Raw genomic sequence first — 50,760 nt, 5'->3', positions numbered from 1 at the left:
CCGTTGGCGCACAGCAATGAGTTGTGTGGGCCGCAGCTCAGGAGCGAGCGCCAGCCTGGGAGCGAATCCGGTGCAGGGCCACAGGGCGCCCGACTGACAAGCGCGGGCTCCGCCCCAAGCGTCCCCTGCCCTGCTCTTGGAGGACGTACTTCCAGTGGGTGCCTCCCTAAGGTCCCTGAGACCGGTGGTACGCGTGGTACAAGGCTGGATCCCGCCAAATTCCGGCCTTGCGGCCTCCGCGGAGCGGACAGGGGAGGATACACACTGCGCACGCGCAGCCAGCACCGTTTGTGAAACTCGCAGTACTACGGAAACCAGAATGCAGCACGCCCGGAGCGGGGAGGGAGGAGGGGGACTCCGGCCGGTGCACGCCGGGACCTGTAGTCGGCAGGGAGGTCCGCCAGGTGCACCCCGGGATCTGTAGTCTACAGGCCAGGTGGGCAGGCCTCCCGGTGCACGCCGGAACCAGTAGTCGGCAGGGCCGGAAGGGCAGGAGGCCGGATGCCAGTCGGCACCGGTAGTCGGCGGCGGGCCCGGCCCCTCATCTGGCCGGCGCCCGGCGCCCATGGGACCAATGGGAACGGCAGCCGGTCCGCCCCGCCCCGTGCCTCCGGACGTCGGTGCCGGGACATGGCCGCTACCGGTGCCGGGTCCTTGAGCTGAGAGCCTGCTGCCAGAAACTGACCCCGCCGTCACTTCCCGCGCGGCTGGGCCTAGGCGCTGCCTGGACGGCGAGGAGCCGCGGAGCAGGGCAAGAAAGTGGCCGCAGCCGGAAGCCGTCGCGGCCGGCGCATGGCGTCCATCTTGCTGAGGAGCTGTCGCGGTCGGGCGCCCGTCCGCCTCCCGCCGCCCGGCTCCGCCGCCCCGCGGGGTAAGCGCCGCCGTACCCGGTGGGTGGCCGCCGAGGCTCCACTCGCTGCCAACCTCGCGCCGCTCGAGGGCGCTCGGGTTCCGTGAGCGGGCAGGGAGCACGGGCCGGGGACATCCAGTAGCCAGCGGAGCTGCGGGCGAGGGCCATTGCCGCGACGGTCCCTCCCACGTGTCCCGGTCCTCCTCTATGCCCGGGTTCCTCCCCGCTGTTCTGGTGCTCCCCGCGTGCCCAGCTTCCGCCCCGATGTCCTGGTCCTCCTCCCTGCCCGGCTTTCTCCCCAGGCGTCCCGACTCCGCGTGTCAGCGCCCTCCCAGAGGGCCTGTCCCGACCTGGCATGCCCTGGCCATCTCTCGATGCCAGTCTCCCCGCCTCCTTGTCCCAGCCTTCCCCGCTGCTCCTGTTACTTGGGGCTACGGGCATGGCGATGTCAGGCCTTGTCCGGGCTAGGCAGTGGCGTGACCTTAGTCGCCCGGGTCGCCCCAGGTCACTGTCTCTGACAGTTTGGGAAAGTTCCACAGGGCGGGGTAGCCTTGGCACTGCCCTCTCTGACTTAGCACCCGAGAGTGCAGGAGTGCCCATTTGGTCACACTCAGGGGAGACAGGATTAGGCCAGGATAGACCCTGGGTCCCTGTCCCTGGGATTGGGACGGTGTTTCCTGTTTTCCGACTCCCAGCTCAGCCCAGGGGGCTGCATCTTCAGTGAACCTTCTGATTTGGGTCCTGTCTGTAAGGTTGAGGGAAAGGTAAAGCTTGCTCTTTGAGAGTGAGAGGCCCAAGAAACAGAAACCATTTCCAGTAGCCTTCGGGTTTACAGAAACCCCAGGACAAGATCAGATCTTGGCTGGGAAGGAGTGGGAGCCAGGGTAGTGCCCAGTGGGGTCAGAGCAGCCTCTAGGCCTGCACTGCTGAGAGAGCTCTCTGTACCTGTTGATGGCCATAAAATACTTTGCCATTTCACATTTTTGTGGCATGCTTTTTTTTTTTTTGGTACTGGTGATTGAACTCGGGTCCTTGAGCTTGCGCAGCAGGTTACGAAACCACTGAGCTAAATCCCCAGCCCTTCTGTGGCATGTTTATGGCTTAAAAGTTCTCTGGTTCAGCCAGGCGTGGTGGTGCATGCCTGTAATCCCAGCACTCTGGAGGCTGAGCCAGGAGGATTGCCACCAGTTTGAGGCCAGCCTGAGCTACATAGTGAGTTGAAGGTCAGCCTAAACTGCCTAGTGAGACCCTGTCTCAAGAAAAAAATTAGCTGCTTTTTTTCTTTAAGGGTCTTGGTCTTCCAGGAGCAGGACTGTTATCTGTAGTTTTTATTAGACACTACAGGGTGGATAGTAGACCATTGCTTTGCTGTGGGACCAAAAGGGAATCCAGAGCTGAGGGTGGCCCAGCAGTGGGTCTCTGAAGCCTCCACAGGCCCTCAGGAGCACCCCACCTTACTGCAGTTCCTTGTCTCAGTGAGCTATATTCAGGTCCCTCCACCTATTCCCTACTTCATTCCACACATGCTTTTTTCCAGTGTCCTCTCTCTGTCCCTGGACTCATTCAGGACATCACATTACATGTAATCCTCACGGCAGACCCTCAGATTTTCCTAGTTTTCCATGACCCTAATGGTTTCAAGGAGTACTGGGCAGATAATATTGTAGAGTGCTTTTTTTTTTTTTTTTTTTTTTTAGTACCAGCGATTGAACTCAGGACCTTTCGGTTGCAAGGCAGGTGGCAGAACCGCTGAGCTAAATCCCCGGCCCCTGTGGAGTGGTTTTATTGGTGTTTATTGATGATTGTCTTGTATTTTGACTGGGAACCATGGGTTTTGGGAGCGTTGGGCCACAGTTGAATATTGTTCTCATTACAACTTATCAAGGATCTGCTGTCAGATTTGTCAGTGTTGATGCTGAGTTACTTTCCTCCCCTTTCCACACCTCTCTGGGAGGAAGTTGCTGTGGTAGGAGTGCGACAGTCAGTGCCGCTGAGGGTTCTATGGGAGAGACGTGTGCAGCCCGACCGAAGGGCCCAGAGGGCCACGCAGGGCCAGGTGTGGGCCAGGGCTGAGGCCGAGTCTTAGGAGCTGCAGACAGGCCTTTGGGTTGTGTGCCTCGGTCCTCCAAGGGCTGTGGGAGGAGGTGGGACTGTGTGAAGGCTCTGCTGGGGGAAGCATAGTCTTCTGGAGGCCCTGGTCTGGGGTCTGGGCCACACGGTGAGTTCAAGGCCAGCCCAAACTATATGGCAAGACCCTGTCTCAAAAACAACACAGGTGCACCTCACCCCAGAAAGAATGGCTGCTATCAAGACATCAGCCAGTAACAAATGCTGGCGGGGCTGTGGGGACAAAGGAACCCTGCTCCACTGCTGGTGGGAGTGCAGACTGGTGCAACCACTGTGGAAATCAGTATGGAGATACTTCAAAGAAGTAGGACTAGAGGTCCCATTTGACCCAGATATCCCCCTGCTGGGGATCTTCCCCAAAGAATTAAAAGAATCATACCACAGTGATGTGTGTGTCCTCATGTTTAGAGTGGCACAGTTTGTAATAGCTAAGGCTTGGAAACAGCCCAAGTGCCCATCAACTGGAAACTGGATAAAGATGGGGTTTTTCTGTAAAATGGAGTACTACTCAGCCATAAAGAATGAGAAACTAAAATTAAAAAAAACGAGAAACTAGACACATTTATAGCTAAATGGATGCACATTGAGGCCATCCTCTTAAGTGAAATAAATAGGACACACGTGTAAATGCCAAATAGTATCTCTAGTGTGAGAAACTGAAAGTGTAAATAAGGATGAAAATGAATAATAATTTGAAATAGGAAAAGGTCCAAAAGTGTATGGGTGGTGGGAGGGGAAGGGGAAAGGGAAGAAGGAAAAGGAAAAATTACAAGAAAAAAAGAATGGAAACAAAGTCTATGTAAATAGGGAACGGTGGAGGGGGGGAAAGGCACACAGATAATGGGGAAAACAGAAGAACCAAGATACAGCATGTACAGGTACAAGCACCCAGTGATAAATGTAAACGTATTGTATACCTAAAATGTACCAGTAAAGAATTTAAGGGAAAAACACAATAGGACAGGTGTGTTATAATGAGGGATGTACCTGGGTTTTGTTCCTGTTTCTGGCACTGAGCCCCAAGGCCTCAGAGTGACTGACCAGATCAGCTCTGTTATTCATGGTAGACCTTGTTTTCATGCCCAGGGCTCTGGAGCCCTAGATAGACCTGAGGCGGGGCTGGGCCTTCGAAGGTTAGGGTTGGAACTTTACCCAGCCTCTGGGAGGGGTGTGCAGAGGGCTCCAGGTGAGTTAGCCCTGTCTCGGGGACCCTGCCTGCCCCCGCATCTTCACCTCTTGCCTCTCCTGGTCGCTCATCTGTGTTGTGATAAGCTATGATGTGGAGTCGATTCCATGAGTTTTTCTAGCAGATTCTCAGAACTGAGGGGTCACGGGAGCCTCCATGTAAAAGTGCAGCAGTGGACACTGCTAGGTGGCCTCAGCATCCTCCCAGGCTGTCTGCTTACTGGGGGGCCAGGTAGAGGTGCGGGGCAGGAGGAAGCCCTGGCCTCTGCCTGGAGGAGGGGCCAGGAAAAGCTCAGTGTGCTCTCTGGGCTGTTTTAACTTGTTACACTTGATGCTGATAGAGTGTAGCTAACACCGCCCCCTTCCCCTTTGATACAGGGATTGAATCCTGGGCCTTAGACCTGAGACACATCCCCAGGTGTTTTAAAAATTTTCTGTCTCAGTGAGCTGCCCAGGCCAGGTTTAAACTTGCCATCCTCCTGCTTCAGCCTCCCAGAGTGCTGGGATTACAGGGGTGTGCCACCATGCCCTGCTGTGGCTAATATCTTTATGTTATGAATTGTGGATGGTGGTGACCAGCCCTCTTGATCCCAGCCCCTGACTTACTAGTCATACTGTCCCTAATGCTGCAAATCCCTAAGTGGGGGACAGAAGTGGGAGAGTTGTTTCCTGTCAGCGACATAGAGCAATACTCTGCTGTCCTTGCTGCTGTCCTGCTGGCTCCTGGCCTGCCTGGCCTCTGCATGGCCGCCTGGCCCCTCCTGGTGTGGCACCCTGGCCCCGCTGTGCCATGCTGGCCCGTGGCTCCCGCCCTCACCGGCCGTTTGATATCCTTGCTTGTCCGTCAGGGCTGTCTGTATCAGGGCTTCTGTGTGTCCTGGTCTTTGCCCAGCAGCGGGGTGGACTCGGCTGGGGAACCCAGTGGGCCATCCCTGGCCTTGGCCTGCCTGGCCCCCGGGGCTGTCCAGACCCTGCTCCCTGACTGGGAGGCCCTTGCGGCTAGTGCCCTGAGCCTTCTGATGCCCAGTGGCTTCAGAAACACTTGAGAGCTTTTGGGAGAAAGTCCCGCATGAGCTCGATGGGAGAGCTGCCTGGCGGAGCCCCTTACTCACCATGTCTTTGTTTTTGTCACAGGTAGTCTGGGGTATGGAGCGTGTCTCAGGTGTACCGGCACTGTGGGGTTGATAAGCCGAGTGTAAGTAAACCCGTCCCTTTGCACCTGTCCGCTGGAGGACGCTCAGCTTGTGGGGATGCTTGCTACTTGGGGACCAGCTGGTCGGGCTTGCTTGTTCTTTGTTTCTTTTAAACCTGCTTATTTTGAAAAATAATCACTGTAGGACCGGGGATTTAGCTCAGTGGTTCCGCCACCTGCCTCGCAAGCAGAAGGACCCAAGTTCAGTCCCCGGTACCAAAAAAAAAGAAAAGTAATAACTGTATTAGTAAATTTTTTTTTTTTTTTGATACTGGGGATCGAACTTGGGTCCTTGGTGCTTGCACAGCAGGTGGCAAAACCACTGAGCTAAATCCCAGGCCCTGTATCAGTAAATTTTAAGAAAACAAATACTCCTAAACCTAGTACCAGTTACACATATGCCTAGGGGTTTGGTGTGTTTTCCTGACTTTTTATTCTGTGTCTGTTTCCAGCACAGTTGTAACCATAGCCCATGCAGTGCTGTGGGCCTAGGGGACCCATCTTTCCCATGTTTCCCCCAGCCACCTTTGGCATGATTGTGCCAAGGCTGTTTGGCTGTGTCAGGCAACGTTGGGCTGTGGGGATCTGTGAGTGGGCAGAGTGGACCCTGCCTCGCATGCATTTAGTCCTTTAGGAGCATGCCCACATAGGGAGGACCACACAGGCCCCTCTCCTGGCTCTGGCCACATCTTCCCTTTGACACCTACCAGGATGACAAGAGGTGACTGACAGGTGGTAACTGTCCAAAGTGAGGCAGTGGTGCTACTGCCACTCGGTGGGCCAGTGCAAAAGGGCTTCCTGGAGAGCAGCACACTCCCTGTCAGGTCTCTGCACTCCTGCACTGTCCCTGCTGGTGGCAGCCTGGTCTCACCTGTGTCCCAGGGGACTCCCCTTCCCTCCTGGCTGCAGCTCCACTCCCTTGGCAGAACCATTGAGCTAAATCCCCGGCGGACTTTTTATGTTCATTAAAGGCTGTTAAACTATCTCATCTCAGCTGTAAAATGTGTCCAACGGGGCTTTCTGAGACATTTAACTCCCTAAAATAAAAACTGTACTCACATGTGAAAGCTTATATTAAGGTGAGCTTTTGGTGTTGTGGCTTCATTGGGTGCTGGTTGAGGAGCCAGGTGTACGTGGCTTTGTGAGCAGGGGCAGTGTCTCTATGGCAGGGTCACTGCTGCCCATGTGGCGCTTGGTTAGGTAGTGACAGCTGGACAGTCAGTCTTGCCCCTGGCTCCTACTCCAAGCCCCAGGTGGGACCTCAGCCCAGGCTGTGTCAGGAAGGCTCTGTGCTGGTGGGGGTGCTGATTTGTGTGCACTGAGCATCGTACTCCTGCTGTCTGGATTTTACTCTGAAGGGAATGTGGGTCTGTGGCAGGTTGAGCTCCTGGGTGCTGTGTGGGGTGTGGCCCCACTGGAGGCCTGGGAGTGAAGTGTCAGTGAAAGTCTGATGCCTGGTGTGGGTTGGGAATTGGCCTGTGGGCAGTTTCACCTGTGAACCACCTGTGGTGGGCAGGGCACCCTGGTCAGCCTGCCCAGGCATCTGTCCTCCTCTAGGGGATGGGTCTGTCTGGTACTGGCTCCTGCTATCCACCATTTCCCTAGCTCTGTCCCAGCCCCTCTTCAGAGACCAGGTTCGAACCACATTTTTGGACCTTCCTCTGAATTCTTAAGTGTTCTTCCAGATGAACTTGCCAACTGTACACTCTGGGATTGTGACTATATTGCTGCTAAACCTACCAAACCACTTAGGAATAGTGACTTGTGAAATTTCACCTGGTCTTTCCAGGTGTGTGTGCGCGCATGTATATGTATATATATATTTTTGTGTGTGTGCTGGGGATGGAACCCCGGGCCTCACTCATGCCAAGTACCCAATCCACCATGCCCAGCCCCTGCCTGACATTTTAACAAATTTTTTGTGGTGCTAGGATTGAACCCAGGGGTGCTGTACCACTGAACAGTATCCCAGTTCCCTATTCATCCCTTGTATTGATTTATTTTTTACTTTTCTTTTTTTTTTTTTTTTTTAAGACAGGGTCTCACTCTATAGTCCAGGCCACCCTTGATCTCACTGCGGAGCCCAGGCTGGTCTCGAACTCGCAGCAATCCTTCCTGCCTCAGCCTCCCGAATGCTGGGATCACAAGGATGCGCCACCACACCCAACTTTAAAGTGTTTTTTGTTTTTTGGGTTTTTTTGGTATTGGGGATCAAACTTGGGACCTTCTGCTTGAGAGGCAGGTGGTGGAACCACTGAGCTAAATCCCCGGCTTTAAAGTGTTTTTATTAGAAGTGGATGTTGGATTTGTTGAGTACCTTTTTTAGCATTTTAGGTTCAAGTTAGAAGATAAAAGGGGCGGGGATTTAAAATTTAGCTCAGTGGTTCCGCCACCTGCCTCGTGGGCATCACATCCTGCAAGAACAGGGTGGTGTCTGGTTGGTGTCCTTGGCTCGACCTGGGGTCACTGGGCTGCTTGAGCCTGTCTGGCAGGAGTTTCAGGGCTGCCTGGGGAGCCTCATGCAGGTGTTCGTAGCCGTGGCATTTGCATGTGTGTTGACAAGCATCAGGAGCTCGAGGTGCCAGGAGGGCAGGTCCCCACCCTGTGTCCCTATGCCCACTCCCTGGGGCCTTTCAGCTGATGTGGTGAGGCTCCTTTTTGCAAGCACTGCTTACTTTTCCTTGTCCTGAGGTGACAGCAGATGTCCAGGTGGCCACAGGTGTCAGCATTCTCAAGTAAACAGCTTCACAGTTATGCCCAAGCTTCTTCATGTAGCCAGCTTGCCTGCCTGGCGGGACTGTAGTTTTTGTTGCTTTGTTGTTTTTGCTAAGTGGGGTTTTTCCCCACTTTCAGGTGATGTAGCAGAAAAAAAAAAAAAAAGGAAGGAAGCCAGGTGTGGTGGCACACACCTGTAATCCCAGCACTCTGGGAGGCTGAGGCAGGAGCATGTAAGTACAAGCCCAGCATAAGCAACGGAACAAGACCCTGTCTCAAAAAATAAAAAGGCCTGGGGATGCAGCTCAGTGGGAAGGTGGAGGGAACAGGGAAAGGGGACGTTACCGGAACCTCTGCAGTGAGTCCTGGTCTCCTGCGAGCCACGGCAGCACACGGCGAATGACAGGAAAGGTAGAAAAACGAGACAGAGAAGAAGCTGAGCTTTGGGTCTGATCAGGGCTGCTCCAGCCGGCAGAGACGAAAGCCCCCAGCTTACCACACCATCAGGAGAAACATATAACATGACTTGCAGAGAGTTCCGTACATCCGCGTAAACAAGATGTAACAGTCCAAGAACAAGGAGGAACTGAGGAGATGTTTGTTCCTCCCTGGATGTTCTCAGCTCCCAGGGTGTTTCTTGTCCTGGAGCATCACAGCATCACCGGATCACTGAGGTCTCAGTTGTGACCGGAGGCCAAGATGGAATTATGTCTCGGAATTCCATGGCTGGGCTGTAGGCAGGAGAACTAGGCCGACCAAATGATTTTACCCTAAAATTAGGTAGCATTGCTCCCGACAGGAAGGTGCTAGTTTCAAACCCAGTAACAAACAAACAAAAAGGAAACCAGGAGGAGGTCAGGTGACAGCAGAGAGAAGATAGCCCGGCTTTCCCAGGTCCAGGTTCGGTCCCTGCTGTGGAAAGTGAGCCAGCCGGCAGCAACCAGCCTGATTTTGTGGTGGTGGGCACTTCTAAAGAATTGCATGTTTTTCTGCTTTTTGGAAATAATTAACCCTTTGCAGCCAGATCATTGGTGACAGTAAGCTCTCTGATGAACTTGAAGGAGCTGCAGGGCTGCCCAGCCCTCACTGCACAGGGTGTGCTTCTCTGCTTGGTCTGGTTTTTGTTTTGTTTTGGGTTTTTGTGGTGTGTGTGTGCGTGTGTGTGTTACTGGGGAATGAACTTGGGGCCTTTGCACTGAGCCACATCCCAGCCCTTTTATTATTCTGAGACAGGGTCTTCCTGAGTTGCTTGTGCTGGGCTTGAGTTCGAGTGACGCCATGCCTGTCCACTTGGTCTGTTTTCAGGTCTTTGTTTTGCCTGTTGACTTTGTTTCGTGTTTTTGTTTTGCCTCTGCAACAGCAGACTGTCATTCCCTCTTGTGGAAGCCGGGCTCTTCCCTGGCATATGGGGAGTACAGAATTAGATAAGTCAGCTTGATGGAGGCAGGAGTGACACTTGCTCCATGTGTGGCACTTCTGTCACCCACACTTGCCCGCGAGTCTGAGGCACACACAGAAGGCAAGAACGTGGCCTGGGGCCCAGTGGCTCTGAGCTCGAGTGGGCTGTGCTATGTTGTAGGTGGCCTGACCTTCAGGGACACTGGGACTTAGGGAAGGGTGGGTTCAAGGCCCCTCCCAGGCCCAGGGTTTGACAGTGGACAGAGGTTGGGTGGGTGGGGCATTGGCTCTGCAGGGACGGCCACACGCAGGGGCATGGGCGGGACAAGTTGAAGGAGCGGTCACACTAACACAGGGCTGCACACAAGTACACACTGAGGACACACACAGAAGGATGCACACTGAGGAAGATACACACATTTGTGGCTCTGCTCTCCCCACCCTATTCTGGTGTCTGGTTACTTGTCCCCTAAAGCTGGACCCTCGAGTGGCAGTAGAGCTGGTGCGAGGCCTGGAGCCTGGCCTCTGTGCCCTTGCTCCTACTGGACCCACCTGCATGCCCTGGCCTGGGTGAGTTGGTGTCCTCTGTCCCATGGATCCACCTGTGGCCCCACCTGGCCCTCCTGACAGGTGCCTGTGTGGCGGTTACATGCAGCATCCTGGGTTGGACATAGGCTGACACAGAGGGCCAGGCACAGATCCGATTAGCTGGTCAGGCCCACATGGAAGCCGCAGAGTGGAAAGGAGCCACATGGAGGCGCATGGCAGAGCTCGGGCCCTCATGTGTCCAGTGGATGCAGAGTGGTGGCTGTGCGACATTCAGCCTGCAGGGTGGTGGAGGCTGGGGTGTGGCTTGCTGGAGTCTCTGGGTGGCAGGTGAGGGAAGCAGGAGGTCATGGCCCTGGACAGCCGTGTGTGCATCCCTTTAGTCTTGGTGATGACAGGCATCCTGCTCCTCATGTGTCTCAGGGGCTCCAAACTCTGGCCTCCGGCCAGGCTGCTATGGCTGCTCCTCTAACTCCTATAGGGAGGCCGCAGTATGGGCAGAGGGGCTGGGACTTCAGTGGCCCTCATGGCATTTGCATCAGGTGACAGTCTGTGGGTACACAGTGGGGACAGCATGGGGCATGGGGCCCAAGCTGGGCAGGTGGGCCTGTGGAGCGGCCTAGGCTCTGTTGTTTTGCCCCTGGCCCCGGGACCTTTGATTCTGAGAGTCACCTGTGAGGGAGAGGACCTCAGGACTGGAAAGGTGACATATTCTGCACCCCATTTTCCCAAGTCCCCAAGCAGTGCACTGCCCTCCCCATGCCGGGGTTACCCAGAGGTTGGTCACATTCCTGGCTCAGGCTTTGGCGCATGTGCGTGTCCATCTGTTGAGGTATCTCTGGGGACTTTGAGGCTGGCTAGGGGTGATGTGGGGCAGCCCACCTCAGCCCCATGTCATTTGGGTTTCTGGGTCTCAGGCATCAGCTGGGGTTGTATGTGTGGTTGTGATGCACTGTGGTGTGTGGCTTGATGTCCCCGTTGGTGTGCTGGCTCCCCTTGGCTATTTTCTCTTTTCCTTTCTCAAGGACTGTCCCCTCTGGCTGCTGTGCCCCGGCCCACCCTTTGTACCTGTACCTCAGAGTGGAGCCCTGTGGCCACTGGACACTGAGGCCTGAGCGCCTGTGTATGGTGGCAGGAGCACCATGGACTCCCACTGCAGTGGGTGTGGTTGTCGGGGGGCCCAGGTACCTTCCTGTGCGTGGCTGGCATTCGTCACCCTGTCTCAGCGATGACTCTGTGGTGGAGAAGTCCCTCAAGTCCCTGAAGGACAAGAACAAAAAGCTGGAGGAGGGCGGCCCCGTGTACAGCCCAGCGGCCCCGGTGGCAGTGAAGAAGTCCCTGGGGCAGAGGGTGCTGGACGAGCTCAAGCACTACTACCACGGCTTCCGCCTGCTGTGGATCGACACCAAGATCGCCGCACGCATGCTCTGGCGCATCCTGCACGGCCACGCACTGACCCGCCGGGAGCGTAGACAGGTAATGGGGTCTCTGGAAAGCGCTGCTAGGGCTCACTCTTTGCTTCTGCTCATAAAGTTAGCAAAGCCTATGTGTTAGTCACTTTCTTGTTACGTGGATGAAATACTCAGTGCCCACCGCTTGAAGGAGGAGAGGTTTGCTTGGCTCAGTCCCAATTCACTGGGCCTATGGCAGAAGTGTGGAGAAGCAGGGCGAAGTGGGGCTAGGGACACACCCTTCCAGGCCATACCCCAGCGCCCCCTCTTCCCCACCTTCAGCTCCCAGAAGAATAGCGTGTCCAGTCCCCTTCCAGAGCCCCCTCTGACCACGGGGACCTTTCGGGGACTCTCTCTTGACCTAACCTAGCAGCCTGTGAGAATGGAGCTGAGCTGCCTGCTGATGCTGGGCTCCCTTCCGCCCCTGGCACAGCGGTGCTGCTCCTGCCTCTGGCTTCCACGCTCCTTGAGAGCCCCACCCTGTGTGGCTGCTGGCCCCCAGCCTGCCTTTGTTTCTTCTGTTACTGGGGATGGAGCCCAGGCCTATGTGGGCCAGGCAAGTGCTGTCCCTGGAGCAGCATCCGTAGCCTTTCCACCGTGTTTCGAGACAGCGTCCATCTCACGAAGGTGCCGGCTGGCCTCCACCTCCCAAGGAGCTGGCTCCCAGGCCTGTCTGCCTTTCCGGCCTTGCTGCCTCCAGGTCTGTGTTCAGGGCTCATGTGTCCCTCTGGGCAAGCCTGTCTTTGTCACTTCGTGGGATCCTTGAGCTGGGGCCATGGGAGCACCTGGGTGCCATCTGCTACACCCACTCTCGCTGTCTTCTGGCTCTGAAAAAGGTCCTCTTGTCTACAGCCATACTGTCCTGAATGTGCCCGATCTCGTCTGAAAAGGGTCTTCTTAAATCATGTGGTTTTGTGGTCCTTGTAAGTTGGTGCCTGTGGTCCCAGACACTCAGGAGGCTGAGGCAGGAAGATTGCTTGAGGAGAACAGTTCATGGCCTGGGCAACACAGTGAGACCCAGCTCATAAACAAAACAGAGCAAAAAAGGTAATTCTTCTGTCTCAGGGCTGCAGCTAAGAAGATACCTTCTTTCTGTTTTATTCATTGTTTTCTAGCTGAAGTGGTCTGTTTGATGTGTCCGCTGAGGTTTGCTTTTTCTATCTGCCTGTCTGTCCATCTATCCATCTACCTCTAGCAGTTCTGAGGATCAAACCCGGGCTGCACTGTCCACCACTGAGCTACACGGTCATCCCAGGGTTTTCTTGCATAGTGTCTTTTTCCCTTCAGAAGGTCTGTTGGATTTTTTTAAGCTGGTTTATTTAGCCTTCCTGGTAGGGTTTTGTCTTTCTTTCTTTTTTTTTTCTGATACCGGGATCAAACTCAGGACCTTGTGCTCTGCGCCATTGAGCCACATCCCAGTCCTCTTGCCTTTCTTTTGAGTCTTTAATTCCTTCTCTTTCGTCTTCAACAACTCTGAACACACTTACCTCCCCGCTGAGCATAGCTTACCCTTTCCTGGCCCCTGCGGGGGTGGCTTCTGCCCTGCTATGAACCTCTCCAGGTGAGTGGCACGTGCTGAGTTTATCTCCAGGGAGTTTCACCTCCAGGCCCCTGCTGGGTGCTGAGCCTGTTTCTGCTGTGTTGCCCCCCATGGATGCTGCAGGATCTGGTGAGCCCAGAGTGCAGTCCTGGGGTCTGTCCCTCCTTCACTACCTCCCAGGAACACCTCATTGTTCCTGGCTCCTGAGGGCTTCTGTTACTTTTGTGTGAGCGTGCACTCACTATTATTTATTTCTTTATCATAACTACTATTTTATTGTAGTACTGAGGATTAAAGCCAGGAGTACTCTACTGTAAGCTACATTCCCAGCCCTTTTTATTTTATATTTTAAGACAGAGTCTAGCTGGGTGTGGTGATGCACATCTGTGATCCCAGCGCTCAGGAGGCTCTGGTGGGAAGATCTCCTCGAGTTAGAGGCCAGCATAAACTGCGTAGCAAAACCCTGTCTCAAAAAACAAAACAAAACAAAACAAAAAGTCTTACCAGGTTGCCCACACTGGCCATGAACTTGTGATCCTCTTGCCTTAGCCTCCCAAGTACCATGCCACCATGACCAGAATTAAGTAAGCTTTTCGCTGTGGGGTAATTTTAGGTTTATAGCAATCTAAAAGGTGCTGTGTAGATAGAGAAAGGCTGGGGTAGAGCTCCCCACTGCCAGGAGGGGCTGCATGGGAGCCAAGGGCTCCTCTGGGCTCCTCTGGGCTCCTCGCCTTCCTGGGCTGCTCTGAGCCATCTTTGCTTTTCCATTGCAGAAAGTGAGACCTAAAGGAAAAAGCAGAGTCAGAGCGGCCACGCAAGGCCAGGCAGAGCTGGCCAGGCGCAGGCTGAGGCCCCAGTCAGCACTGGGGAGCCTGTGCACCTTGGCTGGTATTTCCTTGCTTTGAGGTCTCAGAGGTAATTTGGATTGAACAAACTGTCGATTTGTCCTGGTAGTTGTAGAAATTGACTTTTTCCTGGTACTGGGAGTCAAAAGCAAGGCCTTCTCACTGAGCTGTATCCTCATCCTTTTTAAAAAAATTTTTGAGACAGTCTCAGTGTGTTGCTCTTAAAATTCACTAAAGGTCACTAAAAAGTGTCTCTCTTTTTTTTATTTTTTATTTTTTGGTACTGGGGATCAAACTCGGTTCCTTGCGCTTGCGCAGCAGGCGTCAAAACCACTGAGCTAAATCGCCGGCCCAGAAAGTATCTCTTCAACAAAAGCAATGGAAAACCGTGTGAGAATTTAGAAAAGTTGTATAGATGTTGTCTGAGTAGGAGATGCATATGTGCCCTTGTCGCGTAAGTCTGTGGGTTGCACTGAACAGGGGCAGACAGCTGAGCCGGGGTGAGGGGGCCGCACTTGGCAGGTGCTGGGCTCTGCTGGAGGAAGGTGGCCCTGCCGAGCAAGCGAGCGAGTGAGCGAGCGAGCAAGCAGTGCTATCAGGCGACAGCCAGGACCTTGCTGTGGAGCCCCTGGCGGGCTTCCTGTCTCTGGATCTGTCAGCTCGAGGCTCCTCGGAGGAGCCGCAGGAGATCTGTGCTGCCTCCAGCTTATTCTGCTGAAGGCCAGATGGTGTTGTGGTGGGTGCTGGGGATTGGATGTGGAACCTGCACACCCAGCCCCTTTGTATTTTGAGACAGTCTCACTAAGTTGCTTACTTGCCCTCCCCAGGCTGGGCTTGAACTTGGGACCCTCCTGCCTCAGCCTCCCAGAGTACTGGGATCACAGGTGTGCCCCACCTCACCTGGATGGTACCGTATGTGGTCTTGACCTTGAGAAAGAAATGAGTTTTAGGAGGTGTGTGGTTTTGGCACTTGGAGTCAGGGTCACGCCGTGGCTGTGCCTTAGGCGGTGATAGCAGTGTCCCCTGACGGAGCCTGCTCTCTCCAGTTCCTCCGCATCTGTGCCGACCTCTTCCGCCTGGTGCCTTTCCTGGTCTTCGTGGTGGTCCCCTTCATGGAGTTCCTGCTGCCTGTGGCCGTGAAGCTCTTTCCCAACATGCTGCCGTCCACGTTTGAGACCCAGTCCATCAAGGTAAGGGAGCCCGGCCGCCAGTGCATCCCCACGGAATCTCACACCCCTCGCCTGATCTGCGCCTGGCATTTCAGGGGTGGCATCTACGCCAGCAGGGGCGCAGGCCTCCACGCCCAGCCATGTGTGCGTGGTTGGGCTTGGTTGTGAGGCCCCAGGCGAGGTGAGCAGTTGTGTCTGGCGGCAGCTCCATGTAGCCCGCAGCTTCCCCATCCATCCCACGGGACGGTTTGCCAGTCCCTGCTCTAGTCACACTTTTCATTATATGTTGTTGTTGTTTTGAGACCGCGTCTCACTGTGTAGTCCAGGCTGGCCTCGCACTCAACAATGATCCTTCTGCCTCAGCCTCCTGAGGGCTGGGATTGCAGGTGTGCACCGCCACTCCTGGCACGTAAGTCCTGTGTTATTAAAAGCCATGAAAGAACTGTGTGTGGTGGCACAGGCCTGTAGTCTCAGCACTCTGGGAGGCTGAAGCAGGAGAATTGCAAGTGGGGCCCATCCTGTGCATAGTGAGACACTGTCTCAGAATAAAAAATAAAAAAAGATCTGGGCCAGGGATGTAGCTCAGTGGCACTGCAAGCACGAGGTCCTGAGTTTGATCCCCAGTTCTGAAAAAAAAAGTCAGGACATAGCTTACTGCAAAGGCTCTGGGTTCAGTTGCCATTACTGTTAGAAAGAGAGAGAGAGGGGAGGGGAGGGTTGCAGGAAGTGCTGCTCCTGGGTGAGAGTGGCCTTGTTCAAGGCCAGGTGGGGGCGTATGGGCAGAGCAGCAGTCGGGGGTGAGCACAGTCCCTCGGCCTTGCAGGAAGAGAGGCTGAAGAAGGAGCTGCGGGTCAAGCTGGAGCTGGCCAAGTTCCTCCAGGACACCATCGAGGAGATGGCACTGAAGAACAAGGCGGCCAAGGGCAGCGCCACCCAGGACTTCTCCGTGTTCTTCCAGAAGGTGCTGGCCTCCCTGAGCTGGGTGGGGCCCCCGCGTGACCAGGCCTCATCAGGCTCTGCCTTTCTCTGCATCTTTTGGGTTGTACTCGGGGCTCCTGGGATGGCTCGAGCCAGCTGCCCACACCCTGTGCTCAGCCCCAGGAGGGAGCTGCTGGCTGAAACAGCTGAGCTCTCTCCACCAGCTGAGCCAGACCAGTGGCCAGGACATAGCCCTGCCCCTCTGTGGTGGCGGGGAGTGCAGGGCCTGGAGGAGCACAGGAAGGAGGCACCAGGTCAGGAGCAGGGCTGGAGAACCTGCTTGCTGACCACAGGGTGAGCCAGCCCTGGGCTGTTTCCGCAGATCCGTGAGACGGGGGAGAGGCCCAGCAACGAGGAAATCATGCGCTTCTCCAAGCTGTTCGAGGATGAGCTGACCCTGGACAACCTCACGCGGCCGCAGCTGGTGGCGCTGTGCAAGCTGCTGGAGCTGCAGTCCATTGGCACCAACAACTTCCTGCGCTTCCAGCTCACTATGCGGCTGCGGTCCATAAAGGCCGATGACAAGGTGAGCCTTGGGCCACGCAGGCCTCAGAAGCTTCCCTGCTTCTTTACTTCTGCTGTCTTTATTCTTGCCACCTGACTTATAAGTGGTGCATGAAAATCATCTGTGCTTGTGGGGCCTACACGGTGCTCCCATGCATGTACTCACTGGCTGATGCTCTGTCCTTGCTTGGCAGAGCCCGTTAGGAAAGGGCTTCTGATTTCAAACTTGGTTCCCAGTGTGGTAAGATCACCACACCCACCTCTGCTGGCCTTGCCAAGTGTAACTGGCTCCTTCTGTTCTAGCTGATCGCTGAGGAAGGGGTGGACAGCCTGAATGTCAAGGAGCTGCAAGCGGCATGCCGGGCACGGGGCATGCGGGCCCTTGGCGTCACCGAGGACCGGCTGCGAAGCCAGCTGAAGCAGGTGTGTGGCCCCACCCACTGTAGCCAGGCCAGTGCTGGTGCATGTGGGAAATGCCACCAGGGCCAGGTGCGTTGCTCCATGGTGAGAGCTTGCCCAGTGCACCAGAGCCCTTGGGTTCCATCCCAGCACCCCCAAGAGAAAGAAGGAAACAAAAAGCAGCAAAGACTCACGGAGGCTTTGCCAAGCTCCAGGCTGGCAGGTAGGGTGGTGAGGAGCTTGGGGCTGTCAGGACACCTGGTCAGTTCTGGGCTGTCTCTTAGCTCACCTGCAGCACACTCATGTGCCGTGTGGTGCTCTCATCGTGGTGGCCGTGCTGTGGTTGTCCTGGATGCTTGTCTGGTCACTCAGGGGCAGGTGAGGTGGGTCCACTCGGGCCTGGGCAGTGTCTGTGGCTGGGCTGGGAAGGTCAGGGCACCAGGAGCTCACTTCTGCTCTGCTTCCTAGCATGGGGACCCCTGAGCAGGAGCCTGGGCACTGGCTTCAGCCTGCCAGTTGGATGTGCAAATCCCACTTCTTTCTGATACAGCTGCATTTCACACGTGGAGCCTTCCCATCCTTATCCTCCTCTGGCTATGTCTTCAGCAGCCTCTGCCAGGGCTGCCCTGCGTCCACTCTGCCGTCTCAGCTGCCCAGCCTCTGCAAGCCCAGCCCGTAGAGCCCCCGAGCAGGGCCATGATGTGCCCGGCCAGGCTGCACAACCCGTGGGGCTACAGTATGGGGGTGTGGGCTGAGCCATCCACATCTCCCTCTGTGACCCCCTCGGCTCCACGTTTTCACCCTGTTCTGAGTGCTTCTTCTCATCTTTTGCCCTGTGTTCAGCTCATGTCCAAACATGGTCAGTGTTTTTGCATTTGAAGTTGTCTTGGTGTTGCCAAAGCAGTCTGGCATGGCGCCTGGCCTGTGGTAGTGAGTGTGGAGAACTGGTGAAGGGAAAGTGTGCTGCTGGCTCTCAAGGCTGTGGCGGCCTGGCACAGGGGCCAAAGATCTGGTGTACCACGGTGGTTATCGGTCCCAAGAGAGCAGCAGGTGGAAACGCCTCTCTGAAGTTGTTAAGGGCCCTGATGAATCCATCCGCTAGGTTTCTCTTGGCTTGTTGCCACCGGACTCCTTCCTTAGCAAACCAGGGTCGTATCAGAAGCTCCGGGCAGAAAGCCCCAGGCCCTGGAGGGTGACCAGTGGGGTCAGGTGGCAGGCAGCATGTTGGGAGCCTGTCTTTGGTTGCAGTGGTTGGACCTGCACCTGCACCAGGAGGTGCCCACATCGCTGCTCGTGTTATCTCGGGCCATGTATCTCCCCGACACTCTCTCACCTGCTGACCAGCTCAAGTCTACGCTCCAGACCCTCCCGGAGATTGTGGTATGTGTCATAGGGAGACTCCTTGACTGCCCACTTGGGGAGCCGGGGACCATCCTCCTCACCGCCCACAGAGGCATAGTCTCTGGGGCACTGGCAGCCCTGCCCTGTGTGTGTCGCCCCAGACAACAGCTCTGCAGTCTGCATTCACAGTATCCTAAGACTGCTCTGTCCCCTGTGTGAAGCAGATGGTGATGCAGGGCAGGGCTGCAGGCTCATTACCAGGCGCCCCTCCTCTATAGGCCAAGGAGGCCCAGGTGAAAGCAGCCGAGGTGGAAGGCGAGCAGGTGGACAACAAGGCCAAGCTAGAGGCCACACTGCAGGAGGAGGCCGCCATCCGGCAGGAGCACCACGAGAAGGAGCTGCAGCGGGCCGCAGAGGTGGAGGCGGCGGTGAGCAGTGCCATGGCCATCACTGTCCCTCATGTCAGCTTGAGGAGTAGTCAGGGTGCAGGGGAGCAGGCGAGCCCAAGTGCAAGACATGGGTTGGCCATCTTCGTGTGTCCAGGTCCAGAGGCCCGGCTCGTCACTCAGGCAGGGGTCACTGGCACTCCCCCAGGGGAGGCTTGGGAGCCTGTGGTACCTGGGGCTGAGGCCCCCAGGTCCTTCCCATGCCTGCCCGAGCCCCAGTCTCTGCTCTGCAAGGTCATGAGGGAAGACCAGAGCCAGGCGAGCCCTCTGCTGCACTCTGGCTGCACAGCCAGTGTGTGTGTGGGTCTGCAGGTCCCCACTGTTGTGCCCTGTGGCCCCCAGCAAGGCTGCTGGCGTGACTGCGCTGCTTCTACCTTTCAGAAGGGCGCTGAGCTAGAAGGTGTGGGTGCCACCACCCCTGAGAAGCCTGTGGCCGAGCTGCGACCGGAGATGCCTGATGTGATCCTGCCCTCTGAGGCCCTGAAGGACACTGCCCCTGTGCTGGAGGGCTTGAAGGTCAGTGACACTCAGACCAGGGAGGGGGTCGGGGCCAGCAGGCGAAGACAGGCTGGCCAGGGCCTGTGGCCTGTGATTGAGAGGAAGTGGTGGCAGGGAGTGGGGGTGAGGCCTCAGGGTGCAAGTGAGGATCCTGTGCCATGGGGGGAGGGTGCAAAGCCCCACAGGAACCAGGCAGGAGCTCATGGGGAACAGGGGCCCTCAGCAGTGAGGGCAGCCAGGTGGACTCAGAGATAAGTGGGATCAGTTTCCTGCCAGTTGAGGACGTAGCTGGGGAGGGAAGTTTAGAACTGAGGCCTGAATTGTCACCAAGATGTCTTAGTGCACAAACCTTTAAAGAGCTGAAAAGCCAAGCTCCCAGTCCTGCAGTTCCCACATGGACGGCACTACACGCAAGGCCAGTGTCCTAAGTAGCTCCTGGCCGTGGGGTCAAAATGTGCAGCTAAAACCCTTTCCCTGGCCCAGATGGCACCCAGGGTCACGGGAGTATCCAGCCCCAGAGCACAGAGGATCAGATGTGAGGAGGAGAGCTCCGGGCAGGAGAGGAAGCGGGCATCCCCCACATGGGTCATGGTGTAGGCATCACCTGATGCTGAGTCCTGGATGGGTTCAAGAACTCTGAGCGCACATACATGAGGACTCTCGACAAACTAGCAGATCAGGTGCACTCTTCCATGAAAAGAACTGTGGCCACATGTGATTTGTCCTGGGAGCACAGGCTGGCTTAGCATTGTAATAGACAGTCTCTAGCTGCCCTGTTAATAGACTGAGGACAGCAGCCCCTGGTCACCCACACTGCCCAGAGCACGTGTGACAGCCCAGGCACAGAGTGCTAGAGGCGCCTCAGCATCTGCAGCTGTGTCTGCTTGAGACGGGTGTGCCCCACAGAACTCCCGCTGGAGTCAGGGAAGACATAATCCTTGGTCACAAAGGGTCTGACTGTGTAGAACCAGTTGTGCTTCTCCATGCTGCTGAAGAGCTATCATTTACATTAGGGTCCTCAGGATGAATTTGAGAAATGTGTCAGTCAGCGTTCCTGTTGCTGGACACACCTGACACCTGCAACTTAAAGGAGGAGAGCTTTAATTTGGCTCATGGTTTTGGTGGATTCAGTCCATGGCCTCCAAGGCAGGACCATCACAGTGGAGCAAGGTGTGCCATTCGTGGCAGCTGAGAAACAGCAGAGGAACAGCGGCAGAGAGGAAGGGGCCAGAAGCAGACCCCAAGGCCACGCCTCCATGACCCACCCAGATACACCAAGGAGTGTACTGCACCAGCCCCAGGCAGACCCTAAAGCTGGTCCAAGTTGACACACCCACCGTCACCACCACAGGATTTCAGAGCTATGGACTGAAAGTGACAGTGCTGTGAGGTCAGCTAGAAATGTGGATGGTGAGATGTAAGATTCAATGTAGCTGCCAGGTTAATTCTCCTCAAACTGATCTGTATGTACTTATTTGGTTTGGGGTGATCCTGAGAATTGAACTGAAGGTCCTTGGACTAGCTACAGTTCTAGCCTTTAAAACATTTTTATTTTGAGACAATGTTTTGATAAGTTGACCGGACTGGGCCTCAATTTGAGATCCTCCTGCCTCAGCCTCCCAGAGCATTGGTATTACAGATGTGAGGCACCATCCACACCTTTAACTGATCTATAGATTTCCTCCAAACCACCAAAACCGCAGAAGGTTTTGTTGTTATTATTGAAATTGACAAACTTACTCTTAATTTTTTTTTTTTCTGGTACTGGGGACTGAACTCAGACCTTGTGCTTGTGAGGCAGGCTTGGTGCCACTGAGCTAAATCCCCAGCTCTCTAAATTTTTTTTGAGACAGGGTCTCACTATATAGTTCTGGCTGGCCTTGAACTCAACTGTGTAGTCCAGGCTGGCCTTGAACTGCGGCGATCAACCTGCCTCAGCCTCCTGAGTGCTGGGATTACAGCCATGTGCCACCGTAGAACACTCTAAAATTTATATGGAAATGCAGAGGATGTGAGAGCCAAGATGACCACTAGGAAGTGACAAAAGTGAGTTTTTATTGAACTGCACTTAGCAAGATGTGTGACAAGGGCTGGGAGGGCATTGCTGCGAGGCAGGAAGGAGGCCAGGCAAGTTGAAGAGGGTACAGAAATGAGCACACGGAGGGGCCGGCGGAGGCTCTGCCAGGCGGCTGCGGATGGGAAAGGCACGGCCTCCCCAAGTGCGGGACAGTTGGGTAGCTGTGAGCAAGGAGGTGAACCTTAACCTCTTTATAACTCAGTGTTGAAAATTAACTCAAAGAGCATCATAAAAACTCCTAGGGGAAAACAGTACAAAATTTGAGTGACCTTGGGCTTGGTATAGATTTCTTAAATACAGCACAAAAACATGAGCCATAAAACTGAAAAATAAAGCCAGGTGTGGTGGTGCATGCCTGTGGTCCTAGCATTCAGGAGGCGGGAGGGTCGCTGCGAGTTTGAGGCCACCCTAGACTACACAGTGAAACTCTTGTCTTAAGAAAATAACAAAAATTCGCCTCCCTAGAAAGTGCAAGGTCCTGCGTTCAAACGCTGGTACTGAAAAAAAAGAAAAAACAACCCAAAAACATAGTATATTGGTTCCTGTATCAAATGTTGAAAACTTTGCTTCCAGAAACACTTGTAAAGATGAAGCTACCAGCAAGGAGGAAGTGTCAGTAAAGCGCAGACCTGTGTCTGGGCTGTATACCCACTCTCACAGCTTCCAGACGGGAGAGTGTGGTTGTAAAATGGGCAGAGCACTCTGCACACTGGCTGCCGGCGAGGCGGGGTCGGAGCGGGGGACGTGCTGTTGCAGGCTGTTGGGTGACCCACACCTGACTTCCCGGGCTGGAGCCGGGCAGACTGTGGAGCACTTGTGTACCAGACGCTGGGCTCTGGCCCCTCCCAGCAGAAGAGAAGACCGTGGGCTGGGCGCGCACTCAGGCGCAGCTCACTTGCTGGTGCGGGTTCTGGGCCCAGGTCTCGTCCACAGCCCCATTGGGAAGAAAGTGGGAGCACCTTAGCCAGGTACTGGTGAGGCTGTGTCGGGAGCCACTGAGACAGCTCTCCAAAAAGCCTCACTGAGGCTAGCTGCCCCCGGGTGCTTGTCCTGCGCTCAGACCCCGACGTCCCAGCAGCTTGAGTTGTGATCACTGAGACTGGGAAACCAGGCACACATCTGCCCAAGGCAAGCAGACGGCTGGCTCTGGTCAGGCTCCTCGGCCATGCAAGGCCCACACTCACACTGACTGCAGGAGACTGACACAGAGAACTCTGGTTCTGGAGTCCAGGATGCCTGAGGCGCAGCTGGCAGAGCCCTGTTGCCTGGGGTGGGGGGGTCCTGGGAGCAGGGGCCCAGGAGAGGTGACGCGCTTTCACCGTCCTGGCTGTGGGTGGGTTCCCTGCTATACACTACACGCAGGTCACAGCCCACCCAGTGACACCTTGGACACGGCTGTTCGGTGTGCAGGCTGCTGGGAAGAGTGCAGGTGGGCTTGGGCGCCGTCTCTCTGGTGGCTCTGCCCCCGGCGCTTGTCTACAGCACCAGCAGAGAAGCCGACAGCTCCCTTTGGCTTAGACTTGTTTGCTTGTTTCTGTCCCCCCAGGAAGAGGAAATAACTAAGGAGGAAATAGATGTCCTGAGCGATGCCTGCTCCAAGTTGAAGGAGCAGAAGAAGTCGCTGACCAAGGAGAAGGAGGAGCTGGAGCTGCTGAAGGAGGACGTCCAGGACTACAGTGAGGTGGGCGTGGGCTTTGCTGCCGAGGCGGAGACATGCAGCGAGGGGACACGGTCACCCCGCAGAGCTGGGCAGTGCCCGTGTGAATGTGGCGCGCCAGGGCGCGTGGGGGAAGAGTGCATCAGGTTGGCAAGCTCAGACCGGGGCCTCCCCAGCGTGTGGCCATCGCCCCTTTCTCCGTGAGTGGCCTTGCGGACACCAAGAGGCAGCCTTGGCATCCGTGGACGGTTTGGTCCCTTGACAAGTGGGGTCTTGTTTTGTTCACGACTCCCTAAGAGAGCCATCCTTTTCCTTTTTTCACGTGGGTTTTTTTGTCTTTAGTTTTCTTTACTGGAGGCCTAGGCAGGCCTCTGCCGCTCGGCTCCCCCTTTTCCTGCCCCCAGCCCCCTTTTTTCTTTTTTATAAATACTGCTTTCCAATCTTTTGAACTACTTTTTGGCTCTGTTGGACAAGGCGATGCATTCTGAGATTGGGAGACGTGTTACCATTGCTAGGTGCCAGTGGCTTTTCCTCGGAAGCCGGTTTGTTCCCAGTGACGTGGCACCTTGTCCCCCTTGCTGCCTGCCCATCCTTCCCCGCGATGTTTGCTCTACAGCTGAGTGAGCTCGAATCTGGGAAGAAGGACACTTGGGATCCGTAGGTTCTTCACTTGTTTATTCTTTAGCAAATGGGAAGAAAGTTGAGATTCGGAATAGGTTCTGTTTTCTCTGCAGTATCATTTGCGTTCACAATAGTAAGAGGAAGTTTGTGGGATAGAAGTTAGATTTTGCAACTTCCTGTGGTTGGGATTAACTGCTGTGCTTCGCTTTGTCTTGTTGCTTCGTGATGCTGGAGATGGAACCAGGGCCTCATGCACACTGGGCAGGGCCTGCTGCTGAGCCACTCCTGCACCCAAGCATGTTGGATTAGTTTCTCAGGTTCAGTTTAGTGTAGAACCCTCCCTTGCCCAAGACAGACTTTCTTGACAGCTGCAAATAATTTCACTAGGACTTGCGAGAGATCAAGAGGGAGCTTTCCAAGACTGGTGAGGACAAGCTCGTGGAGGAATCGAAAGCCAGCAAGAGGCTGACACAGCGGGTGCAGCAGATGATCGGCCAGATCGATGGGCTCATCGCGCAGCTGGAGGCGGGCCAGCAGACTGGCAGGCTGGGCCCAGACGAGAGCGCGCCCGGGGGGTGAGTGGGCAGCCCAGCCGGGCTCCGAGCGCCGGCCATCCTGACTCCCAAATGGGCGACCAGGCTTCTCAGCCAGACAGCCCCACCCAGGACTGTGTCCAGCCAAAGTCCTGCCCACACTTTTCTTTCCTTCATGCCCAGGGCTGGTTCCCATCTCCCCCACCTGCCCTTCCCCTGCGTTCTCCCTTGCCCTCCAGCTGCTCCCTTTGGCATCTGTTTCCTCCACCTACCAGGCTTTCACCTGGCTCTTGCCTCTTCCTGCTCTGCAGCCTGGCCACACAGGGCTGTCTGTCTCCTCCGTGGGTGGTCTGTGTGTGTCCCACTTTGCTGCAGGGGTTGCTGCCTTCAAGTGAGAGCCCGCTGGGCAGACAGAGCAACACCACAAGGGTGTGGCAGGCAGCTGGCACCAAGGCCCACTCCTGCCCTAGGCCCTGTGCTTGAGGGATGCACACACATGCTGGTACCCTGTTCCGATGGTGTCCACGAGGGACACCACCTGGAGGAGAGGGCATGGGGATCCTTGACAGGGCTGGGGACCCCACGACAGGGTCCCTGTGGAAGGTTGCCAAGTTCACGTGGCTGCCAGGCTTCAAGTGACTGGCAGGAGCTACAGATGTGGTGCAGAGGTACACATGCAGGCTGTGCCCCCAGGGAGAACGTCATCAGTGTCACGGAGCTCATCAGTGCCATGAAACAAATCAAGCACATTCCAGAAAACAAGCTGGTCAGCTTGGCCTCTGCACTAGATGAAAATAAGGACGGCAAGATCAACATCGACGACCTTGTCAAGGTGGGTCTCGGAGGCTGTGCTGCCCTGCTGCCCATGGGAGCCTCACAGCCTATATTGGGTCGGTGTTTGTGGGTGTCCTCCAGGCATGTGCTCTCATCCAGGGCCACACAGGAAGGAAGAGGTCGTCAGCGTGTAAATGCCCTGGTGTGGGAGCGAACCGGGCCCCTCCATCGCCTGCTTCCCTTTCCTGCTCCCAGGGTCATGGCCTTGGCCCAGCGTCCCAGTGCCCTCTCCCACACGTGTCCAGCACAGTGTCCTAAGGGTGCCCTCTGGCACAGGCCACCTGGTGCTGAGTGGGGCCCTAGTCTGGGAGGCAAAAGCAGCTGTGCCCCAGGCTCGTCCTCCCTCAGTCGTTGCTCAGGGACTCTTGTGGCAGGCAGTTGGGCACGGGGTGGTGAGTCACCTGCAGGGCTCCTCATCTGAGACCTGAGAGGTGGCAGGAGGACCAGGCTCCCATGTGCACCCGCTGGGGTTCAGGTCGGCTCCCAAGGCCTGGACAGGATGCAGCCTGCCTGGGGTGTCTGGACCAACCTGCAGCTCCTCAGCGCCTTCCTGAGTCATTTACAATCCTGGAGAGAAACTGCCCCCGTGGCCCCAGTGGTGCTCCAGACGTGACCACAAATACTGGCTTATTTCTTTCACTCCGCTAAAACCAGGGCGCCGTCAGGCTCCTGTCCCCAGCATCTTCCGCTCTCTCGCCTTCTCGGTCTGGCCCCCACCTCCAGTGCTTTGGTCTGGGGAGGCCACATACAGGCCACACCCGGGCACTGGCCAGGGGACTTGGGGCTGGCAGCCTTGCTTACTGTCCATGGCCCCAGGGCAGGGGCAGCGTCCCACCTCCCTGGGCTGTAGAGGGAGCACAGTCACTGCATGGCCTGGAGCCTGCTAAGCCCCCTTCCTCGGTGCAGGTGATCGAGCTGGTAGACAAAGAAGACATACACATCTCCACCAGCCAGGTGGCTGAGATTGTGGCCACACTGGAGAAGGAAGAGAAGGTGGGGGAGCAGGAGAAGGCCAAGGAGAAGGCCGAGAAGGAGGCGGCAGAGGTGCAGAACTAGGCCTGCGGCCCCGCCACACCTCTGCCTGCCGCACCGTCGTGGTGGAAATGACGTGAGAGTGACTGCTTTGAGGTGATTCTGTGGCGATTCTAATATTTGGTCTAGAATAAATCAGAAACTTCTGTAACCGAGTAATTTTAATTTTCATCATTCCACAAAGACTCAGTCTGGATTCCTAGGAGCCTCCGGGAACCGTGACTGGACCGGCACCGTGGTGTGCTGCTGAGTGGCCCAGAGATGGCTTGTTCGGCCAGGCTGGGCAGGAAGGCGCCTGGGAGGAAGGTGAGGACTGTGGAGCTGATGCCAGGTGGAGCCGGCCAGATGTGCCACCCCACAGACACCGCAGAAAGCCCCAGGCTCTGAGGATTGCTCCTGCATCCAGTCTGCGGATGCTGGTTCTGAACTGTCCATGGCAGTGTCTGTCTGCGCATGTTTGCTGGGCCATGTCCTTGACCTCTCCGTGCCTCGCCCTAACAGCACGGTGTCTCCCGTGGATCCCGTTGTGTCTACTGGAACTCTTTCTTGATTTACTTTTGATCTGCACCTAATTCATTAACTAATCTTCATAATGACGGTCTGCCTGACTCTTGAGTAGCATCTGACACAAGTCCGGATTGAGGCCTCGAGTCTGGGCCTGAGGTGCTCCACACTGGATGATGCAAAATGCTGCCTTCCTGCCCAGTCACGCCCCAGTCCCCCACGCCCCGCCAGCACCCCAGGGCCCTGCGTGGCTTCTCCCCCTGAGGTGAACCCACCGGGCGCCGCCCCTACATGGCCTTACCCCAGTCCTGGAGACCAGCTGGTCCTCCCCGGAGAGAGAAAGGGTCATGTGGACGTGGCCTCCCCACAGGCTCAGCCGGGCCACCGACACCCCATTTGCCTAGGCCCTCTGAGTCAGCAGCTCCCTGGGGAGTGGCCAGGGCCTTTCTCCCTGGTGGCAGGCAGGTGGTCCCTTGGGGCCACATTGGTCACCAGCAGGAGTGTCCTGTGAAGACTCAGCCACAGGCCTGCAGAAGGCACAGGAATGGAGCCAAGAGCGCTGCCCTCGAAGGGAGGGAGAACCCTCTCAGTTACTTGAAGCTTCTTGCCACCCAGGGGAGTGCTCGCCAAGTAGGAATGAGGTGGTACATGCCGCAGGGCTGACTGCATTCCCATCCTGTGGGGAGGGCACGTGTCATGGCTCTGAGGCCACCAGCCCTGCCTTCCTCGGCAGCTCAGCCCCCGGCTGTCCCAGTGAACTCACTTCTGAGAACAGGCCTGCGGGTACCCAGTGTGTCCCACACAGGCCTGTCACCAAGTCCTGCTCGGGTCTGCAGCATCGTCTCAGGGCTGGGCTCGCCCTCCACGTACCACAGGGCTTGGTGGCACGTGGCGGGAGGGCCGAGTAGTTTTAGGGAGTTTTCCTCACACTGCGTTTTCCCCATGCTGTATGTTGCTATACTGACCCTAATTTACTGCTGCTGCCCCTCTGTGCGGTATGAGGCTAGATCCACCAGGAGGAAGTGGGGCTTGTGTGGGCCGACACTCCAAAGGCAGCTGTTCAGCTGTCTGTGTTTCACAGCTGCCCAGCGTCCGCACTCGGCCTTCCAGAGTCTTCAGGAGCTGCACTGCACCCACATCCCCTCGTCACTCCGCCGCCCGCCCTCCATCCTTGTGGAAGAGCAGTCTGGACTTGGTGAACGTGGAGGGCTCTGTGTATTTCTGAAACCGGCCTTCGGGGGGTGGCTGTCAACAAGGTCCCGGGGACTGGCAAGGGAACCGTTTTCCACCTTCTGGCCGGCCATGTGTAACAGCTACGTAAAAGTTTTTAGGACGTCAGGTCCACGTTCCTGTAGCAGCTCCAGGTGGTTCTTTTGCACCATTTGACTTGGAAACCCAGCGTTAGCGAAGTCCCTGCTGGGCTGCCGGATGGGCGGGCCTGGCCTTTCCCAGGGCTCCAGCCCTGGTTCCGGCCTCCTGCCCAGGCCTTTGACACCATCCCTGTCACGCCAGACATCACACAGTGTGCCGGGCTGGCCCAGGGCTCTGCATTGACAGGCCAAGCGTGCTTTCTGGACAGTTTGATGTAAGGAGGCTGTAAAGTGCCACTTGATAACTTGTCTGTCTTGTGGTTTGTCCAGGTTGGTGAGCACGCTGCCCGGTCACTCTCCCCACCCTGAGGGCCCTCAGTGGATGTGTCGGGGTCCTGGGAGACTGGGCACTGCCCTCAAATTGCACCTGGCATGGACCCCATGCAGTGGGCACCAGTGCTGGAGCCCGTGTCCCGACTCAGGATACCCGGGACAGGAGCCTGCGCTCACCCTGCAGCCTGTTCCCAGCCTGTGCACGGCACCCTGTGGGCAGGTGAGGCAGAGGGGAGCTGAGTGGGAGGTCTCAGCAGGAGACACAGGTCCTCTCCTGACCCTCTGGCCACCTCGGGACAGGCTGCTCCTCCTTGAGCTCTGGGTACCAGGCTGCTCAGGGTCCTGGCTTGGGCTGGCCCATCTTGAGGGCCCTGAGCTGGATTGCAGCAGGCACCTGGCTGCCCCTTTCTGACCCCATTCTGATCTCCAGTGCCCTGGGCACCTCCGGGGGCCCAGCTGGGGACAACAGCAGCCAGCATGAAAGGCACCATTTGCCGGAGCAAACACCATGCACCCCAGTGCCCACTGCGATGCAGAACACTGGGAGAAGCCCGGCGGCTTCCTGCCCTCTTGGTAGCTTACTCAGGACATCCCGCAGGGGTCGCTGGAGCACTGGAATTGCCCAGCTTCATGGCTGTCGGTAGTGCCGACGCTGCATCCCCAGGCACTGAGGAGCACAGGAGCCTTCCTCAGCAACAGGCAGGGGAGCTCCAAGGGCGAGCTCTGGTGCCATCACCCCGGAGGGCAGGTACCTGCTGTGGGCATCACCTGGCCACCCCGGCCCCACACCCGCAGCACCCCAGCCAGACCCCTTGTAGGCACCAGGCCCAGGCGGGAGGCTTTGGGGCACAGCTCAGCGCCTATGCTGTACCTGCCTAGCCAGCCCTGCTCACCCCGCCCCACTGGCCTGCTCCCCATGGGTCAGTGTCACCAGGTGTCCACGTGGCCAGGACAGTCTCTGGGGACTTGGGGGCACAGTGTCCCTTATGCAGCTGCTGGCAGGGAATGTAGTGTCCAAGCCCCCAGACCTTAACACAGCCTGAATGGTGTTGGGCATGGGGTTTGGCATCAGCATCTGCCCTCTCCTGGGGCCAGGGGAATTCATTCAGTTCCAGGTGTCCCCCACCACCCCTGGCCACCTACCCCCCCTGGCCACCTACCCCCCTCGTGTGGGTGACCTGCCATGCCCCATCGCCCACTTGCCCACCAGGTGGGAAGGCCTGGTGGGGTGGGGACTTGGTTCAATGCACAGCTCACACAGGGACACCTGGAAGCCTCCCCTCCTGGGGCGGGTGACAGGAAGGCCTCAGACCCAGCCACCAGGGCCTGGATGCAGCCCCTCAACCACTGGGCCTCAGAAGGCAGGCACAGGCCAAGTGCCTCCACAGCCCCTCCTGCAGACACCTTGGGACCCCAAAGCTCGGTGGCCCCCCTGAAGTTCTGCCCGCTGCGCATCAGGGCCAGGGGACAAGAACACACTCCCTAGCCTGGTCCATCTAGGGCTCATTTCCCAGGCATGGGACCCAGAGACCAGGAAGGCAGGCATGACCAGGACAGCCAGCTCCTGGGATCTAGGGCACGAGCACCCCCACCTGGGGGCTGCAGCAGCTGCTCTTCCCCAGCTGCTGCAGGCTGCCCTCCCCGCCAATCCCAGGACACAGCAAGAGGCGCTAGGCACAGGCAGGGCTGGGAACCAGTCATCTCTTTATTCTTGGAAAGGACATCTGGGTCAACAAAGTCATCTGCTGGTATGGGCCGACACTTCTGGCCAAGGCTGGACCCTGAGGAAAGACCTGAATGGCCGTCCTGGCCTTGCTGGCTGGCCAGCAGCTGACGGACGGGCAGGGTCAGCCACCCAGGCTCGGGCCCAAGAACAGTACAAAAGGGAACAAAACTGAATTCACGGCTCTCTCTCCCAAGCTTTGAAAGGTAGCAGTTCAGGCTATAAAAGTCTAAAAGTATTGTGTAAGAAGTGTTAAGTCTACAACAAATACGTCTTGTAAAAACTCAATAAATTATATATATAGATATATATAAACTTGTAACATCTAGTAACATCTGGATCTGCATGCAGAGCCGGCCCTCCTTAGACACTGGCTCCTGCCTGGAATACGCGACAATTAGAAGAATCTGTATGAAAATACCAGCTTGCTCTGAAGTCCAAAAAAATAAATCTAAAGAATGATCCTGTAGAAATCTAATTTGCCTGAAAAGGCCAAAGGAAAAACACTCGCTGGACCCACCTCCAGCAACACGCCCTGTGAGGCGGCCTTGCGGCTGGACATACATTCTCACCACCTCGAAACGCAGCATAAACCTTCTCGGCTATTAATAAGTTACAAATTAAATCTCTGCCGTGTGACCGGCTAAACACTACCTATGTAGAGAGGCCAGGGATTTGGGGGTCGATAAATAGCTTTACAAATATACAGGTCCAGGTACAATGTTTTCTTTGGAGACAGGGTCTCACTTTGTAGTTCAGGCTGGCCCTGAACTCACTATGTAGCCCAGACTGGCCTCGAACTCCCAAGTACAATTTTTAAAACAAATTTGCGGTGCCAGAAAGGCCCTTCTGCTCCTCCACCCGCCCAGGCCCTGCCACCACCTCTCCCACATAGATATTCTTATATATATGTATATATACCATATACAGAGCATCTATTTATAGAAATATACAACTATTCTTGAATAACCCTTTCAGATAGAAGGTAAAGGCTCCCTCCTTCAGGTACCCGTAATTTCAGTCTGAGGGGCAGGGTGGGAAGTGGGGAGGCCTGGAAGTGGGGGAGCTGCTGCTCAGCCCCAGGTGCAAGGTGCCCTGCAGGCTCAGCTTGGGGGACTGGAGGGGGCGCAGCCCACTGAGATGCTCCCTGGGGGTGGTAGTGGGGATGAGGGAGGCAGCGGCCCCTTTACATTCTAAGTCTGGCATCCCCAGAGCAAGGCCTTGGCCTCCTGGTGCCGGTCACTCAGGAGGGCCTTGTACAGCAGCGCAGGCGTCCCGGGGACCTTGTGCCCGGGCCTGGAGACCTCTCTCTCACACACACACACAGATATGCAGCATCTGTCTGTGCCCATCCGTACCAGGCTTGGGCACAGGGCCGCAGGGCAGGCTGGGGCTCACTCTCACATTGATGGGGGCTTGGCCTGCAGGGCCGCTGCTTTTCACGTCCGAGGGCCCCCACCGGGCGGGGCCGGGGGCAGTAGGTCGTGCGTGAACACAGAGTCGTCCCCCGAGGAGCTGGAGCTGGGTGTGTCCTGGCCGCCGGGCGAGTACTGCTCAAAGGGCACTGACAGGTCCAGGTACTCCTGTGGGCAGGGGCGGGGGCCTGGTCAGTGAGTGCCCGCCACCAGCACCTCCTGCCGGGCACGGGGGGTGGGTGACACTCACATCGGTGGATGTCACAGTGAGGATGCGGTCCAAGTCCTCCACCAGCTGCTTGAAGGTGGGCCTCTGCGAGGGCACAGCGTGCCAGCACTCCCTCATGATCATGTACCTGCAGCCAGGTGAGGCAGCGTTGGCCTGGTGCCCACCCCACCCGCCCCAGAGCCCGGGCTGCTGGGTGATGCCACACTCACAAGTCCTGCGTGCAGTTGGCTGGCTTGTCCATGCGGTGGCCCTCCTTCAGCAGCTTAAAAAGCTCCTCCACGGGGATGCCGGGGTACGGCGAGCCCCCCAGTGTGAAGATCTCCCAGAGCAGGACCCCAAAGGACCAGCTGCAGGTGTGGGCCCAGGTCAGGGCCCAGCTGGCCATGGGCCGCTTCCTTCCACAGCCCCCACCCCAGGATGCGTCACTGTGGGCCGAGGGGGGGCAGCTCACCCCTCACCCCCACCCCATGTCACATACACGTCACTCTGGTGGGTATAGACTCGGTCAAACAGGGCTTCAGGTGCCATCCACTTCACTGGCAGCCGGCCCTGAGGGAAAAGGGCAGGCGTCAGCTACCAGGTGTCCCCTGCCTTGGCCACCCATCCTGGGGGCGGGGAGGGACTCACATTGGTGGTCTTCTTATAGTAGTCAAGATTGTGAACATCGCGGGCCAGGCCAAAGTCCGCTATCTTCATCACGTTGTCCTCAGTCACCAGCACGTTGCGGGCGGCCAGGTCCCTGTGGATGCACTGGGCCGGGTTGGGTGGGAGACGGGGCTGAGTGATGCCGGGCACCTCCGTCCTGCTCCAGGACTGGACCACAGCCCGGCTCCCTGCTCACCTTCTGGGAGGCCAGGTACTCCATGCCCCGGGCCACCTGGTAGGCGCAGGACACCAGGTCCTTGAAGGTGAGCTGCTCCTCGGGCAGCTTGCAGGTGTTGAAGGAGTAGTCCAGGCCCGGGGGCCGCCGAGCCCGCAGGTACTCCCGCAGGTTTCCCTTGGCCGCGTACTCCACCAGCACATACAGGGGCCCTGCGGCACAAGCACCTCAGGGGCCGCCCGGGCAGCCCCCACCGCCCGCCCACCGTGCCCGCCTCCCAGGACCCACCACCCTGCGTGCAGGCCCCCAGCAGGTTGATGATGTTCTTGTGCTTGCCGATCATCTTCATCATCTCCATCTCTGACACAAGGTCCGAAAGGTCCTTGTCAGTGGCATCATCTGTGCCCAGAAGGGGAAGCGATGTCAGGCGCTGCCACCCACAGCCCCGCAGGCTCCTCGCTGCCTCCCTACCCACCTTTCAGCATCTTCACGGCCACAGTGACGGGCTTGGCGGCACGGTCCTTGTCGATGCCAATGGCCTCCGCCATGACCACCTGGCCGAAGCAGCCCTCCCCGAGAGGCTTGCCCAGGGTCAGCCTGGCAGGAAAGGCAAGGCAGTGAGTGTGGGCACCCTGGCCTGGGCCCCTCCTGACAGGGCTCCCCACACCCACCACGGCCACATCTTCCACAGCCCCTGGCCCCCTTCCCGCCTGAGTCCAGGCAGGCCTCTGCTGTGCTAGCCCAGCACCCAGCACAGAGGCCCGCTGGGCCCAGCCATCTGGCCCTTGCCACCCACCCCTCGCCACCACTGACCGGGACCGGGACAGCTCCCACTTGGGGTCGGCAGGCAGCTCGAGCTCGGACACGTTGGCCAGCACGGGGCCCTCTCCCGAGGACAGCCGGGCGATGCGGACCAGTGGCGTGTTGGAGTTCATGGACGAGTTGGACTCCAAGGACACCTGCTTGGGTCGGCAGGGGCAGGTTGGCGCCGTACGGCAGGGGCCAGGGCCGGGAAGGGTGGGCGGCACAGCCCCAGGGCCAGCGAGGCCATGGCCACGTGGGGAAGGGCACTGGGTCTGGGGGCTGCTGGGCTTCCTTGGAACAGTGAGGCAAGAATTTTAAAGTGAGGAACCTGGGCTGGGGATTTAGCTCAGTGGTGCCGTGCCTGCCTCATAAGCGCCAGGTTCTGAGTTCGATCCCCTGTGCAGCCCAAAAGAAAGAGGAACCCAGGCTCCATACAGAGACCAGTGAGGGGAGAATCAGCCCACCCAACTGTGCAGAAAGGCTCAGCCTGAGACAGGGGGGTCCTCCCGGGCAGTAGGAGCCAGGACACGTGGGCCCTGGAGCTCTGGAGGGCTGGGCGGGCAGACGGGCGGCTGGAAACCTGGTATCTACTTTCTGTTACCTGTCGCTTGAGCGGGAAACGGGAGACTTTGTGCACGGTGGGAGAGCCCAGGCCCTTCTTGGGGGGGCTGCGTAGGCGGCAGAGTGTCACAGCTGCCACCACCAGGATGATGAGGAAGAAGCCCACCACCCCGTAGCTGAGGATGCCCGCATACACACTGCCAGCCGTGTCCGCCTCTGCCAGCTCCTCCTCTGCTGCAAAGACACAGGGGTTGGGGCCTAGCCCGGCCTCCTGGGAACCACTGGGAGCCAGAACCACACGCACTGGCAGGGACAGGCAGGGGTGCCACCCCGGGGCTCAGAGCTGGGGGACCGTAGGCTTCTGCGCCCCATCGCCTGGTGCTACCATCCAAGCACGTGAGTCAGGAGGGGAGGCCCAAGACAGAAAGAGCCTAGTGGAGCCAGCAGCACCCAAACCGTCACCCAGGCACCCGGGAGACGCTGAAGCCACAGTGCAGGGCCTGGTGCCCTGGTTACGGGCTTTGGGGGCCCCCAGGGCCAAGGCAGGGCCAGGTCAAGTTCCCATGCCAAGCGTTAAGGCCAGGCACGCCCTAGCCTTGCCCAGCCCAGCCCTGGCGGCTGTGGCGTGTCCCGAGCCAGCACCCCGGAAGACAGGTGCAGAGCAAGCAGCCGCAGAGCCAGTACCTGGCAGCACCACCAGCCACGCAGAGTGATGGGAAAACCCGATAGAATTGCCCGCCAGACAGGTGTACTCCCCCGCATCCTCAAAGGTGACATTGCGCAAGGACAGAACCTCTAGCTCCTTGTCGGTGGTGTTAGCGCCCGCCGTCTACAAAGAGAGAACACAGCGCGATAGGCGAGCGCCAGCACCTCCCCACGGGCGCCGTGGCCCAGGCCACGCGGCCACGCTCCGGCCAGGCTGAAAAGAAAACGCCGCCACCACCGCCTCAGCCACCACCGCGGTCCTGCCACGGCCACGCTGCCCAGGCCTCTGCCGCGAGCATGGGCACTGAGCCCGAGCCAGTCCCTCCACCGGCGAGTCCTCTGTCCCAGGTGAGCGGCAGGCAGGCGGACAGGCAGCACAGGGCTGCTCAGGGGCAGCATGCAGGGTTGGCACAGAGGGGAGGGTGCAGACGCGGACAGGTGGACAGGCAGACAAACAGATGCTGGGCGACAGCGAGGAGGCGCTGGCTTCAGCGGCCGGGGAGAGGCGGCAGGTGGGGCTCACACTGTGGGGCACGGCCCTGGTGGGCTGGGGGCCTTCTCTGGGATGCACATGGCAGGGCAGGCAGGGCCAGTGCAGGCCCGCGGGGCTCAAAGCGGGTGGCCATAGCAGCAGTTGGTGCCATCCGTGTCTGGCGGAGCAGCCGCAAGCAGAGGGAGCCGCGGGGCGGGCGGGCAGGAGCAGGACGGGGGCGTGCAGGGGCGTGCAGGCAGGCACACGGCCGGGCGTCGGCGCTGGAGCGCGTTGTGCCAGGCAGGCGTGGGACAGAGTCGTTACCTGCTCGGGGCCCGTGAACACGCAGCCAAAAGGCCTTCTCGGCCACGCCTATGAAATTGGTGGCTCGACAGAGGTACTCGCCCCCGTCCCGCTCCGACACATTGGCCAGGCGGAGGCGCGCGTCTGCCTCCACACTCTCACTGATCCAGGACTGCGGGGACAAGAGACCCGGCTCAGGCACGCCCGGAGGCAGTCTGGGCTGGGCGCAAGGCAGGAGGCGGCTGGACGAAGACCAGAGGAAGGGCTGGAAGGCTCCCTAGAGGCAGCGGCGTGGAGGCACCGCACAGCGGTGGGTGGGATGTGGCATCTCCCAGGATGCGGACTCCCCATCTCCCACCTCCGACCCAGACCCCAGAGCCCTCTGCCAGCCCTGCTTGCCCCTCCTGGGGTTTCACAAGCACCCACAGGGGAGGCACAGCCAGCTCCGGACTCCACGGTTGCCCAGGGCGCCTGCTCCCCAGCCCCACTAGACTGCCTTGTCTTGGAACAGATGTTTCTCTTTGGGCTTCCAGTGTCACAACTGTCCCAACTGGGGTGGCTCCCACCCCTGTGGCCATGGGAACAAAGCTAAGGGCAAAGGAGGCCGGCAGGGTGGCCTGCCAGCCCCCCCGTACTGACCCCAATGAGGACACGGCCACCTGGGCCAGCTCTGGAGCCACGCCCCAGCACTGTGAGGTCCACAGGACTCTGGGAGGGCCAGGTGCTACCCCCGGCCCTGTACGCTGTCACAGGCAGGCCCTACCCGGAGAGACCTCCATGGGCCCAACTCTGAGCTGGGCGTCACCGTGGAGCACAGCGAAGGAGCAAGTCCCAGGCTCAGCACCCGGGGTGGCCGACTGAGCCCCTCCCCAAAAGTGCCAATACCCAGCCTACCCCAGTGCCCTTGCACGGACTCCCATCCAAGGCCGGTGCCCACCTTGAGCACAGTGACGTAGGGTGTGCCGTCAGGGCCCACCTTGCTGCCGTTCACCTCCACGTGCTTCAGCCACTGGATATGCGGCTGTGCATCGCTGTACACCTTGCAGTGGAATTCCACATCGCTTCCCAGCACTGCTGTCTGGTTGGCCGGCAGCCCCGCCTGCAGGATGGGCCGGTGCGGAGAGCGCTCTGCGGGCACAGGACAGCAGGGGCTCAGCAGGGCCCGCGCCGGCCGGCCCTACCCTCGCCTGGCTGGTGCTCACCCAGCACATCCAGCGTGTATGTCTGCTGGATGCTGCCGAACTTGTTCTCCACCACACACGTGTAGTTGCCACGGTCCGAAGGCACCACGCTCTCCATGACCAGGCTCCACTGCTGGTGCCGCAGCTGCCAGAGGCGGGAGGGTGGTGAAAACACAGGCTCCACCCCCAGGGCCCAGAGGCCAAGCTCCCTTTGACCCGCACCCACCTTGATGCCCCCAATGCGATGCTCCCCACGGAATTCCTTGCCATTCTTCAGCCAGGAGATGGAGGGCATGGGGTTGCCGGCAGCCGCGCAGCGGAAGCGCACAGTGTTGGCGGCCGGCACGGCTAGCAGCTTCTTGTCCATCCGCTCAGGCCGAGTCCAGTATGGGGCCCCTGCTGGCAGAGGTGCAGTGAGGACCAGCACCAGCAGGGAGCAGAGGTCTCACTCTTGCTGGGGAGACTGGGTCTCTCTCAGCCCCTACCCCAGCTGGACAGTCCCCGAGGCAGCTGCTCCTACGGCAGCTGCAGGACAGGACAGGGCTTCCCAGGCCAGAGGTCACCCTCCAGGTCTGCAGGACCTTCAGAGACCCTCAGCTACCCCTGCAGTGCCCTGGAGGTATCTCCTCCCAGCCCTGGTTCCCAGGGCCGCCCCACACCCAGCCTCACCTCCACGGGGGCTCTACCCCTCCTCTGAGCTGGGCTGGGGACAGCCTACCTTGCCTGGATTCTCCATGGCAACCCTCACTGCCCTCCACCCCAGGGATACACCCGTCTCCTGGACGAGGACACAGAGACTCAGGGGAGGAGTGTGAGGACCCTGGGAGCAAGGCCTCCTGGGGGTAGGGCAAGGAGCTGCCTGGGAACAGGAAGCCCGGCAGGGCTTGGACCCTTGGCCCAGGCCACACGGTGCAGGACCCCATGTCCGCCTGGCCATCACCCTCCTCTGCACACATCTCTCAGCTTCTCACATTCAGCTCCTCCAAAACCAGAAAGCCCTAGCCCCTACACACCAGCCAGAGTCCTCCACCTGGCCCTGTTCCAGCCCACACCTGGCAGTCACCCTGATGCCACCGGGGGAAATCACTGCTAGAGCCCCTTTTCCAATAGTGCAGTGCCCAGCCCTTCCCATGGCAGCCACCTGAGCCCTCTGCCCTGCTGTGCTCACACCAGGGACAGCCCCTGGCCAGGCCACTGTTCCTGGAAGGCCCTGTGGCTTGCTCTTCCCACCTGCAGCATGGCTGCCCCCCTCCCACCCTCAGGATGCCACCTAGAACCCAGGGCCAGAGGTCTCCCCCAGGCCTCCGTGTCCCATCTGCCAGCAGAGGGTGGGACTGGGCATCGAGGAAGCTGTCCCCACCCCAGCCAGCTCTGGACCTGGGATCTGTCTAACCTGTGTCTTCAGCCATGTCTTCCCCGTCTTCATCATCTCCTGAAGAGGGGGCATCTGCAAAGAGGCAGGGTGTACGTGGGCACTGGGCCTGTGACAGGCCACATCCAGGTCCCCACTGCTCCTCAGCTGCCAGGACCTGCCCAGGGGACCCAGGGGCCCCTCACAGCCCCTCTTCAGACATCACAGCTCAGCAGGCCCTTACCTGTCATGCGCACACTGAAGCGGCACAGCACGCGCTGCAGAAGCTGCTGCCGGCAGCTGTAGGCCCCAGAATCCTCGTGGGAGGCATTCAGCACCTGCAGCCGCTGGGGGCCCACCAGGATCCGGTCGGAGGACACCAGCCCCTCGCCATCCTTGACCCAAACTGTGGGGCCCACAGAGCCACCTCCGGGTGGGTGGCAGCTCAGCTCCACAGTGTCCCCACTGCCAAAGACCACCTGCTCCTGCTGGCCCAGCTCAGGCCCCAGAGCCTCTGTGGGTGAAATGGGCAGCGGTGAGATAGGCACCCAAAGCAGACAAGCCGGGACACAGCACTCCACTGTGCAGCCCATGGACGAGGCTGCAGCAGGGCCTGCAGGAGAAAGCGTCTTCAGCCTGGGCCGGGCTCAAGCTCTCCAACAGGGCTGCCCAGGTGGCCCCTGCAGAGGCTGGGCGGAGTCCAGCATCATCAGCTCCACCAACCAGCTTCGGGCCCAAGGACTCACTTCTGCCTCCAGAGACCTGCCTGCCAACACCACCACTCAGACACGAGGGAGCCCGGGTGCCGCTCCGAGGGGGCCCAGCCAAATGAGCGCAAGGCCCTGGCTGCCTTCCCCAAGGCAACACACACACAGGGTCACGAAGTCTTATTCTTTCTGCCACTATCTGGAAACAAAAATCCATTCTTTTTTTTCTTTTTTGGCACCAGAGATCGAACTCGGGTCCTTGCGCTTACGCAGCAGGCGGCAAAACCACTGAGCTACATCCCTGGCCCCGAAAATCCATCCTTAGTTCTCAGTTCATGGGCATCACCAAACAGGCTCCACTTGGTAACCTCCGGCTGAATTAAAGCTCCAGGGAGAAGAGCGGGCGGTCCAGAGGGAGTCCCTCCAGCACCCCAACTCTCATCTCACCAGCAAGAGCAGCTCAGGGGGAAGTGGGGAACAGGGCACGCCCGCAACAGGGCTGAGGAGGCTGGGCTCGGGCTGCGTGCACACACGCACACACAGCAGAGCTGTGCACAGCTGGCCGCAGGCAGGCAGAGGCAGCTAGAGGAGCCAGGGGCTTTAGGGCACATGTGAACCCACAGCTCACAGCACCCTCCACACAGCCCTGTCAGAGGACAGGACCCACCGGACCACTGGGTCTCAGGCGGTTGGCGGTGGGCTCTTGCCCACTGATCTTTGATGATGCCCCAGGCTGAGGACGCTGCGGGCAACAGGCAAGCGGCGCAGAGCTGAGCCAAGAGGTGGTGAGGGGCTGGGGTACAAGCCTTTCCCACAGCTGGGCCTGGGCCTGGGCCTGGGCCTCTCCCCTGCCCCGGGCCACCTGGAACCTGAGAGGCCCCGAGGTCTGGGACCCAGGGACACCACCTGCAAGGGTAACCATCACCGAGCCTCCCTGCCAGGGCCAGACAATGCTGGGCACAGGGGTGGCCGGGCTCGGGGCCCAGGACAGGAATGGGTGGTCCCCCTGGGCAGACCTTCCCCAGACCCAGCTAGGCTAGCCGCACTGTTACTTGTCATTCTACCGACGCGTGGCCTAGATTCGGGCCCCAGCTGCCCACTCTGTCCACACCAGTCCCTGGCTTTCAGGCCAAGCCCAGCTCTGCCCGGCCCACACGAGCCAGCCCCACAAGCCCAGCGCACACCAGAAGCCTGCCAGCCACAGGGACCCACTCATCCCCCAAAAGGACCCACGGGAGCCTGTGTCCCACAGGGACTCCTAGTCAGGGCCAACCCTTGGGTGGGCCCCACAGTAGGGGCTCCTGGGCCGACCTCCAGCTCTCCAGACCTGGCCGCCATGTCCTGTGGGGACCACCCAGTGCTGGGAGCTGCCTGAGGCCCCCCAGAAGGCAGGAACAAGCTGGCCGTCGTAGCTGCAACCCCAGGCCCTGGCCCAAAGGCAACAGCCGGTTGGTTCCGGTTTGGTCTGGACAAGGACAACAGGTCAAGCCATCCACACAAGTATTTGCTTCAACCCAGTCCAGCAAGGGACCGCTGAGGGACTGAGGGCAGCCCCCAGGCCAGCTACGCCCAGCAGATGGCTGCTAGTGTGGGACAGGGAGGGCAAAGGGCCAACCTTTGACCCGGCCACCCGCCCTGCCTGACAGGTGTCAGGAGGGTGACCTGGACCACAGGCAGCCTTGGGCGGCAGTGTCCACTGCTGCGACTGAGGCCCTGGGGAAAACCTTGCAGGGAGTCAGGCACCTGGACACCAAGATGACAGCGTGGGATGGGCTTGGTGGGCACGGAGAGGGCCTGGGGAGCCCCCACATCTCAGCCAGCTGCAAGCACACGGGGTGGGGGGCTCTTTACCCACAGAGGGGACTCTATGCACCCACGCGGCACTCGTGCTCCTGCTGTCCCACAAGCCCCACAGGCTGCCGAGTCCAGCCAGGGGCACACACCAAGGAGAGTCCACTGCTGTGGGCCATGGAGCGCTGTGTCCCGGAGGAGCCGTGCTGGGCCCAGCTCTTCCTGACTTTGTGCCTCAGTTTCCTGCACTGTGGCCCAAGGTAGAAATCCCCCTGCAGGCCTGCAGGACCTGTCAGGTGGTTGGCGCATGACAGATGAGGGGAGGAGAGTGAGGGGCACTCTGCCCTGGTCTCTCGTCTGGGACCAATGTGGCCCAGAAGGACGGCCTGCTGGGAGGGCCGAATCCCTGCCTGGGAGACCTTGCTGGCAGTCCTGGGTCAGTACTGCTCAGGCGCTCAGGGCACCTAAGAACAAGCATCAATTTCAGACTGGTTTCTGCAGCCAACTCTCCCAAGGGACTTAGGGTTTGGAGCCAGACAAGGGCTGGGGTCAGGGAACAAAACGTTCTGGCTCCAAGTGTGGAGCTCTCTGTGCCCCGGGTGTGGGTGGCTTTGTCAGGTACCTGAGGGAAAGAAAAGAGCCCATGAGACGTCAATGCCCCCAAGGGAGCCTGCAACTGAGGGCCAGGGCCTGGCCTCCTGTGCACCCCTCCCATCCCACTCAGAGACATTCCGGAGAGTTTTGTAACAAAGTCAGAAAAAAGAAAAAAGGGATCCGGAGACCGGGAGGGCTAATGAGGGCTTACCGGGATTATCTGCCTAATCCTCCAAAGAACCCTGCCATTATCAGTCCTCCTGGACAGGTGAGGAAACTGAGGTTCCAGGAGGGCACCCCAAGCCCCGGGGCGAACGGCTGGCAGTCCAGAGCACTGGAAGTCCAGGCAGCTGCTCCCCGCAAAATAAAAAGAAAAGAAAAAAGAAAAAAAGAAAAAGATGTCCGGGTTCACAGCTCTTCCATTCACTTGTAAAGCACCCTGCGGGGTGCCTGCTCTCCCTGGGCCGCCCAACCCTGCCCCCAGCCCAGGCCTGCGCAGGATCTGGGCCCTCAGGAGACCTCAAGCCCCTTGCTCCCTAATGGGCTCAACTGTAAGAAGGGTCACCTGGGGCCAATTCCAAACCCAAGTGGGACCTGAGGGCCTTCGGGGTGGCCTTGGGCTCCGGACAAGGCTTCAGGGCCAGGAGGATCACCCCGGGTTAATGAACCACCCAGAGACTGCAGGGCTCAAAGTCCAGGTCTGCCCAGGAGGGGGTGGGGAGAGGCCCTGCACCCCCTGGAGTCCTCTCCGGCCCCCTCTCCCCCACCCCCGGCCCTGGGTGGAGACAGGGAGGAGGCTGCCACCTGGCTGGGCCTGAGGGTGAGGAGCAAGCCCTCTCCGCCGCCCTTGACCCCTGCCAGCTCCCGCTCCCCGTAATTTATGTTCCCGGGGAAAGCGCCAGTCGGGACCTCTGTAAATTTCACGAGGTCTTTGTATTTTTACTGCCCGGCCCATCTCGTTAAGGAACAGGATTAAGTTTATTGACCTATCAACTCCCTACCTATTTCACCAGCTTCGGCGCAGGGGCGGGGGCCAGCGACGTCCCAGCGCGCAGAGAGCGGGAAGCCGGCTCGTGGCGCGGGGGGCAGGGGTCCGCAGGGTCCGGGCACCCGCCCTGGCCTGGCCGCTGACACCGGCGGGAGTAATATCTTTATCCGAATGCGCATGCTAATGCGCGCCCCCCTCCCCGCCCATTCGGCGCCCTGAAGCGCGGCCGTCCGAGCCGGCGCTAAAAGCGCGCGCTGACCTCCCGACGGCCTCTGTCACGCCGCTGAATGACACGCGCATTCAAGCGCCGGGCCCACTTTCATTCATAAAAAATGACATTGTTCCGGAGGCCGCAGAGCCGCGGGGAGAGGGCGCGGGCCGGGGCGGGGCGCCGCCATCTGCCCGTCCGTCCGCCTCGCGCACCTCCCCGAGCCGCGCCATCAATGCGCGGTCTGTGGCAGCCGCCGGGTACAAAGGAGCGGCTGTTCGGCCCCCGCCCGGGTGGGGCCTCCGCACCCGACTGGGCCACCCTCGGCTGGGCCGGGCGACACGCGCTGTCTCGGCCGCACGCTGAGCCACGGCGCGCGGGCCACGAGGCCCCTGGGCGGTGACCGCGGCGTCCGTCAGCGGCCGCCCAGAGCCCGGCTCGGGGTGCGCTCCGGGGACCCCACGCCTGCCGCCTGCAGAGCGAGTTGGGAAGTGGCCTGGCGGCTGTCACCCGGCCAGGCTGCCACGGAGGGCAGGGACGGGCTCCGGCTGACGCACTCCTGCCCACCCTGCGGTGTAGCCACTCGATCGGGCTCGCGCTGACCACGAACGGCCCCCAACAATGGGAACTTTCCGTCCGCGCAGAACCGGGGGACAATGGCCATCGCGGAAACCCAGCCGGTAGCTGGGGGCCGGGCCGGGGACGCCGCCCCCGCGCGCAGCAGTGGCGGCCCCGCGGCTGCAAACACCGCGCACAGCGCCGCGTCAGCCAGCGCGGGCCGCGATCTCCGGGCCGAGCGCGAGCTCAGTCAGCGCGGCGCCCTGGCCCTGCGGCCCGCCCCCGCCCCCGCCCCCGCCCGCGCCCCCGCCCGCGCCCGCCGCGCCCTCCTTACCTGCGGCTCCGCGCCCGGCACCAGGCTCCGCGCCGCCGACGCTCGCGGCCACGACGGCCACCGCCACGCACAGCGCGAGGACGCGGGCCGGGGCGCCCATGGCGGGGGAGGCGCTCAGGCGGGCATCGCGCCCTCGCCGCCGGCACGAGGACGGCGCCGCTCCGGGTCTGCGGGAGGGGAGCGCGTCATCGGCCCGCCCGGCCCGCCCGGCCCGGCCCGGCCCGGCCCGGCCCCGCCCAGGACTCCCGGGCCGCCTGGCGCCGCCGCCGCGCCCCCCTTCCCCTCTGCGGCCGCAGCGCCCTCCCAGAGCGGCGGCAAACTTTCCAGAGCGGGAAGCCGCGCCCGGCCCGCCGCAGGCCCCGCTCGGTCCGGCCCGCCGCGCCCTCCGCTCCCTCCGCGCCCGCGGGTCCCAGGCCCTGACCTGGCAGCCGCCGGCCCCGGCTCGCTAGCCGTGGCTCCCGCGTCGGCCCGCAGCCCGCCTGCCCCGCGCTGCCGGTCCCTCCGCCGCAGAGCCCCGTGCGCTCTGCCCGAGCCGGACCGCGCGGCGCCAGCTGCCCCGCCGCCGCCGCGCACTGAGCTGGGGCCGCCGGCGCGCGGTGCAGGGGGACGGCCCGCGCCGGACACGCCCCACCACGCCTCCTCGGGGGCTGGCGCGGAGGGGCGGGGCCGCCGGCGCCCGGCGGGCCTGGGAGGGCGTGGGAGCCGGGCAGGCTCTCCAGCCCCGCGCACACCGGGCCCCGCCCCGAGGCCTGCGTAGGCCTTTCGGGCCCGGTGCCCACAGGCCTGCTGGTGGTCTCGGGAGCCCGGGCTGTGCCCGGAGGAGACCCCTGGAAGCAGACTGCGGCAGAGGCCGGCAGCCGAAGTCGGCACACAGCCCGGCAGGGTGGCTCCAGACGTCACCCGCTCCCCTAGGGGTCCAGACCCTAGGCCCAGAAGAGAGCTGTATGGAGCTGCGGTGCTTTGCCTGGCCTGGAAATGAGGGGCAGGGCTGGGGCCCAGGGCAAGCAAGCCCACCCTAGGACTGTGACAAAGGCTCGGTGGGAGCAGGTGGCAGTGCCTCCACTGGCCTGAGGTGCTGGCACATCACGGGCTGCGGACAGAGTCTTGCTGCTGAGGCTCAGGCTCCTAGGAGTACAAGACAGGCCTCCCCACCAGGCCAGCAAGTGCCAGGCACTGCCCTGGAGACACCCGGGACTGTCTGGGTCCCCTCAGTGCCCAGAACTGGTGGCTCCTGGGTTCACCCTCCCAAGGCAGGGGGATCTTGTCCCTCTTCCAGGCAAGCCCAGGGACATCAGGGGCCTGTGGGAGACCTTGGCCCAGCCCTTCTGCCCCACTGCCTGTGGTTTCAGGATCTCCATTCCCTGATTAGAAAAGGGGGCCATGAATGCCCTCGATGACTGGTCCCAGCTGCACGCCCCAACCTCAGGGACAGCCAGGGCATCCAGAGGGAGCAGAGTCTCTGGGCTGACCTCGGGGAGCCCTGGCGTCCATCCCGGGCCCACCTAGCAGCTTAGCACCCTCCTTCCCAGCTCTGGCATGTGACTCTCAGGGAGCTCTGGCTCACTGGACTCTGGGTGGACTGTCCAGTCCCCCTCCGGTGCACAGTCCCAGGGGCTGTCACCCGGGTCCTGTCGTGGGATGCCATCCCAGGGGCAACAGCAGGATGTTCTGCCCTGACCTCTTCACCGGCCGTGAACCAGTTGGCACAGAGTTCCTGCTGGATCTCCAGGGCCAGCTCCTTGGCAAACATGCCCAGCGGGGTCGTGGGCTTGTTGGCTGCTCTCTCTGTGCCCGTGCCTTCTCCCGTGTGTCCCCCAAGCCTGGCCCCAGACCCGGGCGTCCCCGGGGCTCCCTTGCTGTCCAGCTCCTGGGTCGGTTTCACAGGGGCAGCAGCTCAGGAGGAGATGGGCCTGGGACCAGGCACTGCGTCTCCTCTGCCTCTCACCTTGCCCCTAGCCCTCTGTGCTCTCTCTCACCCTGTGTCCCTTTCCTTGGGCCATTGTCACAGGTTGCTACCACCCTTTGGGCCTAAACGTAGCCTTCCGCCCGTGGACACCTGAAGTCGAAGTTGTAGTGTGGGCGGGGCCACACCCCTCCACAGGCTTGGGGAGGAGCTTTGCTGCCTCTTCCTGCTTCTGGGGCCTCCAAGTGCTCTTGGCTTCTAGCCACCTTGCTGCCGTCCCTGTCTGTGTCTTTAAGGGCTTCAGCTCTGTGTGTCTCCTCCTCCGTCTTGTCTCGTAAGGACCCCTGGGGTTGGATTTGGGCCACTGTGGTAACCCAGGCTGATCTCATCCAAGCTCCTCACCTGATTTTGCAAGCCAAGACCCTTTCTCCAAATAAGGTCACATCTCCAGGCCCCTGGTGCTGGGACACAGACACATCTTTCTGGAGGCCACTGTTCTGCCCACCACCCGCCCTATGGTGGCCTTTTCCCTGTGGATCTCCTGGCACTGTGGATGCTGTCTGGGGCAGTTAGGTCGAAGAGCCCTAGAGCTGCTGCTGGCAAAGAAGGCAGAGCCCTGGGACCCACTCACACCTGGGAGGGCATTCTGGTTTGTCAGCAGCAGCGTGTTACTGCCCCAGTTGCTCATTTGCAAGCCAGGGTCCCAGCCACACACTGCTCCCAGGCAGTCCTGACTCCTGGACACTGCCTCTGAGCCCCCCATTAGGAGGCGCTGTCCCATCCCAGCCCCTGCCCTGTCCCTGCCACTGGCTAGCTCCTCCTGGTTCCCTGCAGGTGGACGCCCGGGGCCTGTGCTGTGGTTCAGAAGCCCTAAGAACAGGACCACCTTGAAAGCGACAGAGTCCCCTGGAGCAGGTACCCCTCCCTGCCCCTCACTGGGGGCCTACAGGTCCCCCAAGACCCACACCCACTAGGTCTCGAGGGAGACCCGTGTGGGAGGCAGTGACTCAGAGCCCCAGCTTCCTGGGGCCTGTGTCAGGAGTGGCACAGAGGGGCCCCATGGAGGGACCCCAGCTGGCCAGCAGGGCCAACTCTGCATCTCCTGGTCCCTCCTGGCCTCCCTGGCCAGGCCTGCATGGGGGTCAGCAGAGGGACGCTCCCTGCGCCACCTGCATCTACCTGCAGCCCACCCCTACCCACGGGGATCCTGGCAGGCAGCTACCACAGGCCAGAGCCGGCCTGGAACCAGGAGCAGGAGCCCCCATGAAGAGGGAATAGGAAAACTGAGGCCCATGGGGTTTCACATCCCTTTTGCCCACTGTACCTCCCCGTGGGACCCCAGGACTTGCTTTGTCCTCCCCTGGAAGCGCCCCATCTTCTGCGTTCTCTGGGAACCCCTACTGCCTGGGGAGGGGAGGGGGAGCAGCAGGGTCTAGTGATCAGGAGGCACCACAGGGGAGGTAGAGGGCTCTCATAGCCCTGCTGAGCTGGGCAGGGCTGATCTTCCTCCAAAGAGCAGACAGCAGAATTCGGCTGTAGCTGTGAGAGATTGCGGGTAATTTCACCTTTTTAATTTTATTCTCAGAGAATTTGAGGATTAAAATAGAAAGCACATTTGATTCGCTCATTGTTAACAGAAATGGAATTTTAAAGAACATAGAAGAGAAAATATTCCAAAACCCCTCAGCCAACACTAGCTACTGAACAAGACCCTTAATTTTAGTGTTGAGCTTCCTGGAAGGCTGAGCAAAAAGGGCAACATCATGAATCATGCACTGTTGGGTGGCATGACAATCCCAGGCCAAACTCTCCGGCCTTTTTGCCCCTTGGTTCACGAAGACCACTAGACCTCAAGCCCTGACTTTTGGTTTGGAAAATGTGGCTTCTCCAAGATGAGCAAAGAAAGGAAACCAGAGCTGTCTGAAGACCTAGGGGAGAGGCACGGGGTGGGGGTGGAAGCTCAGGCTCCCCCTGGGCTCCCCTGGCCTGCAACTGGGGTCTCCCAGCCACATGTGCAGGGCCTGGCCCAGGAGCTGCTCCCCTAGTGTAGCCAGTCGGGGTTTGGAGGCCGGGTGGGAGCCAGAGCTGAGCCTGGGGGTTAGGCCCTCACCCTCGAAGAACTGGCGGGCCAGGCCGGTAGCCGCTGAGCAGCTCAGAAATCTATTTTGCTAAGCGCTTGGCATCTGCCTGAAACCTCAAGTGTATTTTCCCTAAGTTTTATTTTTTCTTTGACCCCAAACTCTGGTAAATTTAAGGGAAATTTAATTATGGTGTTTTGGGTCCATTTACACTTAAACCCTCTCAGCGTTTTTTCCAGGACCCTTTTGGAGTTCAGCACGCCTTGGGAGCCTTCTAAATGAACGTTTTTATTATTATTATTTTTTGAAAAGGCCCTGTTCTCCTCCCACCCCCCAGCGCCAGCCTTCCTGCCAAGAATAAACAAGCCCCAACTCCACAGGCTCCGGCAGAATTAGGAATCCAGGCCTCGGGCTGCCGGGCCAACCCTCAGCACACCCTCCTCTGCCCAAGGGCTGCACCCCCAGAATGCCCGCTCCTCCTGTCCTGCTGCCCTTCTGGGGTCCCCTCTACAGGCCTCAGCTAGGCCCTCTCTTCATCACCCCAGGCCCTGCTGTCCCTGTCCCAGTCACTCCCGTAGCAACCTCTGGCAAGCATGCAGCCAGAGCCTGAAAGCTCAGAATGGCCACATGGGCCTGTGGGCAGAGGGCACCAGCCCCTACCCTCTGGAGGCTGTGGACAGTGTCCTCCCCAGGCCCAGCCACTGGGGCCCCAGCACAGTGGCCTGGGCTGACTCAAGCTGGGGTGACCTGTGTTGTGCATCCTTGGCCCATGCCATATCGGCCTGGGTTGACAGCTGGAGAAACTGAGGCACAGGGCCCCAGGTGGCATCTCCCTCCCCACCCCAAGCTCTGTGACCAGATGCCTCTGCCTCTGGAGAGGTTTCAGCAGAGTTCCGGCAGGGTGGGGTGTTCTCTGCCATATTTAGGGAGCCCCAGAGGGTGAGACCCCCCCCCCACAGCCTTGGGCCAGGTGCCCAGCAGTTCAGGGGAGGGCAGGCGGCCCACCCAGGCCCAGCGCCGGATGCTGGCACACAGGCTGCTTGGAGCTAATGGGAGGAGGCAGCTGCTGTTTGCTGTGAACTCTTGAGGCCAGGAGACTGCCGCCTGGCGGGTACATGTCAGGAGCCTCATTCTCTTGGGGCATCCCAGCCTGGCCGGCAGCACCCCTACCCCTCTCTGGGCCCCGTGGCCCTAGCAGGTCCCAGGGCCTGTCCTGCCCACAAGCCCACTCCCTGCAGGGGGGACCACAGGGGGGCCAGGCTTGGAAGGAGCAGGGAGGAGCAGCTGAGGCAGCCTGGCACTGGCCTCTGCCCGCCCTGGCGCCACCCATCATGTGGGTGCTAAGGAAGGGCCTAAGTCACCAGGCTGCCCCAGGCATTCTAGGATGGGGAGGCTGGGGCCCTGGTTATCCCAGCATCCTCTCCTCTGGGTGTGGCTAGGGCAGGACAGATGGCTCCCTGGAGTGTCCCCAGCAGAGAGACTAGGGTGGGGGTGCCTTAGGTGGCCTGGCAGGGCTGAGGCACCACAACCTCCACCCCTGGTCCCCACACAGCTCCCAATGCCCCTGGCTGGCCCTACACTCTGACTGCTCTGCCCCAGTCCTGCCCTCCCCAAGCCAAAGGGCCCACTCCCTGCCAGGCAGCATGGCCAGGGCAGGTCCATGGCCAAATAGAGACATCTCTGCTCCTCGTTCTTCCTCCGCCACGCCCGCCGCCTCCCTGGCCTGGCCCAGGCTCTGACAGCTTTATTGTCCACCGCCAGGCAGCAGAGGCCGAGGGGCAGGGCTGGGGCAGCCCCCAGGGTGTGGCTGGAGTCAGGGAGGGGGTTCTGGGCAGTGAGCACCCTCCCCACACCGAGCTGTCCACATCCGAACGGGTGCCCAGGCGGGGTCTCCCTGCTCAGGACCAGGGCAGGGAGGTGGGAAGGCCAGCGAGTGCTGCACGTGAGAGCCAGGTGGGGACCGGAGGGCAGGGTGGGGAGCCTGGCCGGAGCCTGCATTCCCAGGCCCAGTTATCTCAGGCTCAGGCCAGGCCGGCGGGCGAGGGTCTGTGTTGCCTCAGCACGGATCAAAGGGGCTTATCGGGCGCCCAGCCGGGCTGGCTTCCCACGCCACTGCTCACACTCAGCCCCATCTCCCAGCAGGCTCTGCTCCGGGCCTCCCTGCCCACCTCCCTCTCACAGTCCCCTCTGCAGCCCTCCCAGCCCCTGTGGCTCTTGGGCTCATCCCCCAATCTACCTGTCACTGAGGGTCCAGTTTCCAGTGAACCAAGCCCGGCCTCCAGGGCTGGGGGCAGAGAAGGGCCCCATCCAGGTCTGTAGTGGGGGCCACAGCGCTCAATCTCTTCATGATGTCCTCAGCTCATCTGGAGTGGAAGTGCAGGCTGTAGCTGCTGGCTTGAGGCCAGGATGCAAGTAGCACCCGGGGAGGGGTGTCTGCCCACCCAGGGTCAAGCCCCAGGCACACAGAGCCTGTGGGGGCCCAGGGCACTGGCATTGTGGCCAAGAAGTTCCATGACTCCTGTTGCCAGTGCTGCCTGCCCTTTGGGGCACAGAGGGCTGGGCTAGGCATGGAAACTGGGTCAGAGCAAGGCTGGGCAGGCTCCTGCACCAACGCTGCTGCCTCACCCTTACCCTGCTGAGCACATCCCCATGGCCAGGCAGGGTCTGAGCCCTGGGGCCCACCTGTGTGCCCTCATGGGTGATGGTCTTGGGGTGTCACGGCTCCCTCCAGCCACCAGACCCCGATCTGGCCCTTGTGGTGTCCAGGAGAGCCCAGTGCCCAGCCTAGGCCACAGGAGCAGGGTCACCCAAGGGCCTGGCCCACCCTGGTCAGCTCAGGGAAGGGCTCCCTGCCCTAGACCCTCAGACCCTTGCAGCATAGGGAGACAACTGATCTCAGGGAGATGGTGCAGAATCTGTTTCAGAGTGGGTAGCAACCTGCTTCGGGACACACAGCATGTCACGAGGAGCCTGTCTGTGCACCAACCGGGACCGTGCCTCTGAGTGCTCTCTCAGTCAGTGTGGCCTTCACCCAGCCCCCTCCTCATGTCCCACCAGGGACACTGCTCTCCCACTGGGCTCAACTTCCCTTCAAGGTGCTCTCAGAGGAGCTGCTGGGGTTCTACCTGGTATATCCAGGGGCTGCGGGGTTGGCCTCACCCTATAGGGCTCCCTCTGGGTTGTACGAGACCTGCAGGGCAGGGCCGGGGATGTAGCTCAGTGGTTTCACCGCCTGCTGTGCAAGCGCAGGGACCCGAGTTCGATCCCTGGTACCAAAAAAAAAAAAAAAGAGGAGACCTGCAGGGCAGCCTCAGAATCCCGGCTCAGGGAAATGGGGTGCAGATGGAGAGGGCTGCAGCCAGCCCGCCTGATGTCCTTTCACAGAAGGACATCCCTGCACCCCACTTTCTCTGCCCCTCCACAACGTGGGCCACTCTGGCCCCACAGAGGCCTGGGCTTGCTGGGTGGGGCTGGCATCCTGGCCAGGGACTTTGCAGCCCTGCTCTTGCTGCTAGGAGGATCCCTGTCCCACCCTGGATGGAAGGACCCAGCAGGCCCAGAGTGACGCCCGGCCCTCCCCAGTCACCTGTGCACACACACACAGTCATGCCTGCACACACACACCCGTGCCTGCACACACATGCATGCAGACACCATGTTCTCCTTGTAAAAGGCTTAAAGGATCTTGCTGCCTGCTACTGCTGAGCTCACGGAACTGGTCGTGCCGGAAACTGGCTGCCTGGCAGGTGGGGACTCGACTGTGTGGCTGTACCCAGCCTCTCTGCCCTGCACCTTCCACCCCCCAAGACGAAGATGGCCCCTCCACCTCTGCTGAACTCAGTGTGGGGCACAGGGAGTGCCACTGGCAGCTGCTTCCTGGAAGGTGCAGGCACCTGCCCAGCTGCTGAGACCCCGCCCTGGGCTCCTCCCCCACTCTGGATCTCTGCATG

At 59.8% G+C, this 50,760-nt stretch overlaps 2 protein-coding genes across 16 annotated transcripts; one reads left to right on the top strand and one right to left on the bottom strand.

Annotated features, from left to right (window-relative positions):
• The first annotated feature begins 478 nt into the window (after positions 1-478).
• Positions 479-27,796, top strand: Letm1 (leucine zipper and EF-hand containing transmembrane protein 1). Of its 3 annotated transcripts, none has more exons than XM_004847407.4 (14): positions 479-871; positions 5,297-5,357; positions 11,039-11,489; positions 14,896-15,039; positions 15,842-15,979; positions 16,319-16,522; positions 16,804-16,923; positions 18,148-18,279; positions 18,519-18,668; positions 19,068-19,202; positions 22,808-22,942; positions 23,927-24,114; positions 24,766-24,904; positions 25,813-27,796. In XM_004847407.4, exons 1-14 carry the CDS (start codon positions 793-795, stop codon positions 25,960-25,962), a joined length of 2,226 nt encoding a protein of 741 aa, XP_004847464.1. In that variant the 5' UTR covers positions 479-792; the 3' UTR covers positions 25,963-27,796. The 3 variants fall into 3 exon arrangements, with proteins under 3 accessions (XP_004847464.1, XP_087043348.1, XP_087043349.1); XM_087187222.1 differs by having other exon boundaries at positions 484-871; positions 14,854-15,039; XM_087187223.1 differs by having other exon boundaries at positions 613-871; positions 14,854-15,039; positions 19,071-19,202.
• Positions 27,797-29,772: 1,976 nt separating this feature from the next.
• Fgfr3 (fibroblast growth factor receptor 3) lies at positions 29,773-49,342 on the bottom strand. 13 transcript variants are annotated; one of them, XM_087187212.1, is made up of 18 exons: positions 49,047-49,204; positions 42,830-42,996; positions 37,894-38,163; positions 37,692-37,745; positions 36,525-36,697; positions 36,320-36,443; positions 36,055-36,245; positions 35,139-35,289; positions 33,678-33,868; positions 33,086-33,234; positions 32,748-32,869; positions 32,561-32,671; positions 32,294-32,484; positions 32,080-32,202; positions 31,931-32,001; positions 31,662-31,799; positions 31,474-31,579; positions 29,773-31,391 (listed from the first exon to the last, which is right to left on the bottom strand). In XM_087187212.1, the coding sequence occupies exons 1-18, from the start codon at positions 49,115-49,117 to the stop codon at positions 31,248-31,250; spliced, it is 2,547 nt and encodes an 848-aa protein (XP_087043338.1). In that variant the 5' UTR covers positions 49,118-49,204; the 3' UTR covers positions 29,773-31,247. The 13 variants fall into 13 exon arrangements, with proteins under 13 accessions (XP_087043338.1, XP_087043343.1, XP_087043335.1 ...); XM_087187217.1 differs by lacking the exon at positions 35,139-35,289 and adding an exon at positions 34,322-34,466; XM_087187209.1 differs by having other exon boundaries at positions 33,678-33,871; positions 49,047-49,203.
• Positions 49,343-50,760: the final 1,418 nt, after the last annotated feature.

This window comes from Heterocephalus glaber, unplaced genomic scaffold, assembly GCF_053883595.1.
Source record: "Heterocephalus glaber isolate CG9 unplaced genomic scaffold, H.glaber_assembly_v1.0 deba00001509, whole genome shotgun sequence".
Taxonomy (NCBI): Eukaryota; Metazoa; Chordata; class Mammalia; order Rodentia; family Bathyergidae; genus Heterocephalus; species Heterocephalus glaber.
This window is presented reverse-complemented; position numbering and strand designations above follow the sequence as displayed.

What these genes read in the sequence shown, in the direction of transcription:
- Letm1 (XM_087187222.1), top strand. Translation starts at nt 793, where the DNA reads ATGGCGTCCATCTTGCTGAGGAGCTGTCGCGGTCGGGCGCCCGTCCGC. An exon ending in TGCGAAGCCAGCTGAAGCAG is followed by an intron (nt 16,924 to 18,147) that starts GTGTGTGGCCCC and finishes CTTTGGTTGCAG; the next exon opens with TGGTTGGACCTGCACCTGCA. An exon ending in AGACCCTCCCGGAGATTGTG is followed by an intron (nt 18,280 to 18,518) that starts GTATGTGTCATA and finishes CCTCCTCTATAG; the next exon opens with GCCAAGGAGGCCCAGGTGAA.
- Fgfr3 (XM_087187209.1), bottom strand. Translation starts at nt 49,117, where the DNA reads ATGGGGCCCTTCTCTGCCCCCAGCCCTGGAGGCCGGGCTTGGTTCACT. An exon ending in TGTTCACGGGCCCCGAGCAG is followed by an intron (nt 33,872 to 35,138) that starts GTAACGACTCTG and finishes GTGTCTTTGCAG; the next exon opens with CAGAGGAGGAGCTGGCAGAG. An exon ending in GGGGGCCTGCACGCAGGGTG is followed by an intron (nt 32,485 to 32,560) that starts GTGGGTCCTGGG and finishes CTTGTGCCGCAG; the next exon opens with GGCCCCTGTATGTGCTGGTG.